The sequence below is a fragment of the Hibiscus syriacus genome, unplaced genomic scaffold, assembly GCF_006381635.1.
Source record: "Hibiscus syriacus cultivar Baekdansim isolate YM2019G1 unplaced genomic scaffold, ASM638163v2 tig00117021_pilon, whole genome shotgun sequence".
Taxonomy (NCBI): domain Eukaryota; kingdom Viridiplantae; phylum Streptophyta; class Magnoliopsida; order Malvales; family Malvaceae; genus Hibiscus; species Hibiscus syriacus.
Window position 1 is genome coordinate 1,841,087 of NW_024063527.1, and position 67,249 is coordinate 1,908,335.

The 67,249-nt window shown below is 33.9% G+C and overlaps 5 protein-coding genes across 7 annotated transcripts in view; 1 reads left to right on the forward strand and 4 right to left on the reverse strand.

Annotated features, from left to right (window-relative positions):
• The window catches only part of LOC120195801, an 8,302-nt gene extending 1,770 nt beyond the window's left edge, over positions 1-6,532 (forward strand). Inside the window, exons 2-6 of one of the 2 annotated variants that reach the window (XM_039197726.1) lie at positions 943-1,311; positions 1,400-4,055; positions 4,225-4,278; positions 4,315-5,919; positions 6,083-6,532. In XM_039197726.1, coding sequence (XP_039053657.1) covers positions 943-1,311; positions 1,400-4,055; positions 4,225-4,278; positions 4,315-5,879 — 4,644 coding nt within the window. In that variant the 3' untranslated portion in view covers positions 5,880-5,919; positions 6,083-6,532. Of the gene's footprint in view, positions 1-942; positions 1,312-1,399; positions 4,056-4,224; positions 4,279-4,314; positions 5,920-6,082 lie in introns of those variants that run through there. The other variant, XM_039197727.1, reaches the window with a different exon arrangement.
• Positions 6,533-10,431: 3,899 nt separating this feature from the next.
• On the reverse strand, positions 10,432-14,133 carry LOC120195802 (lysophospholipid acyltransferase 1-like). 2 transcript variants are annotated; one of them, XM_039197729.1, is made up of 8 exons: positions 13,663-14,133; positions 13,236-13,291; positions 12,327-12,547; positions 11,824-12,232; positions 11,384-11,469; positions 11,157-11,220; positions 10,952-11,070; positions 10,432-10,772 (listed from the first exon to the last, which is right to left on the reverse strand). In XM_039197729.1, the coding sequence occupies exons 1-8, from the start codon at positions 13,962-13,964 to the stop codon at positions 10,635-10,637; spliced, it is 1,395 nt and encodes a 464-aa protein (XP_039053660.1). In that variant the 5' UTR covers positions 13,965-14,133; the 3' UTR covers positions 10,432-10,634. The 2 variants fall into 2 exon arrangements, with proteins under 2 accessions (XP_039053660.1, XP_039053659.1); XM_039197728.1 differs by having other exon boundaries at positions 10,952-11,065; positions 11,152-11,220; positions 13,663-14,131.
• An 11,295-nt stretch (positions 14,134-25,428) lies between these two features.
• Positions 25,429-41,185, reverse strand: LOC120195843 (kxDL motif-containing protein 1-like). The gene is made up of 4 exons (XM_039197779.1): positions 41,170-41,185; positions 28,464-28,626; positions 27,563-27,715; positions 25,429-25,810 (listed from the first exon to the last, which is right to left on the reverse strand). The coding sequence occupies exons 2-4, from the start codon at positions 28,583-28,585 to the stop codon at positions 25,708-25,710; spliced, it is 378 nt and encodes a 125-aa protein (XP_039053710.1). The 5' UTR covers positions 28,586-28,626; positions 41,170-41,185; the 3' UTR covers positions 25,429-25,707.
• On the reverse strand, positions 30,181-34,775 carry LOC120195932 (ADP-ribosylation factor GTPase-activating protein AGD12-like). The gene is made up of 2 exons (XM_039197859.1): positions 34,707-34,775; positions 30,181-30,462 (listed from the first exon to the last, which is right to left on the reverse strand). Exons 1-2 carry the CDS (start codon positions 34,773-34,775, stop codon positions 30,181-30,183), a joined length of 351 nt encoding a protein of 116 aa, XP_039053790.1.
• LOC120195933 (isoeugenol synthase 1-like) lies at positions 36,838-38,419 on the reverse strand. The gene is made up of 6 exons (XM_039197860.1): positions 38,377-38,419; positions 38,111-38,283; positions 37,891-38,025; positions 37,568-37,799; positions 37,298-37,501; positions 36,838-37,214 (listed from the first exon to the last, which is right to left on the reverse strand). The coding sequence occupies exons 1-6, from the start codon at positions 38,417-38,419 to the stop codon at positions 37,015-37,017; spliced, it is 987 nt and encodes a 328-aa protein (XP_039053791.1). The 3' UTR covers positions 36,838-37,014.
• Positions 41,186-67,249: the final 26,064 nt, after the last annotated feature.

The window sequence follows — 67,249 nt, forward strand, 5'->3', positions numbered from 1 at the left end:
GAAATGCATGTAATTAAGAGTCGCATCATATTTCTAGTATATGATATGACTAAAAATTGGTCTATAATAATGTATTAGCATGTTGTCAATGGAACCAGAAAAGGAGCATCTTAAAAATAACCCAGAATTCACTGAGGAGGGTATGATATAACTATTGAACATTCAATATGAGAATAGTCAAATTTTCCTTTGTGGTTCTAAATACAAGTATGGTAAGCTTGGAGCATATATGAATTGCTGTAACTCCTTTCTGCTTATAGTCAAAAGCCCCTTATCGAATTTGAACCGATGAGTTGCGCCTTACCATGGCATTACTCTACCACTGAGTTAAAAGGGCCGTTCGATTCATTTACTGAATGAATATATATATATATATATATAGTAGACTCATAGCGGCTAGTAGCTCTCATACTTAACCTGTAGAGGGTAAAAGGGGTTTATCAATATTGGATTTGATTATTATCAATGCAATGAATTGTTTCAAGGCCGATCATAATTGGCTTATCAGAACAAAATGAAATTCATTTATTTGATTTGATTAATACATGTACCTTAGCAATTCGACGTAGATCTAATCTATTTTATGAATTGATCAATTTGCGTTTGAGTTTTGTAATGATACTGAAATTATGGTTTAAAACCTGTGGAAGCTTTGCACCATCTGATTGTAATTTTACTTCTGAGAAACTTATTTATTTCATGAATTTGTTTAGAAGTTTACCGGTAATGCTTTAAATGGGAGTTATATGCATCCTTTCCCATACATATTGAACTCAGAAGTCTTTCTTATCGAGTGAAGCTGTGTTATTGGAATCACAACATATCTGAGTGATGGAACGACATGCATTTCTTTTCATTGTAAATTCCTCTTGTTTCTCACTGATGAAATTTGCAAACATTGATAATTCACTATACTGACATTGCCTGTTTTGCTTCTGATAGGATGGATGCAGGATTAGTGTTGGTGAGTGTGCTCTCTTCAAACCACCCCAAGATTCTCCACCCTTCATTGGAATAGTTCGTTGTCTAACTTCTAAAGAAAACAAGTTAAATTGGTGTGTGAATTGGCTTTATCGACCTGCTGAAGTAAAGCTTGGCAAAGGCATCCTCTTGGAAGCTGCGCCAAACGAAATCTTTTATTCCTTTCACGAGGATGAGATTCCTGCTGCCTCGTTACTCCATCCTTGTAAAGTTGCATTCATTCCTAAAGATTTTGAACTTCCATCAGGGATTTGCTCATTTGTGTGTCGGCGAGTTTATGACATTACAAACAAGTGTTTATGGTGGCTAACTGATCAAGATTATATTGATGTGAGTCCCAGATGCTCTTGCATATGTTCTATTACTTTCAAGCTCTTATAGTCGATATATTCATTTTTATTTATTTATTTATTATCAGGAACGACAAGAAGAAGTAGATCAACTGTTGTATAAGACACATTTAGAGACGCACACAACAGTGCAGCAGGATGGCCATTCTCCAAAGCCGATAAATGGTCCTTCATCAACATCACAATTAAAACCTGGTTCAGACAGTATACAAAATAGTGCTTCCTCATTTCCCTCTCAGGGTAAGGGGAAAAATAGGGAGCGTGGTGATCAAGGCTTTGAGCCCGTCAAAAGGGAACACACTAGTAAAATGGATGATGGGGATTCTGATCATGGTAGACCAGAAGTTAATTTAAAATCTGAGATTGCAAAAGTTGTTGAAAAGGGGGGATTAGAAGATTTTTCGGGAGTTGAGAAGTTGGTTCAGCTCATGTTATCTGAAAGAAATGAGAAGAAAATAGATTTGGTCAGCCGGTCAATGCTTGCTTTTGTGATAGCAGCTACAGATAAGTTTGACTGCCTTAGTCATTTTGTTCAGCTTAGAGGGTTACCTGTTTTTGATGAATGGCTTCAGGAGGTCCACAAAGGGAAGATTGGTGATGGTAGCGGGTCCAAGGATGATAAATCAGTGGATGATTTTCTTTTAACCTTACTTCGAGCTCTTGATAAGCTCCCTGTAAATCTTACAGCTTTGCAAATGTGTAATATTGGCAAATCTGTGAATCATTTACGTAGTCATAAGAATATAGAAATACAGAAGAAAGCAAGGAGTTTAGTTGATACATGGAAAAAACGAGTTGAGGCTGAGATGGATGCCAAGTCTGGTTCAAATCAGGCTGTTCCCTGGTCTGCTAGAGCTCGTCTTTCTGAAGTTTCTCATGGTGGAAGCAAACACTCTGGACCATCTGAGGTTGCCATGAAGAGTTCAGTAACCCAACTTTCTGCCTCCAAAACTTGTTCAGTTAAGATTGCTCAAGTAGAGACCACAACTAAGCCTGCTTCTGCATCACCAGGACCTATGAAGGCAGCAACATCACCTGCTTCTGCCAGTACTAACTTAAAAGATGTGGAGGCACGACATGCTTCTGTTGGTGTCACCTCTGACCCTCATGCAATCACAAGGGATGAGAAAAGCAGCAGTTCAAGTCAGTCCCACAATAATAGTCAGTCTTGTTCTAGTGATCATGGGAAGACTGGGGGAGTTTCTGGAAAGGAGGATGCAAGAAGTTCTCTAGCTGGTTCAGGAACAGCGGCTAAGATCTCGGGTGGTTCTTCGCGTCATCGGAAATCTATTAATGGTTTCCTAGGGGCATCAGGGGTTCAAAGGGAAGCTGGATCAAGTAAAAATTCTTCTTTGCACAGAAATCCCGCTTCAGAAAAAGTATCACAGTCAGGTTTAACATGTGAAAAGGCGTTGGAGCCACCTATGGTTGAGAGTAATAGTCATACGTTTACTGTTAAGATCCCAAATAGAGGTAGAAGTCCTGCACAAATTGCGAGTGGAGGATCTCTTGAAGATCATTCTGTCATGAATAGTCGAGCTTCTTCTCCTGTCCTTTCAGAGAAACATGAGCAATTAGATTGTAATATGAAAGAGAAAAATGACAGTTATCGAGCAAATGTTATCAGTGATGTGAATACTGAATCTTGGCAGAGCAATGACTTCAAAGATGTGCTGACTGGGTCTGACGAGGGAAATGGTTCACCTGTAGCTGTTCCTGGTGAAGAAGACTGTAGGACTGGAGAAGATTCTAGGAAAGCAGCTGATGTTACAAAAACTGCATTCTCATCATCTGGAAATGAACTTAAATCAGGGAAGCTGCAAGAGGCGTCTTTTAGCCCCATAAATGCTTTAATTGATAGTGTCAAGTACTCCGAATCAAGCAAGTGCATACCAGTTGGAGATGATGCTGGAATGAATTTGCTTGCTAGTGTGGCTACCGGAGACTACTCTAAGTCAAATTTGGCTTCGCCTGTTGATTCTCCGCTAAGAAATACCCCTCTTATTGAGCATTCTTCCACAGGAAATGATACAAAATCAAAACTTCATTCTGGGGATGAAATTGTTCGAAATCAAAATCAGTCTGCTGAGTGTGCAGATGATCATTATCAAAAGCGGGGTGTTGCTGCTGGTAATTATTGGGCAAAAAATGCCGGCAGCAAGACTGGTTCTGCGCTGGAAAAATTTGGGGAGCTGAATGAGCATTTGACTTCATCAAGTATGGCTTTGCCACAGATTGCGGATCAATGCCTTGAAAATGGTAAATTAAAGGAAGTTATAACGACGGCTTTAGTCTGTATGCCCTCTGCAGACAGTATGGAGAAAACTACTGATATTATAGATTCCAAAGAGCATATGGAGAAAAAGCCCGTCGGAGTGGATGATGATTGCAGTGTGGATGCTAAACAAAAGGGGAGCGCTTCTGTAGTGAATGAAGAGGTCATTGATCCAGTTGTAGAAGTGGTTGAAGGATCTTCATCTGTACCTTCAATTGAAGTTGGTGTTGATAACAAGAAAATTGCAACCGAAGGTTTGGAGAGTGGTTCACAGGCTCATCAGAAGTTGTCGGTTGTTATTGGACATTCCATCAAAGAGACATATAAAGAAGCATTGCCTCCTTGTCCTACTAAAGATATCACTTTGGAAAATGTCGATGAAGCCAAGCCCGAGAAGGATGTTGAGATTGATGCATTGAGTCATGCCACTAAAAAACCCGAGTCGGAAGGTAATGCTTCTTTGTTTAGTTGTCTTAGTACTTATCATTTTAGAGGCTTAAATATACATATAAATAGACACCTATACATTTTTTTTTATTTGTTCTTAAATATACATTTTGCATTTTTTTAATTTTTTCCCTCCTTAAGCTAGTAATTAAATTGAATGTCTTGGTTCAGTTGTCACTACCCAGGAAGGTGAGCACATGCAGGAGAAAATGGAATGTAGTGAGGGTCATGAACCACCTGGTGGACCATCTCCATGTAAGGCATCACTGGACACAGAACAACCTAAGAGGCCAAGGGGATCTAAGGTGACTGGTGTAGAAGCAGATGAAGCGGAAGAATGCACATCAGTTACTACCGAAACTCCTCATATAGGTGTTGCAGATACAGATGCAAAAGTAGAATTTGACTTGAATAAAGACTTTGATGCAGAGGAGGGGAAATATGTGGAACCAAAAAACTTGAAAGCAGTTGGTTTCTCAGCTCCGATCGAATTAATTAGCTCATTGGCTTTCCCTGTTTCTTCAGTTTCAAGCATCCTTCCTGCTTCAATTACTGTTGCTGCTGCTGCTAAAGGGCCCTTTGTTCCCCCAAATGACCTACTAAGGACTAAAGGGGCACTTGGTTGGAAGGGATCAGCAGCTACAAGTGCATTTCGACAAGCTGAACCCAGAAAAAGTCTAGATATGCCTCTGGGTACAAGTAACACTCCCATTCTTGATGCTACTACTGGGAAACAGAGTCGTCCCCCCTTGGATATTGATTTGAATGTACCTGATGAGAAAGTCCTTGAGGATCTTCGTGGTACAGACTCTGCACCAGACCTTTCAAACAATCGTGATTTGAAATGTGAATTGGTGGGTTCTGCACCCTATCGCTGTTCTGGTGGGCTTGATCTTGATTTGAACAGAGTTGATGAGCCTGCCGATTTGGGTCACTCTAGTAGCAATGGTTGTAAAATTTATGCCCCAGTGAATCATGTAAAGTCAGCAGTTCGTATTCTTAACAATGAGGCAAGTTTCCGCAGGGACTTTGATTTGAACAATGGACCTACTGTGGATGAGGTGAGTGCGGAGCCATCACTATTTAGCCATCATAGTAGGAACAGAAACGTGCTATCTCAAGCACCAGTTCCCAGTTTACAGATAAACAATACCGAGATGGCAAATTTCTCGTCATGGTTTCCTGCAGGGAATACTTACTCAGCTATTGCTATTCCGTCAATTTTGCCTGATAGGGAACAATCTTTTCCAATTGTTGCAACTGGTGGACCACAAAGGGTGTTGCCTCCCCCTACTGGTGCCACCCCTTATAATTTTGATATTTACAGGGGACCTGTGTTGTCATCTGCACCAGCCGGGCCCTTCCCATCTGCTTCTTTCCAGTATCCTGTGTTTCCCTTTGGAACAACTTTTCCTCTTCCTTCAACCAGCATTTCTGGCAGTTCAACAACTTATACTGATTCTTCTGGTGGGAGGTTCTGTTTCCCCCCAGTCCATTCGCAACTGTTGGAACCTGCAGGTGCAATTCCGTCCCATTACCCAAGGCCGCCCTATGTTGTTAGTCTTCCTGACGGCAGCTATAATAGTGGTGCTGAGGGTGTAAAGAAGTGGGGAAGGCAAGGTCTAGACTTAAATGCTGGGCCTAGAGGCCCAGACATTGAAGGGAGAGATGAGACAGCACCTCTTGCATCTAGGCATCTGCCTGTTGCCCGTTCACAAGCCCTGGTAGAGGAGCAAGCGAGAATGTTTCAGGTATCAGGTGGGGTTTTGAAAAGGAAGGAACCTGAGGGAGGATGGGATGGATACAAGCAATCTTCATGGCAGTAGGAATCATTGAATATCACTGTCTAGTGGCCCATTAAAACTTGTGAGTCATTTATGTTCCTTCTAAGGTCCTTTTAGCAAGGCCTTTATTTTTTTCTTTCCCCGTTTTGTTTTTCCGTGCCCATTCTTGATGGTGCACAGGGAGGAAATGATATTAGAATTATGGATTTCTTCATTGACCAATTTGGTGTTTATTTCTTTTTAAGTTCTTCAAGGACGGTCATTGGCTAATCCCCAGATGTCTTCTAACCTGTGTTCTCCGGAGGATGGGTGGTAAGTGAGCCATTTGATGTTCATAGTCTGCAACCCCCACCTTTATGCTGTATCATCTGTACTGTAAAAGAATCTGTTTGAGGTATTCAAAGCTTTGTTCCCTGAACCTGTTCTGGATAAAGATCATTCTCCTCTTGTAGATATCACAACTGTTGGAAATCACGCCCTTATGTTGCCCAGGCATAAAAAATTGGTGCTCATACTGGTTTTTAGTGCACATCTTTCTCGACTTTTTTTATCCCCTTCCCTTTTTATTTCTTATTTTCCCAATTAAAGTGGTCACCGAATTTTGATACTGAAGCCTTATCTGATGTGGCATGAGTTAGTTGCTGTGGTTGATGTATTCAAATCGTTTATTTACTTGATGAACTCTAATTGTAGTTGATATGCTACATTTTTAGCTGGTGTCAATATTGTTGCTATCAATGTTATTAATAGTGCAGAGAAAATTTGATAATAGCAAAACATTAGTCGTTATGCTTTAAATTTTTTCCTATGCATGTCTTGTTTTATTTGACGACCAGGCTATTCCAACGTGTTTCCGACTTTCTGGTGTATGCGAAACAGTGTTGTTCGTTTGATAAGTTCCTACCTGCCACTTTATCTCTGAGATGTTTGGATTTTACAAAACCCCATGGACATGCAGATGAGAAATGCTATCTCAACTCAGACCAATACATAAGGATAATAGAAGATAGCACATGGGGTTGGTCTTTGCTTAGTAAAATGAGAATTGACAATATGAAAAAATGTAGAAAAAAATATACACATATATATTCTATAAAACTGATAGGAAAATGGGAAAAATATTAACATTCATTGGCTGAAAAATTGAAATTGATAGGCAAGAAAATTGAAAATTAGAAAAAGAAACATGATCTAATAAATACGAATTTATAACTCTTTTTTTCTCATTTTCTAACAATATTTTTATTGCTTTTATCCTTGATACTTCTTTGCTCATCTAGACACTCTTTCCGATAGCAACTCAATCTTTATATAGTATGAATTTCTACCTCAAAAAGGGCAAAAAGAAAATACAGATTGCTTAAGCATTGATTAACTAGGGGCCTGGATGATGTAGTTCAAATATGGCGAAAGCTCTCACGGTGAACTGAAAAGTACCATAATTTTAAGAAATTATGCATTACAGAATGACTAAACAAAACATGACAGAGAGAATTTCTACTCGGAAAAGGAAAAAGAGGACAAAAATCGAACCACATTTTTTTTCATGCACGGTACAAGGTCCGTGAATATTGAACTCCATACAACAGTCAATTAGCAGCCGAATGTAGATTCTTCTACTATAAGTAGACCGTAAGATTGAAAATGTAAACAACCACAGTGCGACTTTGAGGGAGAAGTATTGCTGAGTAGTCCATAAGAAGCAAACTCGGCTGGCTAAAAGGAATCTCTAGGGGAATAGCGGTAGCGGTAGGAGCATAAGCTTTTGGTTTGAAGGAAAGCAATCTGTTTCACTTGGGAGGCACAAAGATGTTTCCGCAAATTGAATAAAAAAAATGATCATTCCTGGGATCTCATAGGCTCTGGACTAAAGAAATACTCCATAAATTTTGTGCAAGTAATATGGCGTTGAAAAAAATGTCAAACAGATGCAAAGCATGCAATGCAACTGGTAACTTGTATTTGATTTAATATAATACAAGAAACTACTCCCATCCCTAACCAGAGTGAATTTAGAAGCATAAACTCTGAAATTCTTAGTGCCGAATGTTGATAACATAGAGATGTAATGTGCCATATCATTTCTAAACTACTCAAGTGCTGTAGAATTCAAACGCACTAAAAATCATTACTTTCAGGATAATATCTATAAATTTGCACCTCAATAATTGCCCTTAGGCACAGTCGCTTTAAATTTTTCTCAACATAAACAGAATGTCATGCAAGAAAATTCACATGTTGGGCAATCAGAAGAAGCACCCAGAAATTTAAGATTAGAAACACCGACATAAGACATCCTCGACTTGGCTTTTTCTTGTGTTTCTGCGGTGGCTTGATGACAACCTTGACTGCAGCATCAAAAGCTGCTCTCACACACTGCGAATGTGAGGAAATCAGAACTGAATAGAGATATATATATTAAATAAGGACGTCCGTCCTGTGTTTTGATATAACCTCGTAAAGGCAAAGAGTATATCAGATGGCTGAAATAGGATCTTCATTATTAATTAAATGGCGTGATGCATATCAATAGATAAAGGTTTAACTAGTTATCAAGTACAGAGAGTTCATTTCTATTAACCAGGCCACCAAGAGTTCCTCTGAGATGTCCTCGAAGTCTACCAATGACATTAATTGGGAGTAGGTGCATACCTGTTGTGCACTCAATGTAATAAGCAGCACTAATCTGTTTGTTTTAAGAGGATGATTAAGATAACAAATCACTGATTGCATTTACCGCCAGTGAGTGAAATCACACCCGTGCGGTGCTAACAGGAAGCAAACCAGGATGATCGGCCAGATAATGTTTGTCCTCACCAACATCTATTTGTCCATTTTAAAACAGAAATTAGTATCCCATCCACAATACGGACACATAAAAGTCACAATGTTGCTGAATTTACAAAATCAACTTTCATTCAAATATCAATTCAAATGAGCACCATAAAAGTTGCAGGTCCACTGAAATTATAATCCCCTTTTTAGAATATGCGATGACCCACAATTTTTATTTCTACATGAAAGCGGTGTAGTGTCCATGTGGTTGATTAACTGGATAAGTGGTATATGCAGCATTACTTCTAAAATGCAACACCAGAATCAAGCGAAAAATTCTGGAGGCATATTGAACACTCATTTTCTCCAAGAATGAAAACGATGGAGAGAAGAGGACACTAAGCCTTTTAACCGGAAGTGTATCACTAAATTCCAAACTTGTTATTGAAGTAATCAGCTAGTCCTGCTGATGCAATTGACAACTACATGAGTTCAGTCCAATGGTTATAACAAATTAGCATTGAAATCATAAACGAATTCCTCTCATTTTGGAAGATTCAAGGTAAAATTTTCTGTTCATTTGTTCTCCCAAGCTTAATTGCCTCAGTCTATTTCCTTCCTTCTCTACAGGACATAACTTTGTCTAAACCAAATCTCTAGCACGAAAGCTGATAAATTTTATTAAATTATGTTGACCTGTTCTAGAGATATGCATATCCTAATGTAATTGCTTTTCATAATTGTTTTGGAGCTCTAAAATCTGTCTTATCAATCTCAAAGCCTTATCCTTCTATCTCAACTTGAATTCTGTTATCTACTTTTGGTACTCTTAATTCTTACTGAATTGCTGAAGAAATAAATGTTATCTTGTGCATACATGTCTTTCCTTTAGTGCTTTATTGTGCTTCTTGTAAACATATATTTGGAACAAGCATTATGGGAGGAAATTTTGTGCTACAAGACTTGTGTAGTTTACCAAAAATATTAGTGCTGCAAAGTGACATACAAATTACTCTACTTATTTTAGCAACAGTATAAAGTTATAAAGAGGCCTTATGCATTACTCTTTGAGCCTTGAATCACTGGAGACACTAGTTTTTTTTCACAATTATAAAACGTGTCCCTTATTTCTATCATCATGATGCTGAGTTTCTCAACCCAAATGGCTTACTTTTTCAGTAAACTAGGAACGACCTTTTTAATGCAGACTATAGTCCCTTACCATCAATATTTTGAAAATTTGAATAGAAGATACAAAATATTAAGCTGTCTCGTTTTATAAAAGATACTTGTCACAATGCTTTGATTGCATTTAACTGGGTTTGTTTTCTTCCTAACCTTCGCTTGTTCTTTGGCTCAAAATCACTATCGTAAGAATATAATCGAGGCTGTTAAAGAGGTTTTTTTTTATTATTATTGTTCTTGGGAGAAGTTTGTGCTTTGGCCGAGGAATAACTTTTACAGCAGGATGCTTGATAATGTACAAGATGCGATTAGATAAGTTTTTTGTTGTTGCTCCCCCGCCCCTTTTTGCTCTCCTATGAAATATTGAGTTTTCTTGGCCTTTTTCTTCTCTCTTGTACACAGGAAATCAGAAACATGATCATCTAGGTGGATCAATGAAATATGTATTTTGGATCCATCGGAAAACGAATGCATCCAAGGAGAGGGAATATATCTACTCATGAACGTTTTCTCAGATGAAGTTGGGTTAAATTAAGAACAACAAACAAACTACTAGGTAAGAACAAAAAAATTACAATTAAATGCAGCCAAATCCAATTGAGGTGATTCATGGTTGAAGTTGACGGGACTCAGCTGAAAGGAATTGCCAGAGATGTTTTGTTTGATAAATGACGATAAATGTTGAAAAATAAAAGATTCGGAAATAGTTTTTTTTTTCTTTTATTTTTCATAATCCTTATGCAAAACCTACCATTCAATAACATGAAACGATGCCTGAAACTTGCAGTGGTAATCTAACTCCATCCGAAGAAATGTGGCTTTAGCTTTACTCGGTACTCACTGCTCTTTACGATCTTTAGATCTGGCAGGCTTTACAGGAATTATGTAGCCCAACATGATGAACGCTATCGGAAGGATGGTTCCAATATAATACACACTCCCATACGATGCAAGTGTCTCGTGCTTGCTTAATACCTGTATCACGCAAGAAGAGAAGCATGTTAAAAAGATATATGAAAACATTGTCTAGATCATCCCGCACCACCGCGTGTGATGGCCAGCCGATGAATGTGCATATCATCACCCAAAGATTATACAATTTCAAATAATTAAAGGTTTAAAAGCATAGCTAGAGAGAGAAAAGAGAGGGATACCATAAAGCCAACACAGGAATAGTTCAGAACCAAAAGTGTGTAAACAAAATTCATCAAGGCAAATGCTTTCTTCACAAGACCCATATTTGAAGGTATAGCTTTTTCCCATTGGTAGAGAACTGCTCAGAAAGAAAATGGGAGATGGGAACAAACAAATGTAATAGTACAATGATCTGAAATACAAAAAGGATGCACATATCAATACCTCTTGAACCGGCAATCATCAAAGCTGACTGAACAAAGAATATGATGTACCCGGGATACAGACCCTATAACAAAGGAGAGAAATGCAAGAACAAAAGAAGGTTAAGTGCCAGAAAATTTTTGGATGAATTCTATTAATCATATTTTTATAGAATTTGCTACAAAATTAAAAAGACAAATATTGAGAACATCGTTAAAAAATTTCAGTAGCATAGCAAAATGACTCACATGCCAAACAGCACTGACAGTCTGTGTGGCCAGCAACTGGAAAAAACCAGGCCTCTTTCCCTTCTTAACAAGTCTCTCATAAACATCTGCACCAACAGAGTACTATCTTAACTTCTCATTTAGGATATCTTATGACTTCCGCTTGTATTTGCTTCAATTGCCCCAAATATCCTAAAAGTGGTCCAGGCTAACAAAACTAAAATAACTGTTGTCATTTTAAAAGACACGAGACCGTATAATATTGTAATCAAACATATAAACACATTTAATCAACCAATTTATCTTTTACTTGCATGTTTTGACTCATTACAAAAAATATCTTACATTTGAATAGCAGATGTTTACAACTTTACATGTATGATATACAGCCACATAATATTTAAGCAAAACTAATCAACAAAGCACATAAATGACTAGTAGCTAGAATTAGAAAGACTCACAATGACGAAGCCAGGTGCTGACTTGTATGTTCCAAACAAGTGGTAACAGCACTGAACTTTTTGCTAACTCAAATCCTAGGATATCAACAACCTTTGCTCGATCCCACTTTGGTTTTGGGGGTGAAGATTCTGTCCATCCACTGAAACCCAGGCCAGATATGATAATAGCAGCCTCTGAAATTGACCAGATGAAATAATATTTCCACCGCATTGTAAAGCCAGACATATACTGGTAACTCAGTTTCCTCCAGAATCCCCATTCGTGGTATGCAGGATCAGTAAACCAAGACAACGGGTGATATGGTGCAAGGTTAAAATACATTGCCATGCAAAAAGCAGCTTGGACAAGCGCGCGTAGTGTTGCTACATATGGTGATGGTGATGGTCCTTTTTCGGAATGAGCCCAAATCTTGAAGAAAAAAAAATGATAATCAAAAGCTGCATCCTGATAACTGCAGATTATAAAAGGCATGCAGAAGCACAAACAAACATAATAAACTTACCCCCTTCCCTTCAGCCCAGTCAAGGTAATCCTTCATCTCATAAACTGGACCAGCAAAGTGACTGCCACAGCACAGGCAGTACCCAAAATATTCAATCAATGAAGGTAGCCTAATCAACCTATGTTTTTTCTGAGTCTCGCGTAAATCTTCCCCTTTCAACATCCCATCATTGTAATTCATTGCACATGAAATGACCTTTAATGTCAAGACCATCAATGCACCTAAATATCAAAAGATAGTGCCACGCAATTAACTAACATGTATAGAGTACCAGAAAAGCACTCCCTTGAAAACTCGTGAAAAAACCATAAGAAGCCAGAATAATAAATATAAATAGATAAATTTACAACGTGGTGAATTAAATGTCTAAGTAGAAATAGATTTGCTATTACTGTCCACTAAACAAAACCAAAAAGCCATAACAACAATATATTTGGTGTCGGCTACACGAAGAAATTGTAGAAACATTACATCAGGTACATGAATCCTCTTACTCTAATTAGTCACCAATCCATCCTCTCTTCAAAATCTAATAGATTCTTCTTTCAAAAAAAATCTAATAGATTCATAAAATCTGTCATCACCTCCAACCAGTTCCATTCTGATCTCCCCTTTAACCTTTTTTTTATCATGGATAAAGTCTACATACGTCATCCCTCGAGCATATGTAAACAGTTTTTTCTTACTTTACCCTTAGGAGCTATCCCAACTTGGTATTAAAATAAAAAAATTACAATAAACTAAGGGTTGAAGTTCATCGAAGCTCAAAGCAGTAATATGAAGATCAACCTAATTTGCCCATTTCACTAAAGCATAGATGCTTTACAATTTTATTGAAGTTTAAACATAGTAGTCGGATACTAAAGAACAACAACTCATGTTTAAAGGAGAAACTCAACACATGCATACCAGTGGCATCAATGCCTCCTTGCTTCCATGCATCCCCGCTCATGTAATATACATGGCTACAAACAAATAAAAAAATGGAATAGTCAAGATTCTAAAATAAAAAGTACTAATTTGAGATACTGAGTTGTGAGTATAGCGCATGCATTAAAAAGAATTTCAAACGAACGTTAATCTAACATCAGCTTAGTGTAAATCAATTTGGCATGAAAACCCAGCAGACATGAACATTAGTTCTTTTTTTGTAATTAAAAAAAGCTAAACAAAATAGAAATAATTCAAATTCAAGAATTACAAAACCTTGTAGCATAAAACAAAATACTTATCATTTTCAACACCAAGAATAGAAACAGGGGAGAATATATAACATTCTACTGATAGAACTTTCCCCAAAAGAATTTCTCAAAAAAAATGCAATGGAAAGACTTACCAGCCAATCAAATAACCAAAACCGAAGAAAAAAGTGATAATTCCACACTTGGGCCGATAAAGAACCATTGCAGCATAACCCGACAACATGGGCACCAAAAAATGCAGATTCGAAGAAAACCCAAATGACAGATAGGAAAGCAACGCTCCTGTAATGGCCGAGTACACGTGTTTAGCTAATCCAGTCGGAACAAGTCGCCCTAGAAAACTGACCGGTATAGTCATCACGAAGCATAAAAGGAACCGAATCACTGGAACCGATAAGCCGATCGATGCAGCCATAGTTTCCATGTCAAGTTCCATCTTCGTTTGGGATTTGACCCAAACCCAGAAGCAGAATTTTATGTACGAGAGAAACCGGGAAGAAAAATGGAAAGGAAATTATTGGATCAGAAATAGGAAATATTTTTATGTCGATATTTGCTTGTATATATTTTGCTCTGCACCTCGTGATGTCCGAAACCGTGCTTCTCCTTGGGTATGCTCAAATGCGGATATGCTACTAGGGTTTACTTTGAACTCTAAACGTCCGATAATAAAAGACCACACATTTATTATACAAATTTGACATTTTTTTTTTAATAAATTTGGTATTTCTTCTTTTTGATCCAATTTGGAAATGAAAATTCTTAAATATTACACTTCCAAACTCAATAAGTACAACGCATAACTTTTTTCTTTAATCAATTTGGTATTCCTTATGTCTTATGTTCATATCATCTTGAATATATTTATAAAGAAAGAATATGACTTTGAAGGACATGTCTATATTAGAATCAAATCATACTATGTATCACTATAAATTTCCCTTATTTTTTAAAAGTTAAAATCTTAAAATTGTGATCATGATTATTTTAAATATTTTAAAAATTAAATTCTATTAAATATATATTTCAAAATTATTCGATTAAAGGTTTCTAAAATCATTAAGAACAATATAATATATTCGCGAAAGCATACCTGAATGCATTGACAAAAAATTGACAAAAAAGTTGAAAAAATTAAATTTTATTAAATATATATTTTTAAAAATTATATATATATAAATCTAACCATGTTTTATCATACAAAATCATTAAGAACAAGATAGTAGATTCGCGAAAGCGTACCTGAATTCATTTACGAGCACTAAGAAGATGGTTTTGATCTTCCAAAAAGATAGATTTACTCTTTCCGTAAAAACTTTATGAAGGAAGAAGGGTAATACAAATTAATCTATTTTTTGGGGATCACGACACCGTTATATAAAATTGAATATTAAATCAGTTTGTGAGAATTTATAATTTTTTCCTTCAGTAAAACTTATGGTATCTACATTTTTATTTTCATGGCACTTTAATACATATAACAACTATAACATAATTGGCCACTTAATCTTAGTATTATACTCTATAATGACATCATATATTATACATATGTACTCATAATTATAGATTTTAATACAACAAACTCTCACTTGAGAAACATATGTTTCTTGAACAATGTACAACCTTATAAGATTAAACTTTGCTAGTATTTAATAGATATTCTATAACAATTTTATCCACTAATTATATCCATATAGGATCAAAAAAGTTTTCGACATACATATCAATCATAACTAGACTCATCAGTGATCATATATACAAACATAGTCAAATGACATCGATCGATCATGAATACGTAGCATGAAAATTATATGTAATATCAACTTAACATATTTATTTTCAACTGATATTCTCTGAATAATAAAAGAGTTAATGATTAAATACTTTATTTTTTATCAAAAAATAATTAAATACATAAATGTCTAAAAACAAACAGAAAAAAATAAATTACAAACTAAAACTCAAATAATGATATTCTCAAGTGATTTAACACATATGAGCAATGTGCTAGTGAAAGACATTGGATAGTAAAATTTTTGTCAGCATAGCCTGTAATACCCCAAAAATTTCAACAAGTGACTAAAATGTAAATTTTGAAAGCTGGTAGTTAAAGTTTAAAATTAGAAAAGTTCAGAAACCTAAAGTGTAATTTTGAAAAAGTTATTGATCCCATAAATGGACAGTTTACCTTAAAAGAATGATTTTTATGTCTGTCATATTTTCGATCCGAAATTTGTAGAAAATACTATTAATCGGTAAAGTTCGATAAAATCATCGGATATCCGGATAGAATAAAAAAATTACAAAAATTTGAAGGATAGTAATATGAGGTTAAAAATGTTGTTTTAGTATTTTTAATGTGAAGAATTCAAAGTGGATCAGTCAAATTAAAAGAATTTACCTTGTTTTAGTGAAATAATGGAACGTAGTGACTAAATTGGATTTTTGAAAAATTAAAAGGGAAAAGAGGGAAATTGATAGATAAGATTTTTATAGTTATTTAAGATTATTAAATGGGAGATAAAATGATGGAATGGGGGTAAACAAGATAATTCATTAACGGCATTTTGACATTTGGGTCAAAATGAATTTTTAATCAATCTAAAAAGCCCAAATTAGAGATATTTGCAAGGAGAACTCGCGAAAACTCTCTTCTTCTCCAGCTGCTGGACGTCCTCCATAGCTAAGGTAATCAAAGCTTTGTTTTCAATTTTTGAGTCATTTTAATTAGAATTAGGACTTAAGTGTGAAATAGGAAATTGTTTCTCACGAAATTCTCTACAAATTGGTATAAGTATTGACTTTTTCATGTTGAAATGTGAAAATGAGTTCTTATGGTGGATGAAGGGGAAGTGAGAAATCAATTAAATAAGATTGGATTTTGATTTAAGGAATGTTATGGAAGTATAAAAGTTGATTAAAATTCATTAAGGGACTAAGTTGAAAGCATTCGGTCATGGTGGGTTTGAATTAAGAAATGTTGATTTTGATTTGCTTTTGTTATGGGAATGATTAGAATGAATGGAAATGGGTTGTAGGTGATGAAACCAAGCTTAAATCAAAGTTGGGGACCATTAAGGAAAGTATCCAAAACTTTCGGCCATGGAGAAAAGAATTAGGAAAATTTGTATAAAGGTTTAAATTAGATAGAATGATGATTTCATAAGGTTTGAATTAAGTTTTGGATCAATTTGGATCAATGTTAAGCTTAAAGGATCTTTTTGCAAGTTTTGATAAATTGGAGGAATGTAAAATAAATGTTGAAAAATTAAGTTACTATGCTGGAAATTATAGTTGGAATGATGAAATGTTGAATTGGGTTGATTTGGAAGTTGAATAATTCTTAGGGATTAAATTGCAAGTTCTTGGAAAGTTAGTGGTGAAATTGAAAACGTGTAAGATTAATGTACTAATTTGGAAATATAGTGAAATTAGTTGAGTGTGATGGTTGTTAGGGATTAAAGTGAATAGTAAGGACCGATTTGACATATAACATCCTCAATACCGGGTTAGTGATTAAAGTGTAAGATTTTAAAAATTCAATGAACATATTAAATAAATTGAAGAGTGAAGGCATTAATTGAAATATTTTATATATGATAGTTTAGTAAATGAAGAAAGAGTCAAGGGGTAGATGTGTCATTGAACAAGGAAATAATTAAATAATAATTATTGGGTATTATAATACCCATGTGGAGCATATGTTTTGGGAAACAAGTTCCAGACAATTATCTTCTTCATCTTCTTTTCTTCTCCACCGTGAAGCATACAAACAAATGTAAGTTTCTTAATTAGTTGATTATTTGTTGAATTAAAGGTTGGGTTATGATCCTTAGGTGATATTTAAGCTTAAGGAAAGCTTAATTTGTCTTATAATCAAAAGATGAAGAAGTTATGAAAGATTAAAGAGAATGGGTTTCAAAGTGAATTTCTGAAAAAGAGTTAATGTAACACCCTCAACCCGTATCCGACCCGAATACGAGTCTGAGGTGTCACATTGACTTTTCAAACTTTGACTCTTGACAAAATTCAAAGAAAATTTAAAACTTTCATTAAAATAAAAGTTGTTTATTTACATAAATTGACCAAAATAACCAAAAATCGATCAGAGCCTATACAACTCACTCAATTAGTACATGCCAACTATATTCAGATTAACCAAACACATTTAAATCATCTATTTTCTGATATGAAACTTTGTAAGGAAAATGCTGACCTGTCTTGCTCCTCTTAGCTCTTTACTCTTCTCACTTCTGTAACCTACGTGTGAAACAATCACACGCTAAGTCGTTGACTTAGTGACGCATAAAACATATAATAAAACTCTAACTCGTAATCATGCTTGAACAATTTCTACTAACATATCACATACAAGCATCACACCCACATATACATATAATAATTCATACTATGCACCTTTCATATATATATATATATATATATATATATCCATGCATACATATAATTATCTTCTTTCCTATCATTATTATATTATCACCTTTCATATTTCTATTCTCTTGTTTATATGATCAATTAAGCTCATATCATATATCTTATAGCATATACAATAATCACTAACACACATATATCATATCATATAATTCATATCACAAAAAACATATATACATCACATACATTACATTCAATGTTATCTCTTATTAGCTCATGTGCACCTGTGAGAACTGTAGATATGTGAGTCTATTGAGGTTGTGCACTATGTTGTCACCACAGCTCGTAGGGGTCCCACTAGGGGCTATGAAATTTTGTCCCGAAGGACCTATAAAATATCCCGAAGGATCACTGTATGTCCCGAAGGACCGCGTATACCTTCGACTCTTGGCATGCCAACTATACCTATAGCTCTCGTATCATATAACATGGGCATTTTCACTTTATCATTTCACATGTCATATAAGCTCATAGTTTCTTTCACATATACATGTAATCATATAGCTTCTTTTCATGTTCTCATAAGATTACATAGCTCATATCTTATACTTTGTTTTCTCAGGTTCACATATAACATGTCATATGGCTCATATCTTTCTCATGCAGTCATATAGTTCAATTTCTCATATGTTCATATATATACATCACATAGCACATACTTCTCATATCCTCACAATCAAAAACATGTTAACACATATAATCCAGCATACATACAATTCATGTCATTCATATACTTATAATCATATATTCATGCATTCTAACATAGGAAATAGACTTATCACAAGTCTTGTTTCCATTTAGCACCATAAACTAACTACTATGCACTCACCTTGGCCTCACTAAGTTCGATCCACTTTTATGATTTCTTTTCTTTCGATCGAATCTTAACTTGATAATCGTTCCAGAACTTGTTCATGTTCGATATCTACATAATCATGCATTAATACATATCAGTATCCAATTGATATATTCTAAACTATCACTCCAAAGGATAAAAAGAAAGTTATTTTCAACTTTTAATAGAGGCATGCATCGATGCACTAACCCATGTATCGATGCATCCCTAGATGGGTGCATCGATGCATTATCTATGCATCGATGCATAAATCACATTCGATGTTTCCATTTTAATGGGTGCATCGATGCACTTCCTGTGCATCGATACACACTGAACAATTTCTAGAGATTTACCCTTGATGCATCGGTGCACCTTGAATGTACATTGATGCACATAGCTCAGAATTCAATTTAATCCCGAAAATCAACTCAAATCAACTCAAATGTTTTATCTTTCATCCCCTATCATGTTTTCAACTCACATACACATATTCAAACTCATTTCTATTCATTAATCACCTCTTTAACATCAAAATCCTATTCTCCATATGTAATTAAAGAATTACACTAAATTTTCAACATGTTCCAAAATCAATTCTATTGCTTCTAACTTCTTAATTAAACCCTTGACAACTCAAATTCATCATTGGAACTTCAAAAACCTTTTTATAATAAAAGTTCATTTATAAACCCTTAATAGAAATTCCTTTCTAATTCTCTCTCTTTGGTGTTTTAAACTTATATAAGCTTTCCTTAAGCTTATATAACCCCCAAAGACTCAAATCCAACTTAAAACTTTCAAGAAATCAACAGCTAAATCAAACTTACCTTTGCTCTTGGCTTCCACGTGAAGAAAAAGAAGAAAGGAGAACATGACTCTAGAGAATTCTCTCCCTTTCCACTTGTATTTATCCTTACCAATCCCATTTTTAATTCATTTATTGGTCAATTGACCCTTTTGCCCTTTATTTCCTTTAATAATTACTAAATAACCTTCATCATATATATCCAATAATCATTGAACTATTTCATTCTTCTACTTTAGTCACCAAATTCTGAAACTTTACAATTTGGTCACTAACCCGATATTGCAGATGTTACAGTTAATAAATGAACTTTGAGATGGAATTTGACTTGTCATAGGTGTGAATAAGAAGTTATAAGTGTTAAATCAAAGTTTGGATGACATGGAAAATTGGGTATGATTCTTAACTTTAAGAATTTAGATGAGATGTGGGAGATAATAATGTGTTGGAATGATAAAAGGTAGTCAAAATGGTTGTAGTTGAGTTTAGTGGTATGAAATGAGTTTTATATGAGGAAATTTAATGAAAAGTTATGGAATTTTCGGGTGAAACCAGTTTATTATTGACAGGTGCATCGGTACACTATGAAGGGGTACCAATGCACTAAGACAAATTTTGAAGATGCATCGATACATTAAGGGGTGCATCGATGCATGGGAATTTCGAACCTAAATTGTGTACCGATGCACCCATAGTGCATCGGTACACTCCTAAAGGAAAAGTTGAATTTTTGTTTATTAAATTAGCCTAAGTTATTAATACCAAGTTATAAGGTTTAGGCTTCTGATAATCATCTCGGAAATTATGTTTATGTAGATATTGAGCCTAAACGAGTTCTAGAACAAGTGGCAAGTAAGATTGATCGAGGGAAAGACAAGGAAATATAGGTGATTGCAATTTAATTTTGTACTTATGTTATTGAATAAACATTGCTTGCGATGAGCCAGTGAGGGAGTTACTATGGTAAGAAATTACTCTTAAAATGTTATTGTATGTGACATGATTTACATGATTACATGTATATGTAATATGTTTGACATGTTATTTTATGTGTTGTGTGATATATATATATGAACATAAGTAAACAAGACATGACATATGCGCTTACATAAAAAACATGAGAAATGATATAGGCTATATGATATGATCTATATGATTACATGCAAAGTGATATGAACTATGTAACATATGAATGTGAAATAAGTAATGTGATAAGGATATAGAAAATGAAATGAATACGTGGTAATGAGATATGAGAATATACGAGAAAGTATTATGATATAAGATCAATGATTACACGTATATGTGATACGTGACAGAAAAGAATAGATATGTGTTTATAAGAGAAATGATATGAATAAGTGATGTGAATATGTGAACCATTATAAATGATAATGCCCATGTTTTGTGATATGAGAGCTAGGTGTATAGTTGGCATGCCAAGGGTCGAGGGTTACCTATATTCTTCGGGACATATGGACTGTTTACCTATGTTCTTCGGACATATAGACTGTTTACCTAGGTTCTTCGGAATCTATGGACTGGTCCTTCGGGACATTTATACAAGCTGTGGTGACAACATAATTGTGCATAACCATAATGTACTCACATACCTTTAGTTCTCAGAAGTGTACATGGGCTTTAAAGAGAGTAAATAAATCAATTGATATGGTACTATGTGTACTATGTTGTGAAATGATATATGTGTTCTATGGTATGTATAGAAATGTTCAGTATATACTTATATGATATAAAGGCATCAATGATAGTAATATAAGTATTGATAAGTATATTAATGGGCTTACAAAAGGTATCAAAAGTGTTTGCATTATCATATGTTATTGTGTTGTTATTATTTATATTGAATCATATGTGACATGATTGAATTCATAGATTGCATATTTATATTTATGAGAAATGCATCATTATTATGTTTATGCCTCACTAAGTCTATGACTTAGCGTGTAAGTGATTTACACGTCGGTACTGAAAAGCAGGAGGATCAAAGCTAATTTCAGAGTAACAACGTATCTCTTCTCAAAGATCAAATCAGAAGTAAATTACACCGTATGTATTATTATGTGATAAATAGGTTGGCATGTAAACAAAGTCTTTAAATTAAGTATGTGTACTCTAATCAAGTTTTGAGATGTTTTACACATATTTATGTAAATGGTAAATGTATAGTGATGAAGGTTTAATTTTTATGAGTTTTATATAATTTGAGCTGAAGTTACTGTAGCAGTGCATCGGTACACTGTAGCAGTGCATCGATATACAATTTATATTCGATGTTTTATGCATCAGTACACTGTAGCAGTTCATCGGTACACTGTAGCACTGTTAATGATATTGTTCATATAATATATTACTGTTCATAAAAACATGTTTGCCTTAAATTTTTATAATGAAGCATAAATTAATAGTATATTATTGTATTTTCTTAATATAAGTTCAAATGTTCTGTTATTCTATAAGAATATTATTTTAAAAAGTCAATGTGACATCTCGGACTCATATTCGGGTCGGGTACGGGTTGGGGGTGTTACATGACAAGTTTCGAAATATTGGGATTTAATTTGAAGAAATGCGTAATTTTGGGTTAAATGTTAAATTGTGAAAATTTAAGTGATTTAAGGTTGAGAATTATTATTTTCAAGGACTAGGAAGGTTATTTTTGCAAGAGTTGACTAGAATTGATTTAGATATAGAGATTAGCATCGAATATTTATTTATCGTATTTTATCATATTGTATACAGATACATGTTTAACAAGTTGTTTAGATATTAACATATGTTCGAAATTGTTTATGCTGGATACTTAATTTTTGAGTAGTTCGTGACTGGAATCGATAACAAAACGAGCAAAAAGAAAAATGAACGGAGTTCAAGAGTGAATTTGGTTAAGTTAAGGTTGATTTCGATTTCACGGTAGAAATTAGTATCAAATGTTCCTTAGTCAAATTTTTTAGAATTACGATTCAAATTTAATTTTATTATAATGTTACGAGTACTAATGTATGTGAATTGTTTATATGTTGAAAATCGATAATCAAGTAGTTCGTGATTATAATCGAGATCAAAATGAACCAGATACGATGGTTATAAAGGTGATCGTATGATAAGTTGGTGAGGCATCAGGTGAGTACAACTTACTTATTTTATACTCGATATGAGGACGGCTTGCGATGAACCAACCTCGAAAGTTTTTGATTGAAAAATATTTAAAATATTTATAAAAATATCTTTATATTGATTTACTAAATGATTTTTATATGATTTTGGTTTGAATAACACAAATTATTTTATTCGGAAGTACAATTCCTAGTATGTGAATATTGTTTTGTATGAACTGCCCAGATCTGGTTTTATATAAATGGTTTTATATTCGATTATATGGATGAATGGTTTTATATGCAAATTAGTAATTGATTTAGAACAAAGTATATTGTATGAAAATGAGGGTTTGTGGTACAATGGCATGCCATGAGGTGGAGTGAATTTGAATATGTTTTTGATATGGCATCAGTTTGGATCACTCGTGGTCTGACTCGGCATACCTTAGTGGTGCATGAGGTGGAGTGATTATGTGCATCTAATTAGCTTTATATGTGCATTATATGGCACCAAGACGGGTCACTCGTGGTCTGACTCGGCGTACCTTAGTGGTGCACGAGTTGGAGTGACTCGGTGCAATCTGTTCTGACAGTAAATTTGTATATAGCGTGCTCACTCGTTATCTGACTGGCGTACCACATATTCTCATGATAATAAAATGTGTAAATGTTTGATATGAATAAGAAAAATATGGATTTGAAATGATATGGTTTCGAAAAGAAAAATACAGTTTTGCAATTATATGAACTGATTTACAGATTTTATAATAAATTCTTATTACGAATTAACATCTGATTTTATACATGTTTTATTTTATTAATGTTTTATACGATACAAATATTGTTTGTTTTATAAGTTAAATATTTTTATTTTATTTTACTTAGTTGTCTCACTAAGTGAAAACTTCACGTGTGAGTGTTTCACACGTAGGTGCAAAATATAAGGAAAAATAGGGAGTGCATCAGCATCATTTATGAGGAATCAATTTTGCCATCAGAATCAGTAAGAACATCCTGTTTGTTAATTTATTTGGTAGTGGCATGTATATTAAAAAAGTTTCTAGCCGCTCTGATTCGAGTCTGCTTAAGATATTTTTGTTTAAATTATGAATGCTTGGTTTTACAAAAGACATTATTAATTATTAATATTAGTTTATTAAATCGTAATTATTTATGATAAAAATGGTTTTCAAATCAAGCATTTTCTGACAATTTTGATTTAAGATGTGTTACATTATATAACTGCCTAAAATGTTATATGAATTGAATCTAAATTTTGGTATTTAAATATTAAATTATGATTTTGTGCGATTATTAGTTTTAAAATAAAGAAATGCATTTTGAGATTTTAAATAAATAAATTTTATTCTTGGCATAATGACATAAAGCACACTTAACGTTTGACAAATTTAGAACCCATATTCCAAATGAGCAAATTCAAACTTTAAAAGGATCTTTCTGATTCTTGAAGAATGAGGGGCAAAAGGATTGATAAGATCTCTTGTTCTTATTATAAGATCGTGTGATTAGATCCGCAGATGTTTGGTAAAAAAAATCTTCTCTTTTGAGAATAATGACAAAAAGAACACTTAACGTTTGACAAATTTAACCTTTGGTCCTTTTTTTTTATAGAGCAAATTAACCCGATATTTCATTTTGGGTCGAAAGTCTCTTCTTTATATAAAAACCATTAGTTAATTAACGATCAACGCCTGTAACTGATGTGATGTGCCCACATCACAAGAGGTGCAGATGTGGCAAAGTGCAATGTCAACAATTTTTTAAATTATCTATAAAAGATATTTATTTTAAATTATTTACAACTAACCAAAACCACAAATGTAACATGGCACATGTATGATCGATCCAATTTCATTCAGTAAACTTGATTTGTTTTGCAACTTTTTACATTGTATTCCTCAGCTTAAAAAAACATAAATCTTAATCCATCAAACAAATCTATAGTGGCTTGTCTCTCTACTGCATTGATTGTCGCCGTTCATTAATCTACGATCACCGTGCCGGAATTTTAACACCACTCTCTTGAAAGACATCAACAAATATCAAGAGAATTCAACAAAATCAATTGTCTTTACAGGGAACCATCATCCTCGATTAGCAGTAGAGCACAAGGCAGCTTAATTAGAGATATTCTTGCTTGTATGATTTGCGAGTGAGTTTGTTTTCACACCTTGAAAGTTGTTAAATAACGTTCAATAAGAAAGATTAACCCTGCAATAATCCCAAGATTGATTGAGCTATAAATAGTACTTGTATCACCAGTTATTAATGGATTCATCCGACAAACACAGGTAATTCACCAGACTGCATAAACATCCTGATGCATTTTAGTTCCTCTCATCTGCTTGTTCCATAGCCTGGTGAATTACCTGTATTTGTTAATTTGTTCCATCACATTTCCATTAATTAAATAGAGCTCTCGAATGAAATAAACCTAAGACAATCCAAAATGACTAAAGCTTGTATAATCCAAACAAACTTGAAATTATAAGGAACCTGAATCTTAGATCAACTTGATCCAGAAATAATAAAAATTTGAGGAAACACCAAACCAAACCAACCAAATTGGCCATGCATCAAGTGAAAAGCTGCCTACACATACAACCCTTGACCCTCGGTACAATGCTCTAAACCGACCAAAATAGCATTGAAAGTATTCTTAGACAAGATAAACTAATAAAACAGACTGCTTTCTCAGCTTCCTGTATTTATTCTTTCCCTTGCATATACAACCAACACAGGTGTAAATATCAAAACAGCATACAACCATTGCAGAAGTACATATAATAATAGCAACAAGGTAAGATATCAGTTTCCTCATCAATCAATCAAGATTCATTCCATGTAGAAAGCACTACAATAATAAAATCTTAATAGTGAGTTTTTAATACAACTCAGAAGGGGGAATAAGCACAGGAAAACCTGGAGATAACCCCTTTCCATAGCAAAGCTATTGAGGCACTTCTAGGTTCGGTCTTTGGTCAAATACTTCTCCAGTTGATTCATCCGGAAATGCATCTGGATAGGTAGCCATAATTTTTGCCTTCATGCTCCTGTAGAAAAACATAAATAAGCAGGGGTAGAGACAGAGACTTTCTGGATTAGATAGGATTTAAATACAAGTACGTAGTGCAGACTCAAGTCAAAAAACTGCAATATGTTGAGAAGTGTGAATCCATACAGAAAAACAGGCAGAGTGGATTACCGAAAGCAGACTGAGATGTTTATCCTGATATTCAAACATTGCTAATTGAAGCAGGACTGAAATGTTTATACCGACATTCAAACATTGCTAATTGAAGCAGGAACTGTAATTCTAAAAATCACAATCAGTTTATGCTTTCTTTAAGGGGTTATCAAATGTAACTTTTAGGGGAAAATATGTCTATTCTTATCCAATAGAAGTTACAGAAGGCCTAACGGTGCATGGAACGCATCCTTAAGCTACATTTGTACAAAAAAGTACTAAAAACATTTCCCAATTTTTCTTTATCATTAATATCAACATTAATATGTCCAACATAGGTTTCATAAAGTTGCATGCCAAGTAAATTTAAAGAGAATAAACATTCTTTAGGTCTTTTAAAGATTCAGATGAGAATTAAGTTTTACTAGTCACCAAATCCTTTTCGATATAAAGACAAATTACATATATTGCTGTTATCATCTTCAATCTGTTTTTCCTAACAAAACAGTTTATCTTGATGTTCAAACATAGAAAATTATACTTGCATAATCAGAAACTCCACAGAACTAATTGTAGCTCAATGAAAATCCAGCAAAATACAAATATTAATTGCAATTACATGATAGCTGGGGTGGGGGACATAAAAGAAGCAAAGAACAGCGTACCAAGGTACACAAGACCAATGTAGATAAAATAACTTTACCAAACATGATGTAATTTGAAAGATGATACTTGGCATTACTAGGGGCATATTTTGTGGCATTACGAAGGACAAAAAGATATACGAACAAGATGCTTAATATTTATGCCTAACCTGTTTTCCGCAGACTCCAGCAGATTTCTTAAATCTATCAATATGGATTGAAGTATACTAAAACAATGGGAGCAGTTGTACTTGAAATTCAAAACAATTACAGCTCAAACATATTCTACAATTATATTCTGGTGAGATCTCTTAAAGAGGTACTTATGTGTACTGAAACATATGTGGAAGTGTATCACACAACTGAAACATTTAAAGTCTTGCAGAATATTTCTTTTGGACCAAGAAGAATGATATAGCGTACTGAGGAAGTGCATGTATTTGCATCTTCACAGGTTCTCCAAGCAACTTCTATGCAGGTCAATGGTAGTTAGACAGCTTAAGTCACAATACTTCATGGGAAACAATCTAAAAACCCAAACACACACACACAAAAAAAATCTTAATTTTTAAAAGGCATCTTAATATTCTTTCCAATTCTTATATTTTGTCCTTTTGTCATGCATCCCTGTTTAGTATTGTACAAATCTTTTTTTTTCATATAAGAATTAGAGGTCACGTTAAAAAACCCTTCATAATTACCAAACAGAAACAGAAACCAAAAAAGGTTCTTTAAATGCCGTCTTATTCCATTAAAAAGCATATTTACAACTGTCGCTTTAAACGTGAATTTACTTGATTAAAATTTTTTCAACTCTACACTGAAATCAAGTTTAGTGACCTTTAGAGGGCATAAACATATATGATCTAACAAGACAGAAAATGAGTCTAGGAAAGCTAGTTGTCCAAACTCTATATTGGCACAGTACAACAGCAAGATAACAAGGCAGAAATAGTTAAAACAATAACTTCTACCTGAGCTTTTGAAAGATATAATCAAGGTCAGACTTCATAGATTTTAACATGCGTGTATTTCTTGAAAAGTCACTAGAAACCTCAGCAAAGCAATGTTCTGAGTACTCGTTAAAATGAGATAAGACCGCATTGCTGTCTTGTAGCCTTCCCAAGCTGCAAGTTGTGGCACACAATCAAATTTAAAAAATCCTATAGTAAAACAGGAATAAAGATTGCTACTCAAAACTAAGCTACTTTTTTTTGCAATCAAGAGCAAGGGAAAAACATAGCAGTATATATAAGATAGATAGTTTGCACAGCATTAGATTGTAATAAATCTATAATCATTTTGGTGGAGTAAACTATTGGAAGATTCTTGTTTTCTGTCAGGACAAAAATTTATGCACAGAACAAAGATGTAAAGGGGGCTTCAGCTTGATACGTGACTCTCTTTAAGTCACTCTCCGGATACATGCCAGGAGCCAGACTCTGTTCACTCTAGTCCTGGAGACAAGGGCATGGATATAAACCACGGACATAGGCATTCGCATCTGACATAGCATCTCTTCAAATACAAGATAAACACTATTTTTTATGGCAAATTTAAAACTGCTAGAGCCATTCAAGTAGTTGATATGTAACTGTATAGAAAATATAAACATGTATCAGTTCAAAAGTCGGCTCTCAAGTCCGCCCCATAACAAGATCCCAATCCCGATCCAGATGGCTATCCACATAATAAATCTAATTATTTTAGATTGCAATAGGAAAAAAAAACTTAACTTTGTACAGTTTTACTAAGTGATAATAGAAAACAAATGAACTTTTCAACAGAACATACAAAAACGAATTATCATATACGGCGGGAATTAAATCCAACCTTATTAATAAAATATAAGTAAATAGAGAAAAATGAAGGTACATGAGAAGTTGCAAGTGCTTGAGAGAGTCCAAATCATTTGGATCGAGTAGGGTTTTGAACTGACGAGACACCTCGTTCGAAGCTGCTCTTATAGATTCAATTTCTTTCTCGCTTTCCGCCATTTATCTTTCCTCTCTGTTATTTTATAGTTTTTATTTGCACCTACAGCCGTCCTTGTAGCAGAAAATTATAAGATTGAGAGGGAAAATGCTAAATAAAATGGGTTCCTCTCTTTCTTTGGGTTGTATATACTCGATCGAGATCTCCTGCCCGCTCGACTCTATACCCCTTCCATCAAAATATCCTTTATTTTATAGTTTTTCTTTTGTCAGATTTTTTATGTAAACATTTAAAAGTTTTAATATTACATGTATTTATTATTAATTTAAACTAAATTATATTAAGTGAATATCTCTTGTTAATTTTTTTTATTACTTATAAAAATAATTATGTTACTAAGTTGCAATTAAATTAATTAAAAAGCTAGCATAAATCATATGAAATTAAAATATTTGTTCATTAAACTAAACATAAATAGTAATTTGATCTAAATATATATATCATATGCTAATATATTTTGTTCCTTTTTTACATTTAGACTTCTTTTACATTATTTATATAATGATAAACTTCAATCCAAATTATTATCACAATTATTTATTTTTACAAATTATTATCATATAATTTTGAGTAATAAATTTAAAAAATAAAAATCAGTTGTTAATTGTTGAAAATATAATGATAAAACAAAATATTAATACTGACATGACATATAAAAGAATATTTTGAATAAAGAGTTGAAAAATATTGTGTCATGGTAAATTATTTTAAAAAAAATAAATTTATCACGATTAATATAATACTTATACTAGATGATGTATTAACATATTCACTCAAAAATATTATACACCCAAATTTAGAATGGACAATGATGACAATTTTCAAACACTAAGAATAATTTAACTTAAAGTCTATCATTAAAAGGATAATATAAAATGTATAAACGTAAAAGATATAATAAATATTAAAATATGAGGTGCATGTATATACTTAGATCAAATTAATATTTGTATCTGATTTATTTTAAAAAATATTTTTATTTTATATAATTTTTATTGAAATTTTAATTAATTTAAAATCTTTATTTAATTATAAATTAAAGCGTGTTTGACGGGGATATATATACTTATTGCAACCACCTCAATTCTAGATAAATTTCTCCAAATTCTACTTTTTGGAGCTGGATTGATTGACTGTTGTTTGGCCTTTCCATCAATCTGCATGATTGAGAACATTCCACGTGTCATTGCAGATTTTTCAGTGACTGTATATCCATCATAATTAAGCTAAAGATAGCGCGTGAGGAAGGAAAAATTGTCATTCTTAAAAATTTTAAATTATTATTTAGTTTAAATTTTATTTATATATTTTTTATTAAAATTTTATAAGTATGAATTTATTTTATTCACATAAAATTTTGAGTCAGTCACTTATTATCAGTCTAACCATAATATGTTATTGAACACGCCAGCTGTAAATGGTTCATAAATAGATATGACCACGATTCTAAGATAATGTAAGTGCAATACTTCATTCCAAAGCAGAAAACCTTTCGCAGCTACCAACTTTTCTTTTTGGGGAAACAGTTTTCTTAATTCAACGTATTCAGAAGTAACCTATACTTACCAACTTCACAGCCCCACACAGCACCAGTTACTCATTCCAAACTGGATTCAAGTTGCGAGAGTCTATATTGGTCGGCCAGGCCAAGAGAAATGACAAAGAAAAGCTGAAGTTGAGAGAGTCTATTTTGGCCTGAGGCCCTGAACTCTAACCTGATAAATCTCCTCCGCTCATCATGACTACCATCTGGACCAGGCTTTGAATAACCTTCAGGTATATAGGCCTCACATATTGCATTAGCAGAGGGATTTCCTCCAACTTCAATCATGTAATCAGTGTCTTCATCAGACCATTCAGCCAATGCCACAGATAGAATCTGAAATCATACGTCAAAAATGTAGAATAAAAAAGTAACAAGGGTTGATAAAATTAAAATCCTCAGATCGATGCGGGTAACCCAATCTGATGTGTCATATTAGGGTTACCGGAGTGACCCACCGAAAAAAATATAACGGAAATTTAAAACTTTTATTAAAAAATGTAAACTTATAAAATCATTAATCGGTATGCAGAATTAAAACAGATTTTCATACTCAAATATAAAACAAAATACAATTGCATGCCCTCTAATTACATGTACCATACTCTGCAAGCAACGCCGGAAGAACTTCTTTACTGATGTCGATAGATGCATTAGTATGATTCTTTTAACCTGAAAATGTGAGTAAGAGTGAGCTTTGGAAAGCTCAGTACTACAGAACTATCTGAAGAACATACAAATACAGATAAACATATATTTCTTTATCGGTTCAGACATCTACATATATTTATGTTGAGCGGAAATCCTACTGATATTTCAGGTAGTAATAGACAGTGAGCTTTTCGTTCAGAGAAATATTTCGAATGACTGAGTTCAGGAGATCAGAATAGGTTATCTAGTGTGTTCCCTCAAAACAAGTGAAAAGATACAAATCTTTTTAAAACATATTTTTTATTTATCAAAAACCATAGTAATCCCTCAACTGAACACATCATAATGTGTAGGTTTCCCAGAACCATACACCCTCTGCACAACAATAAGGCCCTGAGCACAAAGCCGAGGAATCTGCAGATATACTTCCTCCAACAATACCCCCAAATAAAACATTTACTGTCAATAAACGGAGATATCAGAAAACAAAACATAATTCAGATCAGATATCAAAACAGAATCCAGGTCAGAAATTAGAACAAATTTCAGATTAGATGTTAGAACAAAATTCAAATCGAAAATAAGATAAAACATTCATTTAATTGGGGAACACACTAGTGTTTACAGATATTATTCAGAGATATTGGATAATCTTATCAGGCATAGAAATACAGATCTTCAGTTTACCGATAGAATGCCGGAAGTTAGAATCACTATTAGAAGAGTTTGTTAATTGACGGAATCATCAGTTATTCAAAATGTGTTTTATCAGGATCATATCTTATTCAGACATTTTTCGGAAGCTCTACGTAATCAGAAGGGTATTCAAAATCCTTTACATATGAGTTACTTGTGTTTTCAGATATTCCCAGAGTGGTTTGAGCTGATAAGGGAGAACGAAGATTCAGAACCTTTACAATCTATGTCGATTGATTGGATTATCAAACAACTCCAGATGAATAACTCCCAGAACTAATGCTTGTCGACTGGTCAATTCATTGTCCTTCTAGGGTATTTACTTTTTAATACCAAAAATTCTTATCCATAGATCATCTTCGGAATCATCGCTGAATAGATCTTAAGGAAACTAACATATATTCCAATGCTCTTTATTTCATTTTCACGCTTCCACGATATCATGAAATGCGGGCGTGCTTGATTTGTAGTTCATGACCCATAAGAACATTACATCATGTATGTTCATTAACGTTTCCATACTCGTCCAAATCACTTATTTAATCGTCAGTCATTGAGGTTACTTATTTCATTTAACAGTCCAGTCTATCCCTGTTACTTTAGAGTTTTCCATAGTAATTCGGACGTTTTCTGAATTTTGGATACATATTGTACTTTCGTTCAGTTCAGCTCGGTATTCGTGGTTGATTTGTCAAACAAATATCAAATTCTTAGTATTGAATGCGATTTAGAATTGAGATGAGTTGAATACTTCAAAAATTATCATTGAGCCAAACTTGAAAAGACGAACACACGTTCAAGTAATATTTATGCCATTCAGGTACTGGCATATCATTAAGGTTGATCGGCTCACTTAAGTTGTGTTCCATAACTTGTAAGGGTAGTACAACACCCATATTTACTTGGATTCCTTAATTAATCCAAAACATCTACTTAGTCTAGTCCATAAGGGTATTTTGGTCATTCTGATGCTCAGTTTTATTCCATTAATTTCAGAGCTTGAGGATATCCAATAATTCCTGAGTTTGGTGATATTATTGGTCATTTCCATTCTAGGGGTATTTTGGTTATTTTACAAATCCAATGTATTACAATAATTCATTCTGTCCGATCTTATTATTAAATTTAAACTTATCATTTATGTCAGTCCCTTCGAACTATTCTGACAAAATATCACACTCGATAAATTATTATTCAGGTATTTATTAATAACTCGGAAAATTTTCGGGTCAAGTGCCTTCTCAGACGTTACAACAGGTTACCAGGATTTTTTTATACAAAGACAGGATCTTAATAATGAAATCTGTAATTTATCGAGTTAAGTATGAATCCTCAAAATACATTCTCGTTCATGGTCAACTTAAACTATTTTTACCTCTCAAGGACATTTTCATAATTTCCTAACCAGATAATTTCAGTATTAAAACTCTTAACAAGGATAAATAGAATTTAGAGATCCTAGAGTTAAATGTTTTTCCAAATAATCTCTGAACTTTAAATTATTCCTTAACAACTTCTAATTTCTTGTACCAAACATCATAATTACATTTAATTACTGACTTTTTACCGCATTCAGACCGAATATAAGAATTATCTAACTATACAGATAAGACCAAAGTTTTCTTATTCAACTCTCATAGTCAATTCTTGTCTTTTTACAACATAAGGGTATTTTCGTAATTTTACCTAATCTAAGTATTCTCATAATTTATCACTCAAACCGTATTCGGTTCAAGTCCATCCACAATCAAACATGTATAATAGTTCAATCATATACATCCATGCATTTTTCCATTTTCAACATCTTCTATAAAGCATAAAGATGTAGTAATGTGTTATCTCGATTTTCGTGCAATACTGATCGACCATTTAAATTTAATTCGAACGCCCTCGATCTTTAATTCAACTTCCAATAATTCCTCAAATACATAACAATAGAAATTTCATAAAAAACGAGCTTAATTCTGAAAAACGGATCGAATCGGATGATAAATTAGTGAAAAATAGCTTAGCAGGTTTGAATTTGGCGAAACAGACCCCAAAAATAGACTAAGGACATCAAGATAGGTATACTCGAAAAAAGTCAATGATCGGTCAAAGTTTTGGTCAACGACAGTCAACGCTCGGTCAACGATCAATGGGTCGGGTTGGGCTGTCGGGTCAAACCGGGTCTTTTTTTTAACTGGCCACACGCGCAGGGGCGGTGCATGGGAGCGCGTACGGTGGGCCTAAGAGCCCCGAAAAATCCTGAAAAAAATTCCTAAAAATATTTTATGGCATTTTGAGACACTTGCCAAGCTCGGTTCACAATTTTGAACGGCGGAGAGCTCGATTCCGAAATATCGAAAACTTTGATTTCCTTACCTCTCCACACGCCGGCGACGACGGAGACATGGAGGACACCGATGGACTCGGAACGATGCAAGGAACACGATGGTGCGGGAGGTGTCGAAAACGGGTAGTCAGATCGACCTAAATCGACGAAAAACCAACGAAAATTGAGTTAAAACCGACGATACTTCCGATTGAAATTTAAGACGAACGACGCCGATTCACGATGAAAGATTTGAGGGGTTTTGTTCATCGGTCGACAAAGAACACGATGGTGGTTTCGATTCGTCGAACAGTGGTCGGACGGTGAATAAATCAGATCTCAAAGAAGGGTTGAGGGGAAGAGAAAATGATGGAAATTTTTGCAGAAAACATACGGGGAGAGTTTATAATTCATCGTATAAAAAAATGGGTAAACTATGAATTTAGTCACTGAATTTCCTGCACTTCTTAAAATGGTATGCTCATTAGCGATTTTACACTATAATCCTCAATTTCTCCAAAAATACCAATTAAAATCAATACTTTATAATTTCGAAAATGTAGCCCCTAAATTAGAGTGTTACATGAAATTTCAATGCATCAGATAGTATTATGTCGGTGGAAATGCAAGCATGATATAGGCCTCAATTTGGTCAAAATGACGATAACATAACTATAAAAGTAAAAACAACATATTACCACTATAATTAAGCCATTTTAAAAGGGTAATTCAGTCACAAGAATCCAAAGCTGAAAGATTCTACACCTAAAATCATAAACATGCGAAAGACTTCCGTTAAAATTATGAAGGATTTAACTGGTATTATGATCATAAAAATCTTTTACATATTTCCCCTAATGACAAGTCAAAGTTCCATGAAGAAAAATATTACATCGGAGATGCAGCCTAAAGTACTCACCTTGGAGATGCGGGCGCCAAGACTTCTGTGCACACCACAACATTTCAAGCATATGAAGACACCAAACATCTCTTAGAGTTGACCTTCAACTCAACAAGGGACAATTTGCTGCTATTTTTTTACTGTTCCATTCAATTTGGAACGACAAAAATTATAAAACAGGGAATCAAATATATAAAATAAATAAAAGAGAGAGAGAATCTAACCTCTTTCATATGAGAATTTGCTGCTATTTTCGACTATTCCATTCAATTTGGAACAAAATTTTTTGAAAAGGGTAAATAATAAAAGAATATTTTACAGTAAAATTGTTGTGTTTATCTCTCTGTAGAGAAACAAAATCTTCCGGAGTAGGAAAGAGTTTGTGGTTTGAGTTGGGTTGGGTTGAAAATAAGGGATTAATACATGAATGGTAGGTAAGAAATATGAAATAAAAAAAGGGGAAGGATGAAAAGAAGCCAAGAACTAGCCACGAACTAACCACAATAATGAACAATGGAGATATCATGCTTAGTTGAATATGTTTAAAGTAACCATATGAGCATAAGAAGAAATTTAAGGGAAATTGTTTTTTTTTAAAAAAAACCCTAATTGTTGCTAGATGATCGATGAGATTCAGATAGTAAAGTGGTGATTGGCGAGGAAAATTTGGGATTTAGATATGGGAAATATTCGAGATGAGAGAAGCTGGGGTTAAAAGATTGAATATTTGTAGCGTTTGTAAAAGTACACACCACTAAAGTATTGCACAATTCCAGCGCTCGACACAAAACGCCACTAGATATGATTTTTATTAGGGCATTTTCTCTAAAACGCCGCCGTATATTGAACTATCGTGACATTTTTACTAAAACGCCACTAAAGGTACATGAATATTGCGGCTCTTTCCTATAAGTGTCGCGAAATTTGTCATTCGTAGCGTTTTTCTGTAAACGCAGTGAAAGGTCTACAATTAGCGGCGTTTGCTCAAAAAACACCACCAAAAGTCTATTTTGCTGTAGTGCAATCATTTATTCTCGTAAGACTCATAAAAGTTCAATGGTTTATTTCTCGAGCCCACTGTTTTCATTGATGGTTCCATCCTTGAGCCAAACATTTCTTAGAGGTGACATTCAACTCAACAAGGCAATAACTTAATTCTCATAAGACTCTCATACATCTTTAGACTTGCAACCTCAAGATCAAAGTAACACATGCGCTAACAACTTCACTTAGGTCGGCTATTAAGTCTGATTCAAGTCCTCGATGAACATCTATTGCAAATCTTGTCTATTCTCCTAAGGTCCACCAACTAGGCACTTGGATCCTCCAGCCAAGATCTCTACACAAATTCTTTTCCTACTTAATTTACTTGACACCACTAAAGAATGCACACATTTATGGTTATTGGGATGAGAAAAATATTAACATGATTTGTGAACAATCCGTTAGGGACGGGATGTGTGGCATAAGGGGGAATAAAAAAGAAAAGCATATTAAAAAAGTAAATTACAAACTTGTCCCTAAACTGCTTTGGATTTACAAAAAAATCCAAAATAAATTTTATCTAAAGTTCAAGGGTTAAAATAAAAATTAAATCATTTTTTAACGTGTCATGTCAGCAATCCGTTAAAGGTCTAACGAAAATTAACCCTCATCGACCATATCTTAATTAAACAAAGATGAAAGTGACTAAATATTATGTTTTTTAAATCAGTGAGAAAAAGTTTACAAAATTCAAACGAAAGTGATTAATCTTGTAGTTTATCCTTTTTGTAATTTATAATAATTGTAGATGACCTATACAGTACTATTTTTACAGCTTTATTTGTATTTTTGGCTTAACTTTAAGTTTGCATTTTGGAAGATCTCAATTTCGGTATGATTTACTCTAATTTTACGGTGAAAGTTGAATACAACCAAAGCAGATGATATGCAGGACACACAGTTGCGCAATTTTTTTCGTTCTTTTTCATATTTACTCTATTTCCGTCAACATTGTACGCCTGCATATTTATCACATTTTTTTAATTAAAAAACTTAATATAAAATATTATAGTAAAAATCATGTTAGCTATTGTAGTTATTGAATCATCCTTGGATAGCAAATTAAAACGTTGTTGAATAAAAAAAAAACACAACCTTGGTTTCTGCCCTATATAATACCAATTATAATGCATCAGAGAAGAGGATGGTACCGTCCACTCAATACATCAAAGCATTATCACATGAAATTAAGGAAAACATGAAGTAGATATGTATTGATCATGCTTGGAATATGTATAGCCTCGATTATTGAAGACGACGAATAAAGCAGAAGTGGTGGAGATCAAGCGAAAGCGGCTAATTTGGGTTGAGGAGGATCAACCAAGCATATATCAAGATACTCTTCAATGGAAGTATACTTATAGTCTGGATAAAGCTTGGACGCCTCCAAATCTTCATCCGTCACCTCATACTTCAATTGATCTCCTTTTATGAATATGTTGTGTAAAACTGCCACCGGAATATTGTCCGGGAAAGGTAAGGCTACATACAGGCACAAAATTAGTTAATTCATTCATTATTTACGTTCATTGGAGGAGAGAAACGAAACGAAACGGCTGACTCACTCTCAGACAGTTTGACAAGTTCTTCCTCTGGAACATAAACTCTTTTCAAGGTTCGGCCACTCTTTTTCTCCCATGTCGAAATCAGTTGGGACTGAGAAGCAATATTTCCCGGCGGCCTGTAGATTATGACACGGTTGGCTACCGTAGGATCTGTCGCTGCTTTCACGGTATAGGCTGCAACATCTTCCTCGTAGTTGAAAACAACTGCATGCTCATCCTAGGTTAATTAAAAACCAACCAACATGGGTTAATTATTGCAAACGTACTTACCCTTAGCTTCACCAGTTCCGTAAACCACAACTTGCGAAACATTCTGATGAGGATGAAGAATATAGTCAACGAAGTAAGCTGAAAACGTATTTCCAGCAACGTAGGTGAATGGGATGCCAGCTTCCTCGACTGCCCTTCTGATCTTCCTTTTGTTGGCAAGTATGGCTTCAAATGGTGGAAGTGCACTTATGGGTCTGTCAACTTCATTTCCATATTCCGATGGCACAAACCTCTACGATATCATTATAACACCATTAATATATATATGTATTCATTCAAACTTTATTAATTTTAAATACTAGCTAGGTCCGAGGAGCAGTAACCTTAATTGTACCGGCGTCTTTGATGGCACTTATTATTTTGAGTTGGTCAAGATGTTGCGGGACAGCTAGTGTGGAAATGACGACCTCCACTTGTTTAAGCGCTGATACTAGCTTTTCGTGCTCATCAAGATCCCCCTGTGCGTTATAACAAAAAAAACCAATCAGTATAATACAAATTTTATGACCAGTTTGATGATTATGGTGATGAAAGAAAAGATACATAGAAGATGGTGACTCCCATGGATTCAAATTCCTTGAGAAGGAGGGACTTGGACGTAGGAGGGTCAGAGCGGGTGTAAACAAAGGTAGGATGACCCAAGGAAACGCTTGCTTTCACCATGTATTTCCCAAGGTAGCCGCTGCCACCAAATATCAAAATCTTGCTCATTTTTCCTTATGCTTTCCCAACTTCATTTTCTCTTCTTTATATAACACAAAACTCCTTCAACATGCCTAGTTGTCCCTGACTTTTTCTTTTTCTTTCACCGACTTTTTCATCAAAAAAAATTGAACGCTGCAGGCTGCACATTTTTACTTCTTTTTCTTTCACTGACTTTTTCTTTATATCATCAATGTCCTTTTTATCCTTTGATTTTTAAAAATATCATATTTGTAAATTGATTCCTCATAAATGTTTTTTTTCCGGATTTAAATATAAATCTATAACCAAATGTACTGTGACAGTGGGACCTACTGTATTTATTATTTTTTCCTTTCAGATTTTAAATTAAAATATGTTACTGATAAAAACATTGTAAGATCGGTGATTTTGAATATATTCAGATTTGTTAAATATAAAAATTAGGTAAATATAGAAATTAGGCCCCTAGTAAGTATAACAAAAAAAAATGAATTAAAGAATAATTAAGTGAAAAGTGAAAAAATAATTTAAAATGTAACTTTAGAATCATTGTTATTTTTTTAATAATGAGTAACAAAAGAGAAACAAAACATAACATTAAGTATGGTTTTGAAAAAAAAAATAATTGGATGATTAAAATAGAAATAAATTAATAAGTGACTGACTGAATTAATAATTTATCCTTTTTTATTATATATAATTTATAGTTTTAGTCTCAGGTCCTGGCCAAGTGCCCCTTTGTCCATTGCCTGAATATATCTCACTAAAACTTAAATTTAAATTTGATCATTATTTTAAAAAAAATATAAATTTCAGATCGCTTAAATTTATCAAAATAGGAAATTAAAATTAATTTAAATTCAAATTCAAATTCAAATTCTGAACGCACTCCACCATTCAAAGGGCGGCAATGTCTTTCTAAAATTTTGGAAAATATATATAAATAAAATAATTTTATATGTCTGGTATTTAAAAAATTAATTTACATAAAAGAAAACTACTGGTGTGACAAGCGCGTGGAATTTGTGCGAAAAAAAGAAATTCAGACGGAAAATGGCTGCTATGATGTTTAGAAAATTGAGATGAGAACTTCAATGCAGACTGTATGTTTCTTAAAATGGTTATCAAATTTAGATTTGACTTTCTAATTCTTTTACTAAACCACTAAATTACCAATAATTCATTTTATTTCATATTATGCATAATGTCATCATTTGAAAAGAAAAAAATCTGTCAAAAAGGAAAAGTCCGCACTTAATCTATGATCAATTAAACACAAATCTATGGTCCTTGAGATGGTTCAAGGACAATGAATGCCCCTTCACATGGCAAAAATTAATGTTCCTTCATATGATGCTTCTCAGATATTTGTTTTCCCCCAAACTCTTCTTCCTAAAGATATTTATGGTTCGAATGAGATAATGTAATGCTTTAAGCCTTTTTTTCATTAAATATATATAGAAAAGACAAATCTACCTAATTTTTTAAGGTAAACTACACCTTCAATACTTAAACTATCATTTTCGATCCATTTTAGTACAAAAATATTCCTTTTTCGTTCACACTACCAATTGTATCACTTTGAGTAACCTAAATAAATTTCAAGGAGAACATCACCTATCTTTTATGGGGATAATTTTTTTTAGAGAAAACTATCTTGTATAGGGATAACATAATTTTGATTTAAATTTAAAAATATTTTTATATTTAAACTTGATCTAAGAATTTAATTGAAAATTCTATAAGCTTTATTTTTCACGTAATTACCAAAAATAAAAAATAATTCAATAAAATAACAATTTATTTAGTTAAATTGAATTTTTTTTTAAAACTTTAACATTAAAATAGGGGTGAGAAGATAGTTGAGGGATGAATGATGTAATTTATCCATAAAATCGATGTTAAGTTTTTAATAGTGAAATACTAAAATGAATAAAAAATTAAACGTTATGTACGATTTTAAAAAATTAAAAATTTAAATACTCAAACAAACCAAAACTAATTGTTTAGATACTAAATACAAATTTACCCTTTTATTAACCAATTATATCACTTTCCCTTTTTGTTCACACTACTAATTATATCACTTTGAGCAACCTGTATAAACTTCCAAAAGAACATCACCTATCTTGTATAGGGATAACAACGGTCGGGCAGGGGAAGATTAAAGTCAACTTGACCTCGATCTGATATTATAATAATAAAATTTTATTTTAAATTTGATTTGAATTTAAAATTATTTTTTATATATTTAAACTTGATCTAGAAATTTAATTGAAAATTTTGTTTTGACTTGATTTACTTTAATTTAATAAAAGTTTTATTTTTCAAGAAAATAAAAAAAAATATTTAATTTAATTTAATAATATATGATTAATTTAAATTTAAAAATATTTTTATATATTTGAATTTGATCTAAAAGTTTAATTGAAAATTTTATTTTGAACTGATTTAATTTAAATTAAGTTTTATTTAATAGTTTTGGAATTTGCAGTTCATTTTCAATTGATTTACAAGGGTTTAAATACAAAACTCAGCATGAGAAATCTGCTAGATAAAAAAATCTCAAATCCATAGCTTCAACCGGCAGAGTATCAAGCAAAAGAATCGCAAAGTCCTCTCCATGAGCCATTTTAGATTAAAAAAAAAGTCATCCACACGATTCCCTATACGAGAAATATAACAAAAACGGACAAACTAATATTATAATGATTTAATAACTATTAGGGACATGACAAATTTTTCCTAAATTCAAATCCGACTCTATCAGATTTGAGAAAAAATTTATTTAACTCAAAAAATTTATTTTATTTTTTTATCCTAAAACTCTAACTCTATTAAATAGAAATTCATCGAATACAATTTTTTATTATCACTGATATTACCATAAAGCCGTGAGTATTTTTCAATTTATAGTTTGAGAGCTTATTGAGACAATTTTTATAGAATAGAGTGCTAGGATCCGTTTAGTAATGCTTTTTAAAAACAATTTTACCTAAAATAGTTCAAACTAACCGCAAAAATTAAGATTTCTAGTTTTTTCATTTTTAATTTTGAATTTAGAAGCAAATTATAATTTTACCCTTGCCAATGTATGTATTCATCCAATTATGTATTTACATTTTATTTTAATAATTGAATACTAACATTCTTAAAAAATAATTTATTACTTTTAATAACTTATTTTTATTATTTAAAAATAAATAAAATTCATGATTTACATATTAACATTTTAATAGTGAGTTATATAAAATATATTTCTATTATAATTATATTTTTGTTTTTATTTTTTTATATTTTTATTATAATTTAAATTGATATAATTCATATATAACAATATTTTTTTGAATTTATTATAGTTTAAATTGATATGATTCATATATAAGGGTGTGTTTCATAATGATTTCTAAAAGCACTCTTAGTTATAAAGTCTGTTTTGACCATAAAATCAATGTCAAACGGGTAAAAAAATGAGAAAAAAATTGCGATGAAAACGCTGGTTTCAAACCAACTGCAAAAGTTAGGATTTCTTGCTTTTACATTTTCAACTTTACTTTTGGAAGCAATTATAATTTTCTTATGCATGGGCTCCACTCAATTACGTATTTACATTTTATTTTAATAATTTAATACTAACATCCAATATCCTTAAAAACAATTTATTACTTTTAATAATTTATTTTAATTATTTAAAAATAAATAAAATTTATGATTTATATATTAAAATATTAATTGTGAGTCATATAAAATATATTTTTATTATAACTACATTTTTATTTGTATTTTTTATATTTTGTTATAGTTTAAATTGATATAATTGATATATAATTATATATATATATATATATTTTAAAATTTATTATAGTTTAAATTGATAAAATACACACATATATATATGTGTGTGTGTGTAAATAATAATTTAAATGATATATTTTTAATTTAAAACATAATGTCTATAATGAATGTTTTATCTTTTCAAATTCACTTTTTTAAAAACAATCCCAAACAATTAAATTTTAAACTGCACTTTTGTATAATATTTTTAAAAGTTCGCTTTTACAACAATTTTAAAAGTAATTTTAATATCATATTTTATTAATTAAATTATTGTGATAAACCTCACAAAAATGTATCATGATACAAAAATTGACATGGATACAACACATATAAGTAAACATGTTAAAATCTAACCAACATGGGTTGGTTCAAGTGATAAACAACTTGATATCGTTAAATTCTGTCGTTAAAGGACATTTGTCACCCTTATAAAATTAAAAAAACTTAAAATGTTATTATATTTATAAAAAAAAACTTTAATTTTTCTAAAATTACAAAAAACCCAAAATCCCTAACTATAACCCTAATTTCTCCCTTTTTGGCCACGTTCATCAACATCGTCGCCGTCTTTTCTGCCTCCATTATTAGTTGTCCTTACTAATGCCAGCGTGGCTGTCATCATAATGTAGGGTAGCTTCAATTTTGCAATTTTAGTATTATTTTTGTCGGGATTAAATCGTCGATTAGGGGTTCTTTGGGTGGTTGTGTCATTTTGTGGTTGTCTCATCGGTGACGGTTCGATCGAGTGAAAGTTTGTTTACACTAACAATGACGAATGGGGGTGGCCAGCATAGGTATATGAATTGGAATAAAGGTTTTTAAAGTTTTGGATTTTTTAAGATTTTCAAAAGTTTTGAGTTTTTTTTTTAAAAAATAAAATCATATTTTAAAATTTTAAAATTACCAGAACATGACATGTGTTACTTAATGAAATTTTTTAACAACCGTTATGTCCTAATCACCTAAAATGGTAATATTTGTAACGTTAGACACCTAGATGATTTAAAAAAAAAGTTTATACACCTATTTGGAAAAAAAGATATACTTTAGGCACTTATTTTATAATTATTTTATTAGTCTAGAGTGAATATAAGGTACAATTATTGTAACACCCTGAATACCAGTGTAGTAGTTTTATGTGCACCCAAAAATTTATTTAATAGAATTATTATAGTATAAAGGTCCATTGGTTTGGATCTAAGTTTAATCAGGAAATAAATTAGCCTTGTAGAAGATAAAAGGGGATTTTTTAAACTTAGAAAGAATATAAAAAGATCTAGAGTGTAATTTTATCATTGAAGAAAAAGATGGTTGATTTGGGAGGATTTTTAGCTGATATTCACGTGGCTTTTGTGGGTGTTGGGCAGAACACTCTATTCTTCAACTCATGTCCCTCTTTCTTCTCATTTCTTCTCCCTTAGCAAGAAAGTGACAAAAGATTTCAACTTTCATCATCTTCCTACTCAAATCCATGATTAGAAGGTAAGATTCTTAACCCAAAGTTCACGAGCTTCATAGAGAGCTCACGATATTCTTCAATGGTGTTCTTGAGCTCCCATTGGTTTTTGAGAGGGTTTGAGCTCCAAAGGGCTCCCCCTCATGAATTTTAATTTGTTTTTCCCTAAAATTTGGTATTGTTTAAAAACTTTGTAATAATCCTTTTCATGTTGGAATCGTTTGGTGACTTTTGAGTGATATAAGAACCCCCTTTGAGCTAGGTCAAGGAAATATTAATCATTGGGTAAGCTATAGACATTTTTTAGTTGCTAGGAGATGAGGTAACATACTATAACTAGCCCTTACTACTTGTATGTCATCTAGATGGGTGTGCTTACTTGTATGGGGTGGAAGAGCATGTGGGGCTTGGGACATGCTCTTGATTTGTTGTTATAAATGTTTTTTGTGTTAAATTGGTGTATAAATGATGTATGGTTACCCCTTATGACTTTTATAAGCTTTAATAATCAACTTAGACCTTAAAAATGCTTGAGATGAGTTTGGGGGTGTTTCTTAAGCAAAACAATATGTTTCTGGACCACGATATCGATATTGTTCATATTTTGGGTAAAAATGGGTTTTCTGGGTCTCAGTATCAATACTGGATGAATTGGTACCGATATCGGTCCATTGGTATCGATATCGGATGTTTCATATCGATACTTGTAAGAGGGTACCCATATCAGATAAACTAGTATTCATACTAGAAGACTGGTGTTCATACGAAAGATTGGGTATCGATACTGAAGGCTTGGTATCAATACCCAAAGTGGTTGAGTAACTTCAAGATGTTAAATAGACTCAAGAGTAAGAAGTTTAATATCGATTGAGATCGGGCATCTAGCTCGAGTGTGGAGGTTACTAAAATATGATTAGGGACAAAAATTATTAAATTACCCTTATGGGTCTCAGTGAATGAAATGACCTATGCAAGTAATAGTTTGAGTTGTATATTGGCTAAATAATAATATGAGACGTTTAGATCTATAACGAGAGGGTGGTCATGAAGACTCGATAAGAATAATATAAATTACTAATATTAGGGTCTTTAGCTGTGTAATATTGATACTCTATATATAGAGTATTGATATTGTTTCGTCGGGTATTGATACCAAAGGATGAGGTATCGATTCCATTGTTAAGTTACAATTTCCAGTAGCTAGAGTATCGGTATCTAGGACGATATCGGTACCATAATAGAGAAGTATCGATACTCGAAGTAGGGGTACCAATATTGCAAGGCCTCCTCAAAACATAGAATATAATTTCATTATCAATACTGAGGGTTGATATTAATACTAAAGGGCTTAGTATCGATACCATCATACTGAACAATGTAAGAAACCCAACTTTATCTTAAGGGCTCGGGAAGGGGTCGAGGACCATCAAAACTCCTATAATAAACTCATAAGTAAGGACAACTAATGAATCCAGCAAAAGCTTAAGAATCTTATGTAGTAAGACGCCATAAAACTAGCCATTGTGTGATATTTCAAAAATAGTTAGGACACTCGAGCTACTTATGCATGACGATAGTGTACAAGTCTTCCCTCCAATTTAAGGGTGAATCTAGGGAAAGCTTGATGAGAGCAACTAGAGTGTCGCCAATAAATAGTGAACTTGAGTCAGGTATCGGGCTAGCAAATAATTCAGCAAGTGAACAGTAGAAACAATATAGTTTTAAAATCATAAAATGCTTAGAGACCTTATAGATAAAAATGACTAAAACGTCATTCAGTGTTAAATAACCAAAATAGGGCAGATTAATAAGCTAACATATATAAAAGATTAATAAAACCTTTTATAATATTCTAGGGGAGAGAACGAACGAGATAGTAACGATTGAGGGGATGACCTCACCTGATTATGTTGAGTTATGATAGTGAGTACTTGAGCTATCTTGTTACCCTTATATAACATTGATTGATCTGTGTGACCTATGCGCACCCTTGTATGCTTTTGTGTAGCACGACGATTGTTTTGCATGTTTAGAATATCTGAATATATCTTAACTAGTGCCAAGGCACTTTAGTTGTTAGTTGGGCGCAATTGCCCCAAGACTACAAGGAGTACGTTGGTCGGTGTATGTTTTTTTTATGTAGTTTCGGATTTCACCCCAGATACCTAAGGGTATCATAAGTAGGCTAGAGGGGTGTGCATCCTGAGATGCAGAACCCTACGAACACACTATGATCCTAACTCAGTTTGTGTGTTTGATGTTTGTGTGTTGTATATGTTGATGCATAATAGTATGATATTATGGTTAGAATCAACACATGTATACTCATGGAAAGGCCCTTAGTAGTAAACTAAGGGAAGCATGAGACTCATACCATTATGATAGTGGATGTACTTTGAATAGATGGTTTAGTAGCTTAATGTCATAGTAGTATCACTACTCTTATTGTATTTGTTTGTATGTTTATGTTATGAATGCATGTAGTATAGTAAAGGTATCGTGTGGCACGGGGCTTGCAAGCTCAGCGTTCGGAATATGTTTATGTTAGCATGTTTCAAGTTCTGTAGAGTGCGATTGGACAACGACATCATCGGAGGAGTCTCAGCAGACCAGAGTACGATGATGATAACTTAGTGGGCATGTAGTATCCATGATTGGAAATGAGTTAGTTGGTAACATCTTAGTTATTTATTTATTTTTTGACTTTCTAAATTGGGGCTCCACTTTGTAAATGATTTAATATTTGTGTAAATATTTTTGAGTGAGTATGTTTTCAAAAGAAAAAAAGAACTAGTTAGTCACTTCATTGGTGTAGTGTGATAATTGAATCCTCAAGATTTGGGTGTTAAAATGATAGTGTAATACCCTAAATTTTGGTTAAACACCAAAACGTAAATTTTAAAAGTTTGGTGAACAAAGTATAAAATTAGGAAAAGTTCAAGGGCTAAAGTGATAATTTTATCAAAAATATTTTTATTCTATAAATGAATAGTTCACCCCAAAGAGTGGCATTTTGGTGGTAATCAGATTTTAGATCTGAAATTTTTGTTAAAAGCTAGAAAGTGTTAAAGTCCGGTAAAAAGGATCGAATAGAAATTTCGAGAAAAATTAAAGGATGATAAATTAAGCTTATAAATATTATTTCCACATGTTAAAATGATACAAAAATAATATGAACCATTGGATTTGAGAATTTATTTCCATATTCAATTTGAATCGTTGGATTAAATTGGCAAGATTGAAATTTTTGGAAAGTTGCATGGATAAAATGGTAAAGGGTGAATTATTTTGTTCATCTTTGACTTTGTAAAGATGATAAGGGTTATGTGGCTTGGTATGGATGTAAATATAAGGTTTCATTAATGGTAAAATTATCATTTCCCAGTTAAATGAATTTTAAATTCATTTAACTTAAATAAATGACAAATTAACATGAAATTAAGCTAAAATTTCAAGTAAACTTGTTCATCTACAACACCCCAAGCCGTGAGCTCCCTTCGAAGGTAAAAGATACTTTATTTTTCATTTTTTGAGAAATTTCCTTTGGATTTTGGACTGAGCCGTGAAATAGAAAATTGTTCTATTCAAAAAACGCTATCATTTGGTATCATTATTGCATACTAATTTTGCTTGAGTTCAAAGATCCCAAATTTTAAGGTTTATGTTCATATTAGGGTTTTGTGAAATAAAGAAGGTTTTTTATGTTTTAAGGTTGTAGAATCATTTCCAATTTTGTTTGATGATTAAAACATGATCAACCCTCCTAAAAATGCATACATATGTTTCGGCCTAAACCCTAGATTGGGGAAAGTTTGTGATTTCATGAAATTAAGTTAGCGGTTTAATTATAGAGGTTTTGAAATGATGAATAGAGGTTGATTTCATGCCTGAATCAAGTGAAAATCAAGGAGATTGAACCCTTATATGTTTCGACCCTAAGGGTATTATTTGGGAAAAATTGTGAAAAAATTCCTATGGCTTAGAAATGCTATTTGGAAGGTTCTACAATCCTTAGAAAAATTTTGGGACCATTTTGTAATTTTGTAAAAGTTAGGGGAACTATTTGACAATATTGAAAAGTTATGGGGTAAATGTGTAATTACCTAATAGTTGATGTAAATTGTTGGAATTTTATATTAAAAAGGTTGAAATTGATGATATAATGTGAAATTGGGCTATTTTGGGAAGTTAACAAAGTTTGAGCATCATTTGGTAAATATTGAGAAAGTTAGTGACTTAATGGTAATAATGGTATTGTTGAGGTATTGGGTTGGAAATTAAATGCTGGAATTTTATGTGAGCTATTTAGGACTTGAAATGAAGAAATAATGGCAAGGGACCATTATGAGTAAAAAGGAAAAATTAAGATGAATTCTAGAGGAATTCAAAAATAGTAGTATTGTTGAGTATTATTATTGTGTTTAAAATGTTAGTAAGAATACTAACATGTGTTTTATATTCACATGTGCTATGTATCGTGATCAAACTCGTATACAAGCAAAGCGAAATGCAAGGAAAAAGTTTAAGAATAGTCGTATATCTATAGTAAGGCATAATAGTGAGGCATACCAGGTGAGTACATTTATTATGTACTTACATGATGTGAGGAAGACTTTCGATGAGTCAACATCGATTTTTTTTAATATGCATGTTTTAACGCATTTTGAAATATTTTCATGAAGTTTTATGAAAATGATTTTATTGAATGATTTTAGGGTATGAACTGCCCTAAAACGAATGGATGTGTTTCACACTATTTATCATCTATTGATATTTTGGAATAATTGTTTAATCTGCAATTTGGATAAATAGCCTATTGTATGTACATTGAGAGTCATAAGTGCAATTATAATACCTTGTATAAGGTTGATTTCGATCGATATTGGTAAATGCATTATTGCATTATTGTAGTAGTACATTTGTTGTACTATGACACTTTGTGTGCAAGGATGATATTCATAATGAATTACCATTCCGTAATTGTTAGTATAGTGTCGATATAACATCCTCCATACCGAGTTAGTGATTAAAGTGTAAGATTTTAAAATATCAGTGATCAAATTAAATTAATCAAAAAGTGAAGGAATTAATTAAAGATATTGGGTAGGATGAATTATTAAGTGAATGAGAACTAAAAGGGTAAAAGGGTCATTGAGCAAAGGTAATAATTAAATAATAGATAATGGGTATTATAATATCCAAGTGAAAGAAACAAGAGTTTCCAGATAACTCTTGATGCTTCTTTCTTCTTCATTTTCTTCTTCAACGTGAAGAGCCCAAGCTAAGGTGAGTTTAAATTCTCTTGATTAATCCTTCAAATTCAAGCATGGTCTTAATTATGGAAGCCTTAAGAAAGATTATAGAAGGAAAAAGAGGTGTAAAAATTCAAAGAATTGTAAGTTAAGGGAGATTAAAGGTTAGAAGCCATTGAATGAAATATTGGATTAGAGGTCATAATAAGAATTAGAAGTTGGATTTGACTTGTTATCAAGCTAATTAAGAAGTATAAGGTGATAGAATTAAAGTTAGAACATGTTGGTATTTGAGTATGATTCTTGAATATCATGTAAAAGATAGGATTTTGAGTTTAAAGAAGTGATTATGGAGTAGAAACGAGTTTAATTATGTGCATGAAAGTTAGGAATATTAATGGAAGTGAAGTATGAGGTATAGAGCTGCAAATGAAAGGATTTTTGAGTTCAAAAATGATTTCTGGGCTAGAGGGAATCGATACCCATTCAAAGGGGTACTGATACCCTCTCAAATGAGCAAAATTCCAGAATGTCATGAGGGTATCGATACCCCCTTAAGGAAAATGGAAATGTTGATTTCTTAAAGTCGTTTAAGCTTTTAGTATCAAATTTTAAGGTTACATTTTGATAGATTGCCTTAAATTGTATATTTGTGTAGATACCGAGCCTAAATCAGTTTCGGAATGTTTGGGAAGTAAGAACAATCGAGGGAAAAACAAGGAGATCTAGGTGAGTGCATATGCATAGCATGATTATATAACTATACTCAATTCTAAACTTGTGATAAGTCTAGATTTTATATTTTGATACATGATCATATTCTATATTATGAGACATGACATGAATATACATGAAAATTTATATGAGCTATGTGAAAAGGTAAGAATTTACATGTCTACGCGATATAACTACGTGAAATATAAAATCCCATGTTATGTAGATGAGAACTATAGGTATAGTTGGCATGCCAAGGGTAGAGGGTCTACGCGGTCCTTCGGGACAAAATTCTACGCGGTCCTTCAGGATATATATATATATATTCTTTGGAACATGTGTGAAGTCTTGTGAGACACATATTTGATCCCTAGTATATGTATATGATTCTTAAGGAATTATATGTGGTCCTTATGGACATTATTATATGGCACTACAGTGCAATTCTACGCGGCACTTTGATGCATTTATACGAGCTGTGGTGACAGTATAGTGCACAACCTCATAGTACTCACATACCTTAGGTTCTCAGTATGGTATCATGGGCTAGTAAACTTAATAAGTTGAACTCATGAATGTTAATTGGATAAGTATGCAGGTATGAAACATGATTATGGTTATTACATTGAATATATATATATATATATATATATATATATATATTATCTTCATACTTCATCTCATGTTGACATTTCCATTATATTTCATTGTTATTATTATATTGCCTCGCTAAGTCGATGACTTAGCGTGTGAATGTTTCACACGTAGGATCCGAGAAAGTAGACGTGCAAGGTTAAGCAGCTGGACAATATTACTCCTGCAACCATCAGATCAGAAGCAACTTAATCAGTAGGTCATTTTGTTATGTAAATGAAAGTTGGCATGTAATTAAAGGGTTAAGTTGTGCATGCTCTGAATATTTTGGTAAACTTACATTACCATATGTATATTATCATATTTTCTTAATATACATTCTAGTATGTTTCTATTATTTGTTATGAGTTGTGTTTTAAAAAGTCAATGTAATATCTCTGACTCATATCCGGGTCGGGTATGGGTAGGGGGTGTTACATTTAATGGTATCAGAGCTATGATTTAGCCGATTCTAGGCATAAACCAGAGTCAATAGAGTCTTTAAATAGAATACATGCAAACAAATAGTGAGAATTTCTGATCTGGTATAGTATGAGTATATCATTTTGCTAATAAATCAATGTGTTTATTTTATTAGATGTCCGGACATAATAGCTCCCGAAGTGAAGCGGGAGAAGATAGGCCTGCTGAAAGCAGTAATTCACCTGTCCTGGCTAGGCAATATGAAGGACATTCATCTCAAGGAGTGCCTGTGCAAGATCAGGATACGTTCTTTAGAACGTTAGACTCTATTTTGACGCGTCTTCAACCTTCTGCTCCACCAACTCAAAGAATGAATGTAGCAAAAGAGTTGAGAGGTTTAGGAGCTCCCGAATTTAAGGGAGAAGCCGAGGAAAGTCCGGTTGCAGCGGATCTTTGGTTAAATGATTTGAAAATCATGTTGGATGGTCTCCACTGTTCTGAAGTGGAGAAATTAGATGGAGTTGTCTCGTTGCTGAGGGGTCAGGCGAGGATATGGTGGACGAACAACACCATGAGGATGTCCAGTGACAAGTTGACTTGGTCTTTATTCTTAGATGAATTTAAAAATAAGTACATTGGAGATCAATTTATTCGGCAGATGAAGCAAGAGTTTTTGAATTTGAAACAGATGAACCGCTCTGTATATGAGTATGAATGTGAGTTCAACAAGCTGAGAAGGTTTGTATCTGAGCTTGTGCCTACTGAAAAAGATGCTTGTGAATGGTTTGTGGAGGTCTTGCGCCCTAGACTTAAAGAAATACTGATAGTATTAAACTTGTCCTCGTTCCAAGAGGTGATTAATCGTGCAAAAGCTTTGGAAAGAGCTCAGAATGAGAGATTCGGGGATTTTAGAGTTCAGACATCAGAGAACGGGTGCTTCTTCTAGCTCAGCACCATCAAAAATAGGAAGAGACTCAGGATTTCGATCACAAGCTAGATCAAAATCAGTTGCATCGTCTGCTAGGGGAGCAAGTCAGGCAAGACCTAGACAGACGCAGTCAGTGGGATCTGGTGTTGGGAGATCTACTCCGAGTCAAGCGAGACAGTGTCAGCACTATGGGAAGAACCACTTTGGGGTATGTCGTATGGCTTTTGGGACTTGTTTTCGATGCGGAGATGCTGGACATTTTATCCGAGACTGCCCGTTATTGGTTGGTGAGCCTGTACCATCTGAGAGAGTTGGTTCCACTTCACAGAGAGGACGAGGAAGAGGTAGAGGAAGGAATCAGTCTGAATCCTCGGTGCAACTGGAAGTTCGGTTCACTGCTCGGGTATACAATTTAAAGACAAGTGATGACCGTGATGATCCTGATATCATTGCAGGTACTTTTCAGCTGTATAATAAATTAGTATTTGTGTTGATTGATCCGGTTTCTAATTATTCGTATATTACCAGTAAATTAGTAAAAGAATTGAGAATTCCCGTAGAAGCTACGAGTAATGTGATGATAGTAACTAATCCGTTAGGGCATAGTGCTCGGGTGGACAAGGTCTGTAAGGGGTGTCCCATAAAGATTCAAGGAATTGAATTCCCTGCTAATCTGATGTAATTACCCTTTGACGAGTTTGAAGTGATTCTAGGAATGGATTGGTTATTTCATTACTATGGGAATGTTGACTGTAGATTGAAAAAGGTAACCCTGAAGAGTCCAGAAATAATAGAAGTAAATGTGATCAGTGAAATGTGTAATCCTTTAGCAAATGTAATATCAATGATGTCTGCCAAGAAATTACTGCTACAAGGATGTCAAGGTTTTATTGCTAATGTGATAGATTCAAGATCTCAAGAGAAAAGGTTAGAGGAGATTCCAATAGTTTGGGAGTTCCCTGATGTTTTCCCTGCTGAATTGTCAGGATTACCTCCAAGTAGAGAGGTAGAGTTCCAAATTGAAATAATGCCGGGAACAGCTCCGATTGCAATGACACCTTATCGAATGGCTCTAAAAGAACTGTAAGAGTTAAAGAATCAATTGCAAGGGTTGCTAGAGAAGCGATTTATTCGACCAAGTGTATCGCCTTGGGGAGCTCCGGTGTTATTTGTTAAGAAGAATGATGGATCAATGCGTCCTGCATTGACTATCGACAGCTCAATAAGGTAATAATCAAGAATAAATATCCCCTCCCACGCATTGATGATTTGTTTGATCAGTTAAAAGGAGCTTCAGTATTCTCGAAGATTGACTTACGTTCCGGTTATCACGAATTGAAGATTCAGGAGAAAGACATTCCGAATACAACTTTTAGAACGAGATATGGCCACTATGAATTCATTGTAATGCCATTTGGAGTAACGAATGCACCTGATGCTTTCATGGATCTTATGAACAGGATTTTTCAGCCCTACTTGGACCAGTTTGTTATTGTATTTATTGATGACATACTGATGTACTCAAAATCCCATGAAGAGCATAGCACACATTTGAGGATTGTCTTGCAAAATTTTAGAGATAAAAAGTTGTATGCCAAATTGTCCAAATGTGAGTTCTGGTTAAACGAAGTATTTTTCTTGGGGCATGTGATCTCGACAGATGGGATTAGAGTTGACCCTCATAAGGTCAAAGCTATAATGGACTGGGAAGTTCCAAAGAATGTATCTGAAGTTCGGAGTTTTCTTGGACTTGCCGGTTATTATCGAAGATTCGTTAAGAATTTTTTGATGATAGTGCTGCCTTTAACAAAGATGATGAGAAAGAATGTACCGTTTGTTTGGACTTATGAATGTCAAGATAACTTTGAAGCTTTAAATAAAATTTTGACAGAAGCTCCTGTATTGGTTCAACCAGAATCTGGAAAGAATTTTGTAGTATTCAGTGACGCATCTCATAATGGTTTAGGCGGTGTATTAATGCAAGAAGGGAAGGTGGTAGCGTATGTATCGAGACAGTTGAAACCACATGAAAAGAATTACCCCACCCATGATTTAGAAATGGCTGCTGTTGTATTCACTCTCAAGATTTGGCGTCATTATCTTTACGGAGAGAGTTGTTACTTGTATACAGATCATAAGAGCTTGAAGTATCTGATGACTCAAAAAGAGCTTAATCTGAGACAAAGAATATGGGTTGAGTTCCTAAATGATTATGATGTGATAATTGATTATCACCCCGGAAAGGCTAACGTGGTAGCAGATGCCTTGAGCAGGAAAATGTTTGCAGCCTTACGAGCTATGGATGCAAGATTATCTTTAACTGGAGACGGTGGTCTTTGTGCAGAGTTAAAACTTAAACCAGCATGGCTGGAACGAATAGGAGAATTGCAAAGTAAAGATGAAACGTGTTTGAAAAGAATTGAACAAGTAAAGAGCAAAGAGATTAACGACTTTGAGGTTAAGTCAGATGGAAATCTGTATTGTAAAGGAAGAATTGTAATACCCGAAAATGAGGATTTGAAGAAAGATTTATTGACTGAGGCTCATTGCAGTCCGTTGACGATGCATCCGGGTGGAATTAAGATGTACATGAATTTGAAGGATCGGTATTGGTGGTCAGGAATAAAATGAAGCATTACTGAATTTGTGTCTAAGTGTTTGATATGTCAACAAGTCAAAGCTGACCATCAAGTTCCGTCAGGATTATTGCAACCGCTTTACATTCCTCAATAGAAATGGGAAAATGTTACGATGGATTTTGTTTCGGGGTTATCATTGACTCCGAACAAAAGAGAATCAATTTGGGTAATTGTTGATCGATTGACTAAGTCAGCGTATTTCCTTCCGGTTAGAATAGATTTCTCTATGGAAAAGTATGTTGAGCTGTATATTAGAGAAATTATTAGATTGCATGGAGTTCCTGTTTCCATAGTCTCTGATCGAGACCCTCGATTCACTTCTAGATTCTGGAAATCTTTGCATGGAGCGTTGGGAACTCGTTTAAACTTTAGTACGGCTTTTCATCCTCAGACTGACGGGCAATCAGAGAGAACTATTCAGATATTGGAAGATATGTTGAGAGCATGCGTAATGGAATTCAAATGATCATGGGAAAAATATTTACCGCTGGCAGAGTTCGCTTACAACAATAGTTATCAGTCCAGTATAAAGATGGCCCCCTATGAGGCATTATATGGGAGGAAATGTTGTACTCCATTAAATTGGTATGAACTCAAAGATCGAAGTGTTCTTGGTCCGGATTTAATTCAAGATGTAAAAAAGAAAGTTCGAGAAATTTAACATAACCTCAAAGTAGCCTCTGATCGACAAAAGTCCTATTCTGATCTTAAAAGAAAAGAGATTGAATTCGAGGTTGGAGATAAAGTTTTCCTTAAAGTATCTCCCTCGAAGAAAGTATTACGTTTTGGTCGAAAAGGAAAGTTAAGTCCTAGGTTCATTGGGCCATATGAAGTTGTTAAGAGGATAGGACCCATGGCATATCAGTTATCCTTGCCATCGGAAATGGAGAAAATCCATAACGTCTTTCATGTGTCCATGTTACGAAAATATAGGTCTGATCCCTCTCACATCGTTGCACCAGAACAAGTAGAAGTTCAATCAGATCTGACCTATGAAGAAGAACCAGTAAGAATATTGTCTTATGAGGCTAAACAGTTGAGGAATAAATCAGTTCCGTTGGTTAAAGTTCTCTGGAGGAATCACAAAGTAGAGGAAGCAACGTGGGAGCATGAAGAGGATATGGGTTATCAATACCCCCATCTGTTTGTGCAATGAAAATTCGAGGACAAATTTTCTTAAGGAATGGAGATTTGTAATATCCTCCATACCGGGTTAGTGATTAAAGTGTAAGATTTTAAAATGTCAGTGATCAAATTAAATTAATCGAAAAGTGAAGGAATTAATTAAAGATGTTGGGTAGGATGAATTATTAAGTGAATGAGAACTAAAAGGGTAAAAGGGTCATTGAGCAAAGGTAATAATTAAATAATAGATAATGGGTATTATAATATCCAAGTGAAAGAAACAAGAGTTTCCAGATAACTCTTGATGCTTCTTTCTTCTTCATTTTCTTCTTCAACGTGAAGAGCCCAAGCTAAGGTGAGTTTAATTTCTCTTGATTAATCCTTCAAATTCAAGCATGGTTTTAATTATGGAAGCCTTAAGAAAGATTATAGAAGGAAAAAGAGGTGTAGAAACTCAAAGAATTGTAAGTTAAGGGAGATTAAAGGTTAGAAGCCATTGAATGAAATATTGGATTAGAGGTCATAATAAGAATTAGAAGTTGGATTTGACTTGTTATCAAGCTAATTAAGAAGTATAAGGTGATAGAATTAAAGTTAGAACATGTTGGTATTTGAGTATGATTCTTGAATATCATGTAAAATATAGGATTTTGAGTTTAAGGAAGTGATTATGGAGTAGAAACGAGTTTAATTATGTGTATGAAAGTTAGAAATATTAATGGAAGTGAAGTATGAGGTATGGAGCTGAAAATGAAGGGATTTTCGAGTTCAAAAATGATTTATGGGCTAGGGGGAATCGGTACCCATTCAAAGGGGTACCAATACCCTTTCAAACGAGCAGAATTCCAGAATGTCATGAGGGTATCGATACCCCCAGTAGGGTATCGATACCCCCTAAAGGAAAATGGAAATGTTGATTTCTTAAAGTCGTTTAAGCTTTTAGTATCAAATTTTAAGGTTACATTTTGGTAGATTGCCTTAAATTGTATATTTGTGTAGATATCGAGCCTAAATCAGTTTCAGAATGTTTGGGAAGTAAGAACAATCGAGGGAAAAACAAGGAGATCTAGGTGAGTGCATATGCATAGCATGATTATAGAACTATACTCAATTCTAGACTTGTGATAAGTCTAGATTTTATATTTTGATACATGATCATATTCTGTATTATGAGACATGACATGAATATACATGAAAATTTATATGAGCTATGTGAAAAGGTAAGAATTTACATGTCTACGCGATATAACTACGTGAAATATAAAAGCCCATGTTATGTAGATGAGAACTATAGGTATAGTTGGCATGCCAAGGGTAGATGGTCTACGCGGTCCTTCGGGACAAAATTCTACGCGGTCCTTCAGGATATATATATATATTTTTTGGAACATGTGTGAAGTCTTGTGAGACACATATTTGATCCCTAGTATATGTATATGATTCTTAAGGAATTATATGTGGTCCTTATGGACATTATTATATGGCACTACGGTGCAATTCTACGCGGCACTTCGGTGCATTTATACGAGCTGTGGTGACAGCATAGTGCACAACCTCATAGTACTCACATACCTTAGGTTCTCAGTATGGTATCATGGGCTAGTAAACTTAATAAGTTGAACTCATGAATGTTAATTGGATAAGTATGCAGGTATGAAACATGATTATGGTTATTACATTGAATATATATATATATATATATATTATCTTCATACTTCATCTCATGTTGACATTTCCATTATATTTCATTGTTATTATTATATTGCCTCGCTAAGTCGATGATTTAGCGTGTGAGTGTTTCACACGTAGGATCCGAGAAAGTAGACGAGCAAGGTTAAGCAGCTGGACAATATTACTCCTGCAACCATCAGATCAGAAGCAACTTAATCAGTAGGTCATTTTGTTATGTAAATGGAAGTTGGCATGTAATTAAAGGGTTAAGTTGTGTATGCTCTGAATATTTTGGTAAACTTATATTACCATATGTATATTATCGTATTTTCTTAATATACTTTCCAGTATGTTTCTATTATTTGTTATGAGTTGTGTTTTAAAAAGTCAATGTAATATCTCTGACTCATATCCGGGTCGGGTATAGGTAGGGGGTGTTACGGTCGTTGTATATTACAATACCTATACCTCATTGTGGCACTTAGGTGCTTATTGGGTACCTTGTATTATCATCTATCATACAATGGGTTGTGAATAAATTTTTGAATACACCGATTGATAAGTATGTTATTCATATGGAAATAATATTTCGCAGGTTATTGACGAAAACTTGGCTTATCAAGTTAGTTTTGTGCGTATATATATTTTATACGATTTTAAATCATATTTTAATCTTTATCAATTTATTTTTGTTTAAAATGCCGTAATTACTTTATTATGCCTCACTAAGTGAATACTTAGCATGTAATTGTTTCACGAGTAGGTTTTAGCGTACAATCAGAGTAAGGAGTGTAACTGATATCATCTGTCAAGGGTTCTCATCAGTAACAATATGACATCTTTAGATGTTTATTTTGATATTACTAGTTGACATGTATTTTGTTATGTTATGATGCTCTGGTATGAATGGTTGAAATATACTTTTGTAGTATTATTTTTATCAGCGAACTTAAACTACTATTTGATGGGCTTAAATATTATTTTATATATTAGTAGTAAATGAAGTTTTAAATGTTTATTATTAAATCATTTTAAATGTTTTATTATTAAATTGTTTTATTTAAAGAAACAAAATTTTAATGTTTTTCAAATACGAAAACTGTTTTAAAAACATGTGACATTTATGACTTGTGTTTGGGGACGAATACGGGAAATTGGTGTTACATATAACATATGTTCAAAAAATTATCAATCATTTGACAATGAACACTCATATACCCCTGCAAAGGTCGTGCTCGAACTCGAAATCTCAAGAAATAACAATAATTCCTTAGTCAGGTCGAAATCAGCCTCTCATATACTAACTTTAAAGCATAATTAATGCGACGTCTCTTGACCATAAGATGGCTAAAAACAGTTTTGAAAACATGTTTGATAGGTAAGTATCCCAAAGTTTTGAGCCATTTGTGGTCAAAATCAAGCGTGAACCGCTGTAGGGTCCAGGAAAAAACCGCTTCTCCCAATAACAATGTAGTCTATGCATCACACACACCTATATGTATGTATAGTTTAAGCTGTTTACGTACTCCTTTTTTTATTGAATTCCAAGATAGGTCATTTCCATATATAAATACTATTTTATATGATTGTTAGTGTAAATCTTTATCCGAAAGATCTAAGTACCTCAAGAAGGGGTTTATCAAATCAATTACTCAACTTTTTAAGGACGTCATCAAGTCGTCTTATTACATTCTCACACCAAGATCCACCCCTAATAAAATTTCTATTTATAAACGTGTTACAAATGATCTACAATATGGTCCAGTTACATCCTAAGGAACATCACCCGCCCTACAGAGGGGTTCCTACAAAACCTTCACCAGAACGAACAAAACCCTTCATAAACAACTTTCAACGATTATTATCTCAAAACCCTATATCAACCCTATGGTCAATTTATTCAATATATATATAATCTTACCTAATAATTGCTAGCAGCCAAGTAATAAAACGAGAGAATTTTATAATTTATAAAAGAAATATGAGAACAACTCGGGGTATAAAAGCAAACCAAGAGACCGTGTCAAACTAAAAGAAATAATAAAGGGTAAACTATAGAAATGATAACTTTCATTTGAGTTTTAGAAATTTTTTTTTACTGAATTCAAAAAACATAACACTTTCGTTTCGCTTTATTTAAGAGTTGATTATTTTCATTTCACTTAAGTTAAGATGTGGTCATAGAAGATTAATGATCGTTAAACCTTTAACAGTTTACTGATGTGGTATGATAAATATATAAAATTAAAATTACATCATTTTCACTTAGATAATACGTGGATTAAATTTAGCCACTTTCCTTTCATATTCATACACTTTTGTCACTTACGTTATTGTTTTATTAAGTTTTGGTCACTTGAAAATAAGGTACTAGGAGACCGGCACAGTGGCAGTGGTGCGATAAATTGCACAAACTGTATGGGTTAACGGTGATTCATAGGCATCTAGAATCGAAAAATTGCTTGTTCTTGAGCGAAAACAAAGATTTAAAGTTGAAGATCATGGATTTTAGATTGAGTTCAGTGCATGAATTCACGGGTCCATTTATCGAGTTATTTGGATCTATTGATTATGTTTCACCGGATGTGCTTTCTCAATGGAAAATCACTACGAAGAGTGATATTCTGTTATCGGGTTATTTGAATCTATTGATTTATCTTCTTGTCCCGGGTTGGATTTGACATTATGCAATCTCAATCTATGAAAACTGAATCTTAGTTTGTATAAGTGTAATTACCCAACTTCATTTTATCAAAATAACAACATATTTCAGGGAGAAAATTTACATGAACAAGTTATCTGAGTGGCTAAAAAAAAGTTGTTATTTCTAGATATTTAAAGAGAAAATCGCCTCAGTGACCAAAAAAAAGTTATAATATACGATTTTAACCAACTTTTTTTGGATTTGCCAAAATGACCAACAAAATCGCAACGCGAAATAAAAATCGCAACGCGATCCCCAGAATCGCAAATCAGTTTCCAGAATCGCAAATCAGTTTCCAAAATCGCAACGCGATTCTTGAAAATCGCGATGCGATAGTACAAATTCGCATTGCGATTTTCCAAAATCGCAACGCGAATATGAAAATCGCAACGCGAACACATAAATCGCAACGCGTATCCGTAAATCGCAACGTGTATCCGTAAATCGCAACGCGTATGGGTAAATCGCAATGCGTATCCGTATATCGCAACGCGTATCCGTAAATCGCAACGATAATACATAAAATCGCAACGCGTATCCGTAAATCGCAACGCGATATTTAAAGCGCCATTATAATCGCTACGCGTATTTTATTTTCAAATTACAAAAAGAATATTAAGACAAAATCCCGTAATCGCAACTCATAACCTAAAACCTAAAATCACAACTCAGTCCCATCTCCATCTCTCACTCTCTACGGCGAAGAAATCCGTCCCCATCTCCGAAGATTTCCGTCCCCATCTCCGGCGAAATCCCTCACAACCATTCACGGTCAGAAATCCCTCACAATATTCAGAAATGGAAAATCAACCTCCGAGGGTTAGTTTTTTTAATTATTTTTATTTTGAAATGTTTGCATTATTGTAGGTTTTTCATATTGAAACTGATGATAAGTTTACTGGTCATTTCAATAATAGATTAACCATTTCACTTAGATTTCATTTCGCGTTACGATTCTGTCGTTGCGATTTTCATTTCGCGTTGCTATTCTCTCGTTGCGATTTTCAAGTTAGTATTTGTCTTTGTCTTTGTTCTGTCTTTTGGTTGAAGTAATGCAATCCATTCAAGTTTCAATTTGCAGAAGAGTCGCAACGAGATAAATGAAAATCGCAACGAGAGAATGACTGTCGCAACGAGAGAATCGCAACGCGAAATGAAAATCGCAACGAGAGAATCGCAACGCGAAACCAAAATCGCATTGCGATTTTCATTTCGCGTTGCGATTCTCTCGTTGCGATTTTCATTTCGCGTTGCGATTCTCTCGTTGCGATTGTCATCTCGCGTTGCGATTCTCTCGTTGCGATTTTCATTTCAACCAAAAGACAAAACAGTGTTGCAAATTTTAGTTTCAAGAATAAACTACTACTTTTTATGTTTATTGTTTTTGGTATATCTTCACAGTGTAGTTTTTGGTATATCTAACTTGGTATGTTTATTGTTTTTGTAGAAATTTTTTTCGGCTCAATTGACCTTGAGAAATAAAGTCAGCCTGGCCACTACAATTGCAAAGAAGCTTTCACCTGCTCAAAGACAATTGTTTGAGGAAACCTGCTTCGGGCCATGGCTGAGAGTACAGCATCCGGGTGGAGATGCTAATTTGACCCATTTGTGGCTTCAGACCATGACATCAAATCTACCCGACAGTATACAACGTGGTGAGGAAGAGATATGGTTTCATTTTCCACCAGCGTATACTTGCTTTGGGCGGAAGGAGTTCTGCTTAATCACTGGTCTACGATTCGGACACGATGATGTAGGCCGGTACACTCGTCATATCGCCCGCCCATCATGGTTATCCCGGGTTTTTCCGGATGAGTCAATGGAGAAGCCGAACCTACATGTCGACGACCTGAAGAAATTATTTAATAAGAAAGCTGGTTTCACTCGGATGGAAGACGTCGATGTTGTCCGAGTATGCCTTCTACTACTTGTGTATGCCGGCTTTTTAGGCAGAGAGGCCAGACAACCTATTCATCGGGAGCTAATAATATTGGTAGAGGACCTGAATGCATGGAATCTGTTTCCGTGGGGTTCGTATATATGGAAAGCTACCTGGACTAAGTTGTCGTCTGCCTTTGATGACCGCAAAAGTTTGCGGGGCGATGGGTCCAAATACACTTTGTCAGGCTTTGTTTGGGCCTTTAAGGTAAGAATTTCTATATAATGTTTCTAAAATTATAATTAATTATTTAACAATTACTAATTTTGTTATTATATTGTTTGTAGATTTGGATATTCGAGGCTTTCCCCAGCATGCGTACATATGCAATAAAAACGTCAAATGATATTCCCAGGGCTATTTCCTGGAAGAGGAAAACTCTGTTGGATTGGGAAGACTTAATACCATATGCCACAATAAATAATGTAAGTTAACACAAATACTTTCATATAATATATAAACAAGTTATTAATAGTAGACGTTTAACTTTGTTTGAGTTTTTATATTTTAGGAGGCCAACATTCCATTACAAAGACTGTCACCCACGGAGGAAGAGCTTGCCACTGATTGGTGGCAAGCTAGTCAGAGTTTTTTTGATGGCACGGATGATGAGCAGCATCCACTTCCTCCAATTCGAGAGCCATCACCTCACCTAGAGCCATCACCCGATCGTGACGACTATACACCTCTAGAACGAGAGCCATCACCTATCCCGTCACATCATCGAGCCTCTTCTCCACCATCACCTCATGATAGGCGACCGGCAAAGATGCCACGACTCCTATCTCCCTGTTCTCCACCTCCACCTCAACGGGATGAGTCAAGGGAGTTACGTGATGAGGTCAATGCCTTGCGTGAGGAGATCGGTACTCTACGCGATAACGATGGTGCATGGCGTGTGGAGGTGTCAACTTTACGTGGTGAGGTTGCCGCTCTACGTGAGATGATAGTATCGTTGCAGAATGAGGTTCATACTCTACGCAACGAGGTAAGTTTAAGATTTTCCATATTTAACTTAATGATAAATTTACTCGTAATTTCACTTAGATTAGCCATTTCACTTAGATTGCTTAGTAAATTTGTTCGGTTGCTGCCAATTCTGCTAAACTGTGTATTCTTTAACACTGTGAAATAGTATTTGTCTTTGTTTTGTCTTTTGGTTGAAAGTAAATTTGTTCGGTTGCTGCCAATTCTGCTAAACTGTGTATTCTTTAACACTGTGAAATATATTTGTCTTTGTTTTGTCTTTTGGTTGAAAGTAAATTTGTTCGGTTGCTGCCAATTCTGCTAAACTGTGTATTCTTTAACACTGTGAAATAGTATTTGTCTTTGTTTTGTCTTTTGGTTGAAAGTAAATTTGTTCGGTTGCTGCCAATTCTGCTAAACTGTGTATTCTTTAACACTGTGAAATAGTATTTGTCTTTGTTTTGTCTTTTGGTTGAAAGTAAATTTATCCATTCAAGTTTCAATTTGCAGAAGAATTTATAGTTTACTTTCGCAACACGAAACTTAAAATCGCAACGCGAAACCAAAATCGCAACGCGAAATGAAAATCGCAACGACAGAATCGCAACGCGAAACCAAAATCGCAACGACAAGATCGCAACGCGAAACCAAAATCGCATTGCGATTTTCATTTCGCGTTGCGATTCTTTCGTTGCGATTTTGGTTTCGCGTTGCGATTCTGTCGTTGCGATTTTCATTTCGCGTTGCGATTTTGGTTTCGCGTTGCGATTTTAAGTTTCGTGTTGCGAAAGTAAACTATTTCTTCTTCTGCAAATTGAAACTTGAATGGATTGCATTACTTCAACCAATAGACAAATCAAAGACAAATACTAACTTCAGGGTATTAGTTTGAAACATATTTTTCTTTGTTATCTGATGCATTTTGTGAACTATGATAGAATAATGACTTGGGTGAATACAATGCAAGTTTGAAACATATTGTCTTTGTTTTCACTGTTTAAATATCATGTCTGTTTATTTACTGATTTTTGTATTTAATTATTTAGCGGCCCGATAGAGTGGATGCTTTACGTCGGGTTATGCTTGCACGACGGAGTTCACGCATCAGACAGCGTGCACGTGCTATTAAGTCTCCGTACACCCCAATAGTGCGAAGACACCGCAAGAAGAAGCCCGACTCGCCTGTCATCCCTCAAGAGTCCACTCCTATCGTTGAAGAGGCCCCCCATATCATTCCTCGAGAGTCCCCTCCCACCGTTCAAGAGGCAACTGTCATCGTTGAAGAGGTCCCTCCCACCATTCCAGAGCCCGATTCACATGGGGTAATATATCGAAGTATTGAGAAACCCCCACCGGTTCCGGACATGATGGATGAGAGTTGGCTCTCGTATGAGTTACCGGCCAGTACCATACCGGTATCTGAAGAGGAGAGGGAACAACTACCGGACACAATTTTGGATAACACCCTTTGGGCTAAGACCGCAGTTGATTTTTATCTACATGAGCGGAGCAAGGGGTGTTTCACTGACATATGCAAGCTCACCGATGATATCTTTTTGTTGCTTGAACGGCCTTGGTGGGGCGTATTATTAGGGGTCGAAGACAATGGCTATTTCGATGGGGGGGTAAGTCTTATATTTTTCTTATATTTCAATTTGATTAATTTTTTTTTTAAATTTATGTAAGTCACTAATATATGTCTTTTTTTGTAAAACAGCATATCGATGCGTGGGTGACACGTCTTCTAATAATAAGAAAACTTAAGAAAATAAAAATATACGATATACAATAATGCCGACGTCTTTTCACGCCGTTCACTTGAAGAATGCACGAGATGAATCATTTGATTTGGGCAATGGACAAGCTAAACTTTATCCTGCATGGTGGGAGGTCGATAAGGTTAGTATTTATTTTAGATTGAGTTTAAAGGTTTTATGAAATAAGTGCGCAAATGAATGAATTATTACTTATGATTGCAGGTGTTTATCCCTGTTTTGGAACGTAAACATTGGATTCTCGTCGAGCTTCAGCTCCCATCCCTTAAGACAATAGTGTATGACAGCATGATAATTACATATCATTGGCTGATTTAAGAGATGTTATTAAGGGATGGAGCTCTCATTTGGCTAAATTCTTGGATGCGATCAATTATTGGACTCGTTCTGGAAACAAGAAGCCAAAGAAGCTCAATATTACAGTTATTAGAGACGAGACCGCGCCACAACAAACAAGCGGAGCCAGAGGAGATTGTGGTCCTCTCGTATGCTTGGCGTTGGAGCGTTTGACGACGGGAAGCATCAAGTATCTACCTCCCACCGATAGAGATAAAGCTGCAGTAGGCTTGTGGTTTCGGCATTATATGGCTAAATCGATATATACGAGACGCTGCCTACCTGCATCCGCGTTATAAAAATGTCCATAAACAATTGGTAAGTTTATATACTTATAAATGAAAATGTTTGGTTAAGTAATTAGAATTCAATAATTTGCGTAGAAAGTGTTGTTTGAACAAATGTTTGGTTTCTGCAGGTTAATCTCAGAAGTGAACTGCGTGAAAATGATGTCGAGCTGCAAAAGTTGATTCAATAGTTTAATTGATTGTTTTTTGATTGTTTAATTGATTTGTAAAAGTTGATTCAATTTTTGATTGTTTAATTGATTTGTAAAAGATGATTTGTAAAAGTTGATTTGTGTAATTGATGCGAACATAATTCTTATTTGTGCTTGTTTAATTGATTGAAATGTAATGGTTTATTTTGTTGATTTCAATCTGCATTATGTTGAAGGCAAAAATGACTATCGCAATGCGAAATGAAAATCGCAATGCGAAATGAAAATCGCAACGAGAGAATCGCAATGCGAAATGAAAATCGCAATGCGGAAATGAAAATCGCAATGCGTTTATAATTTCGCATTGCGATTATCTCGTTGCGATTTTCATTTCGCATTGCGATTTTCATTTCGCATTGCGATTCTTTCGTTGCGATTTTCATTTCGCATTGCGATTTTCATTTCGCATTGCGATTTTCATTTCGTATTGCGATTTTAATTTCGCATTGCGATTTTCATTTCGCATTGCGATTCTCTCGTTGCGATTTTCATTTCGCATTGCGATTTTCATTTCGCATTGCGATTCTCTCGTTGCGATTTTCATTTCGCATTGCGATTTTCATTTCGCATTGCGATTCTCTCGTTGCGATTTTCATTTCCGCATTGCGATTTTCATGTTGGGATTTTCATTTCGCGTTGCGATTGTATTTTCCGTGTTGCGATAGTCAAATGCATGCCTAATAGTGATAACAACTGAATAACAAGAGTTGGTTAAGTCAAAATGGTTGGCCTGAGTCATTAATTCAACTGAAAATGTTAAAAGTTCACACATAAAATCCACATAATACAACGTTTGCATATGAGCTTTTGATGGCAACGTTTACATAATACACATAAAATGTTAAATGTTAAAACGTTTACATAATACAACTGAATAACAACGTTTACATAATACAAAGTTCACACCATATGAGCTTTGGATTTTGATGAGGATCCATATTTTGGTAGAGGAAAAGATGATTTTGATGGCACTGGTGATCCACATGTCAACCTTGTATGACCACTTTCCTTGCACCGACTACATGTCGATCTCTTCTTCTCTTCACCCTTAGACGGTATACGATCGTGACTTTTTGGTCGGCCAGGTAGCCTTCTGTCCATGGCTGGTGGCAAAACTGTTTGTAAGTCATCTGGTATGTCCCACTCAGAAGGATGTGGAATAGGGTAGACAATCTCGGCATAAGTCTGTCGATAAACTTCTGTAGTGTAGCAATCCATAGCGTATGCGCTTGAATCATCTTGGTTTAAATGAAGAGCAACTTTTATAACATGGCCACACGGATAACCAGATGTTTGCCATTTCATACAACTACACGTCTTTGCATTTAGATCGACTAGCCCATTTAAGTTATTATCCAGTACTTGAAACAAAGTGTTTGAACATGGTTCAACTCTCCATGACGTTGACTTCACAACACGTTTCGTTATCTTTTTTTCAGTCCATGGTGTAACACGATGTTCCAATGTTCCTGTAAATTTAAATAAACAATACTTAGTAAAATATATAAATATGATAAGTTACGAATTCAAAGAAATAATACCTGCATGGTTTCTTTTCTTGTAGTACCACTGTTGAATAGAGGCTCGAAAAAACTCCATTAACATAGTAATGGGTAATTTCCGGGAATGACGACTTAGAGCGTTGATTGATTCTGCACTATTAGACGTCATGAAACCATATCTTGCTCCAAGTTGATGTACTCTTGACCATCTTTCAAACCCGACATCTTCTAGTGTTTGAGCACACTGAGGCAAAACACGTCTTAAACAATTTATATGCTTATTGAAATCCACTTCCCGATAAGCTTTTACAGCCTTCCAGTATGTCCATTTGTGCTTTTTTATACCAGCAGACCTTGATTTTAGATTTCTATACAAATGAACACCACAAAGTCCATGAAAAGCATCTGGGAAACACCTTCTAACAGCGTTGTCAATTGAGTTTGCCCTATCGGATATGATTGTCAGATTGCTAATAGGACCTATGCAATCCCTAAGATGCCCCATAAACCATGTCCATGAATCAGAGGTTTCAGATTTGCCAACCCCGTAAGCTATTGGCAATATCCCATTGTTAGCATCCATGGCTACTGCTAATAAG

Bases quoted from the DNA above. Each gene is read 5' to 3' on its own strand.
- LOC120195843 (XM_039197779.1), bottom strand. From the start codon at position 28,585: ATGGCGGAAAGCGAGAAAGAAATTGAATCTATAAGAGCAGCTTCGAAC. The intron at 27,716-28,463 runs GTACCTTCATTT...CACAACTTGCAG, and splicing joins AAGCACTTGCAACTTCTCAT to CTTGGGAAGGCTACAAGACA. The intron at 25,811-27,562 runs GTAGAAGTTATT...GTTTTTCTACAG, and splicing joins TATATCTTTCAAAAGCTCAG to GAGCATGAAGGCAAAAATTA.
- LOC120195932 (XM_039197859.1), bottom strand. From the start codon at position 34,775: ATGTTTGGTGTCTTCATATGCTTGAAATGTTGTGGTGTGCACAGAAGT. The intron at 30,463-34,706 runs GTGAGTACTTTA...GTATGATTTCAG, and splicing joins TTGGCGCCCGCATCTCCAAG to ATTCTATCTGTGGCATTGGC.
- LOC120195933 (XM_039197860.1), bottom strand. From the start codon at position 38,419: ATGTGCAGCCTGCAGCGTTCAATTTTTTTTGATGAAAAAGTCG. The intron at 38,284-38,376 runs GTGAAAGAAAAA...GGAAAGCATAAG, and splicing joins TTTTTTTGATGAAAAAGTCG to GAAAAATGAGCAAGATTTTG. The intron at 37,502-37,567 runs GTAAGTACGTTT...ATGAGCATGCAG, and splicing joins CGGAACTGGTGAAGCTAAGG to TTGTTTTCAACTACGAGGAA.
- LOC120195802 (XM_039197729.1), bottom strand. From the start codon at position 13,964: ATGGAACTTGACATGGAAACTATGGCTGCATCGATCGGCTTATCGGTT. The intron at 13,292-13,662 runs GTAAGTCTTTCC...ATTTGTTTGTAG, and splicing joins TTTGGTTATTTGATTGGCTG to CCATGTATATTACATGAGCG. The intron at 12,548-13,235 runs GTATGCATGTGT...TTTGATATTTAG, and splicing joins AGGAGGCATTGATGCCACTG to GTGCATTGATGGTCTTGACA.